Consider the following 54852-nt stretch of genomic DNA (forward strand, 5'->3'; position numbering starts at 1 on the left):
GTGGGGTCCGGGGACCCCCAGGGGTACTTGAGGGGGTTCCAGGGGGTCCCCAGCTAAATGATGGATAGGAACCAAATGGACCCTTATGGGTCTGTAACTCTGAGAGTGTCCAAATGGAACCAAATGGACCCTAACGGGTCCATTTGGTTCCATTTGTACACTCTCAGAGTTACATTAAGATTGATTTGACAATATGAATTGGGGTCCCAGAGATATAAATACCATTAAATGGGGGTCCGTAGCCTAATGCAGGTCAAACTGGGGGGTCCTTGAAATTAAAATGGTTGAGAATCACTGCTAGAGAGCCGTAAAAATCTTCTCTTATGGGGGTCCCTGGCTTATCTTTTCAAATGGGGGTTCGCGGGCTAATAAGTATCAATTTGGGGGTCCTTGACATGAAAAAGTTTGAGAACCACTGCTCTAGGAGGACACCCCCTGGCAGACAAAGGACCAGATGGGGGAATACATCTCCACACTGGCCTTGGAACGCCCTGGAAGTGGATAATGTTGCTCAGGAAAGGGAAGTCTGGAGCTCTCTGCTGAAACTGTTGCCCCCGAGACCCGCCTCTGGATAAGCGGTTGAGGATGGATGGATGGATTAGTTTCTCTACACTCCGTATCGTCGGTGAAAACATCAGATCCGGATTAATTATAATGAATTATAATTGACACTAAAACCCCGCCCCCACCCGTGCTAAAGCACTGGAACGCCCCGTTTCCGCGACGATACCCGTTTGACGTGAACGCAGAGTTCAATCTAAAGCCCAGCCCACTGAAAGCCTGTCGGCCAATCAGCGGCTAGCTGGCTTAACTTTGCATATAGGACCGTTCATACACTGTAAAAAAAAAAGAAAAGAAAATTCACAGCACTGTTAAAAAAAAACAAATAAAACAACGTAACAGATAAACCATGTGCTGCCCCATCAATACGTTCAACATTTTAGTATTTATCTTCTTATACACAAAAGAAAGCTCCTACTTGTTTAAATATGTATTTGTGATATACAGACGGGGACAGATTCAAGGAAAAGCCTGAAATAAATGAGTTGAGAAACATAAATACATCCTTCCTGTGGTGGACAGTAATTAAGTACATTTACTTGGGTACTGCAATTAAGTAATCGATAAGTATCTGTACTTTACTTGAGCATTTTGTAATGTTGGAAGCTTATGACTTTCACTCTATACTACCAGGGACGTGCACAGATAGACTCTAGGTGGTGCTAGAGCACCTGCCCTTTGCCCTCTTGACCAGAAGTGCCCTTTTGAAAAAAAGGAAAAAAAGGCTGTTTTTTTCAGTTTACAGCAGGGATCTTCAACAGGGGGTCCGGGACCCCTAGGGGGTCCTCAGAGTTACTAGGGGGTCCACCAAATCTTTATGTGATATGATTTTTCTTTTTACCATAACCACTCCAAACCTAGCATCCCTTTTCTGAGGAGAACTTTAGCCAAAAATAGCAGATCTACAAGCTCACAACGCCTCGCAGGCGTTGTGAGCTTGTAGATCGGCTATTTTTGGCAAAGAGGTATAGGTGTAGAGGGAAAATAAAGTATAATTTACTTGAGCACCTGCCCCTCAAAATGTCTCTGCACGCCACTGTCTACTACATTTCTAGTTAGGAACCCAACGAACGAACCACTTGAACCCTGTTCTTTTTTTCCCTTTGATTATCGGTTTTAAGTATATTTAAAAGCTTGCACTTTTGGATGATTCAGTATTTCTTTAAAGCAAGTACTCCAGTACTTTAGCTCAAGCACAACGCTGACAGAGCAACTTTCACTCGTTGACCAGAAGTATCTATACTTTGACTCGAGTACTTTGTACCACCACTCAACTACTAAGACACTTTGTTGGTTTTTCCTTTCATTTGTCACCCGTCCATATATGGATATATAGCTTTTTCATAGTTCAGTTTAAAGAAAAGAAAAGAAAAGGTTTTAAACAGTCTCTCTTTAAGTGCTTGAAGTTATTTTGGCTGCTAAAGGTCGTTTAAAAATGTCAGACCGACCGACAACCTTCAACCTCGGCCACACCCCCTTCTGTCCCTTTCGTTTTCCAGGAAGTGACGCCATGCGTCCATACATGGGTCTCTGACAACAGGGGACACGCCCCCTCCCGGTCCTAATTACCCACAATCCTCTCTGTCCTAGAAAGAGAGGGACGTCCTCTTCCTGTGTCAGTAGTCCAGCGTAAACCTTTCCTCCAATCAGATTCTGTCTCTCGTACGTCCGTCACACAAACACGGCGTCCAATAAGACACCAGGACACAGAGTGTCCAGAAAACACGATAAAAGTCACCTATAAAAATATCTAGATACGTTAAACGGAGACGTTACGTAAAGGTGGGAGAAACATCGTCACATAGTGGAGATTATCTGAGTGTGGCGCCGTCCAATCCTCAACCATCATTTCATACAATTACACCTGAGTAGTATAGTAGGGTACCTAAGGGCTAGCATACTAAGCTAAGATGCTAACATGCTAATAGTGTTAGCATCCGCCATGGCGGATGCTAACACTATTAGCATGTTAGCATCTTAGTATGCTAGCCCTAATGTACCCTACTATACTACTCACCTGTAACCACTTATGTACCCCATGGTTATGATTATATTACATATTTTAGTTTTTTTGTTGAACAAATGTATTTTCTCTTACTAGGGATGTAACAATTCTATACGATTAACGATACCAAAGCTTTCAATGTCTTTACTTTATCCAAAGTCGGGGTCAAGTTCCCGTTCACTTTGATGTAAAGTTCTCCTGCTGTCGCAGTGGGGAGATTAGCGCCGCCTGCGCTTTACGGCCGGCAGCGTTTACGGAGAAACCGCGGCGCTTGAACCGGAGAATCAGAAACGTCGCTAACAGCGGGAACACCGAAAACAAGGAGCGCACCGCGCTGAACAAGCACACTCACAACAAGAGATTAGACGCCCTCTAAAAAAAAGAGTTATCACGATTCATCGGGTTGTATCGATAATTAACTTTCTGGTGATTCATTGTTACATCCCTAGTTTACATTATTTTGGGGGGAAATGTTTTTGAAATGCTTGCTAAGTGGCACATAAACCTCAGTGATTCTGGGGGAAACTTTCGCAGAAAATAGACGATCTACAAGCGTACAACGCGTCGCCTTGCAACGCGTTGTACGCTAGTACGATATTTAATGTAGAGCAAAAACAGAAAAGACGCTAGCATAGAGCCCTGAGGGACTATGACCTATTTTCCTGTAAAGTCATTTTTTCCCACCATTGTCGAGCCTGATTTGCCACCCTTGCCACCCTTGTTTTGTCACCCAGGTGTGAAGTGACACCATTTCACACATGGCAAGGCTTTGGACCCTCCCCCCCCCCCACCCCCCGAAGTTGACCAATAGCAGACCTGTATGGCGGGGTTTCATAAGTGGCTGAACGAGCGATGTGATTGGACGGCGTGCTGCTCCGTGTCAGAGCTGTATTGCGTAGTGATATATTTGTGTAGAAGAGGTATTAACTGTCTTGAGTGTGTAGTGATATTTGTGTAGAGGTATAACTGTCTTGTGTGTGTAGCTTATCTGAGGTTACATTGTGTCAAGTGTTTGTAGTTGTTCCTGTGTGTCTGCGTCGTTATCCTGAATAAAAAACTAAACTAAAACATCGCGGCCAAAAAGATTTCCTCCAAATAATTTACACGTCAAAAGTTTAGTTCTTTGTTCGTCTCTGCGTCCAGATTCAACTCGTCTGGTTGGGTTTTCGTGACAACTTGTCTTTTTCCTTTTTATTAACCCCTTAAGAAGCCGTTGACGTGGCACTTTAAACCAACAGACTCAGGAGCTGGCTGTTGATTGACTGTTTGATTGTTTTACAGATTGTCTCGAGGCAAAAATAACAATAAGATTGATTTTATATACAACTCCTGTTTGTTTTTAACTGGGGGGGGGGGGGGGGGGGGGCGATCCCATGCATCCACCATCGTTAGGAACCGGAACCGTTTTCACTCCAAATGTTATTCATTTTTTCATTGATCTTTTTTTGTTTCAAATAAAAGAGAGCGAACCGAATAAAACATGCATCACTTAGCTACTGTATCAATGGTCTGATATTGAAGCATATTTATAGCTGATATATAGAGAATAATGTCTGAAGGACTTAATGCAAATTGTCTATGCAAAGATAATGTGATGACACTGTTATTGTATCCACATTATACAATAATATAAGTACGGCCTGGTTCCACTAAGCTCTGTGTGATGTCTGTGGTTTAGAGCCTGTATATGCATTCACTTCATCTGTTGTGTCAATAAGAACATTTCATGTATAGAGAGCATTTCCACGGTCCTCCAATTGCACTTTACATTAAGTAAAAAGTATCGTTACGCTCACTTACTCCGTAACATAAATAAATGCATTTCCTTGCGTTGAACGCTGGAGGGAATATTGCGTACGTCGGTTACCATTAAACGGAACGACGGACATCACACAGAGTTCAATGGAAACGAGGCATATGACCATTCTAAATCACAATACATACTCCTTTCATATGTCGGAAAAAAATCTCCCGGTTGGAATGAAGGTTTCCCCCGACTGTAGTTCGGGCGAGTCAGGAAAAGTTGGGTTGTTGGAAGGAGTGCGTACTGCGTTTAAGATTTAAGAAGACCACAACAGAAACTGTTGTAGCAGAGACTAAACATTGTCTCCTTTTTTTTTTGTTATTGGTGTTTGCCGATCCTGAGGAAACAGTGGTCATGGGAGCCCCCCCCCCAAACAGGGAGTGGTTTGGCAACGTGTTCTACCATTAACAGACACAGCGGGATTCTGCTACATTGTGAACCTGTTTTAACCGGTTTATAGAAAAGTAGAAAACTGAAAACATCAGAAATGATAACGATAATAATAAAACAATAATAATAATAATGACGATAATGATCACTGCACTGTTTGGTTTGTGAGGTTTTTGTCGGAGTGTTGTGTGGTTCATTCTTCATCCAAAACATTCTCATTCCCAACTCGTCACGCTCGGCATCATCAGCGCCGTTTAACGTAGTTTTTCACCTTTCAGAGGAGTCTGCACCGCGTGAAACATGAACGTGGACCGTGCGTAGACTCACATGTTGAAAATACCATTAAATACGTAAAAAAAAAAGGTTACACACGAGGCGAACGGCGTCGGAAGAGGACTTGAGCGAGACGTCTGACGACTCACACAGCGATAGAGAATAGTAAATATGACTCATCTGGTCAACGTGGGAGGACCAATGGGCTTCTGTTTAGCTTCTGTGTCGGACGCCCCAAGTGTCAACATATGACTCGTCGGGAGTGAGAATGCAAACGTAGTTTTAATGACTTGTATAATATTATTATACTAACCCTAACGTAGTTTTAATGACTTGTATAATATTGGATAAAGTTTCATCAGTTTTAAGAGTTTAAACGTTTGTCGTGTAGTTTTATTTTTTTGTGTGGTTTTGAAGGTAGGTTGGTTTTTAAATCACTGTTTTGCATTGATTCTGTAGCTTTGAACTCTGGAAGGAGACCTTAACACCTCCTCTACTCTGGAAGGAGACCTTAACACCTCCATTCCTCTTCTTCTCACCCTAACTGCACCTCCCTCTGACAAACCCTCCACCCACCTCTCCTCCTCTCCTCTCCCTAGGAGTAGGAAGGAGTAGGAAGGAGGTGTTGGGAGGCGTTCAGTCGGGTCCAGTCGTGGAGACGGAGGCTTGGGGCGTGTCACCGGTCGTTCCTCCTCCTCCTGGCTCCGCCTCCTCCTGGCTGGGTGACACCTCCTCGTTCTGGGCTCCTCCCCCTGCCCCTCCCCCTCTGGAGGAGCAGACGTTGAGCGAGGCTGCGGAGGAGGAGGAGGTGGTGGTGGTCTCTGGGGACGCGGCGCTGTGAGGAGCCTGCGTCTCCTGCTGAGGAGGAGCGGTGCATCCTGGGTGATTCTTCCTGAAGTGCTGGTTGAGGATGGCCTGCAACGAGGAGGAGGAGCCACACAAGATGTTCTGTTAGCTCATTGGTCGATAGTTTGGTTCAAGATGTTCTGTTACATCATTGGTCAATAGTTTGGTTCATGTTGTTCTGTTAGCTCATTGGTCAATAGTTTGGTTCAAGATGTTCTGTTAGCTCATTGGTCAATAGTTTGGTTCAAGGTGTTCTGTTACATCATTGGTCAATAGTTTGGTTCAAGATGTTCTGTTAGCTCATTGGTCAATAGTTTGGTTCAAGGTGTTCTGTTAGCTCATTGGTCAATAGTTTGGTTCAAGGTGTTCTGTTAGCTCATTGGTCAATAGTTTGGTTCAAGGTGTTCTGTTAGCTCATTGGTCAATAGTTTGGTTCAAGGTGTTCTGTTAGCTCATTGGTCAATAGTTTGGTTCAAGATGTTCTGTTAGCTCATTGGTCAATAGTTTGGTTCAAGATGTTCTGTTAGCTCATTGGTCAATAGTTTGGTTCAAGATGTTCTGTTAGCTCATTGGTCAATAGTTTGGTTCAAGGTGTTCTGTTAGCTCATTGGTCAATAGTTTGGTTCAAGATGTTCTGTTAGCTCATTGGTCAATAGTTTGGTTCACCTCATCCATCGATCATCCATTAATAAGATAGATAGATGAGTATTGTCATAGAGATAGATAGATGAGTATTGTCATTGCATTAAAACACTTTTCTTTTATGGTGGTTCTGAATGAAGGTAGGGGGTCTGGTGGTGGTAGGGGGTTCCACATTGTGGTGGTGGTAGAATGCATTCATCTCCATGTTTGGGCCCAATTTGAGGGGAATGAGATCAGTGTAGCTCTCTCTGGTGGTGCCCGTGGGCGTTTGTCACTCTAGTTAAAGGAGTAGTTCACCCCAAAAATGACATTTTTTTTAACAATTCCACACCTCATGAAGCATTGATTTTTTTTTTGTCATGATAATAATAAAGAATGTATCCGGTAGGAGACACAAAGGACACTCTTTGTGTCTCCTACCGGAATGACCGCCGGTCATCAAATGATTGGCTTAGCAATGAGATAAAAGCAAATAAAATATCCATGAATTCAATGCTTCATGGGGTGAGTCATTGATAGAATTAGAAATAAAGTAATTATTTGGGTGAACTACTTCTTTAAGTAGCTTGACAGGTACATGTTCCCCTTGAGCGTCTTAAAGACCAGTACAGGCCCATACAGGTCCCTGTACTGCCTCCCTGTCTGGTAAAGACCAGTACAGGCCCATACAGGTCCCTGTACTGCCTCCCTGTCTGGTAAAGACCAGTACAGGCCCATACAGGTCCCTGTACTGCCTCCCTGTCTGGTAAAGACCAGTACAGGCCCATTACAGGTCCCTGTACTGCCTCCCTGTCTGGTAGAGACCAGTACAGGCCCATTACAGGTCCCTGTACTGCCTCCCTGTCTGGTAAAGACCAGTACAGGCCCATTACAGGTCCCTGTACTGCCTCCCTGTCTGGTAAAGACCAGTACAGGCCCATTACAGGTCCCTGTACTGTCTCCCTGTCTGGTAAAGACCAGTACAGGCCCATTACTCTGTCTCCCTGTCTGGTAAAGACCAGTACAGGCCCATACAGGTCCCTGTACTGTCTCCCTGTCTGGTAAAGACCAGTACAGGCCCATTACTCTGTCTCCCTGTCTGGTAAAGACCAGTACAGGCCCATTACAGGTCCCTGTACTGCCTCCCTGTCTGGTAGAGACCAGTACAGGCCCATTACAGGTCCCTGTACTGTCTCCCTGTCTGGTAAAGTAAGCAGGGGTTAGTTAGGTGAGTCCTGAGAGTGAGGTCTAGTAGAGTCTAATTGGTTTGTTTTGAGAGGTCTGTAGTTTTCATTTTAGTGACATTGGGCCGGATTCATAAAGGGATTTGCGACCATATTTTGTACGTACCGGCATTTAGGACAAGTCGTACACATACACCTGATTCATAAAGATGTTTTGGTCTGTGTCTTGTGCGTCAGGTGCGCACGTTCTCACGTCACCCCCGAGGCAGTCTTGCCAGGGCTGAAATGTGCGTATGTCTTTAGAATGCTTTATTCTTCATGCCAAAATCTATTACAACAGTGGCAAACCTCAAATAAAATATATACGTGCCCAACATTTGTCAACACATATATATAAAAAAAAAAAAAAAAAGTCAAACGATGTATTGCTTAGACATGATGTAGATTCCACCGCTTTTTATTTATTTTCTAGGCTATGAGTCGCATTTAGAGCTGAAAAGGTCCCTCAGTGTGTTTGCCAGCGGGCCATCTCAGCCAAAGTGTCACATAATAATGAAAATAGGCTATCATGCCTTAATGACACTGCGGAGGGACGGACGCACTTCCAGTGTCCGTCCTGCGGTATTAATTTGTAGGCTAATAGTCTACTGTAGGCTACTCTACTGTATATTGATCACATGAACGCCACACACAACAGCCTAATAAATGTTACCATCTGATGAGGAAACAAGCCTAATAATAGTGGATGAAAGCTGTGTCCAGAAGATCTATTCCCCATTCCGACGTAGGACAGTGATATATTAATCAAAAAATAACGAATTTAATCAATAAGTAATCAATAAGCTCTTGTCCATAATCGGATAGCAGCGTTCCATTTGTATGCTGGATTTCATAATCTTTTTACCTTGGTAAAGGTGCGCAATGTTCATTAGAAAAGGCTTATATAATATCCTTTCCACATTTTAATAGCCTTTTATTTGGTAATGGGGTTAAACCTTGTAAACTTCTTTATTCTCATTACACATGAGAGCATTTATTACGTGATCCGCTTCCAGACAGAACAGTAAGTTGTCAAGGCGATGCGACACCGCATATGTTATCTTTAGATGAGAGACGGCAGAGTTGAACTTGCATCAGCGTTGCCAGATGTTGTGAGAGAAATAAGCAACCAGGTCTAGGAAAACAAGCCCAAAAGAAGCAACTGGCACTTAGGCCATTATAAGCACTTTAATTAAACCGTTGTGAGCTTGTAGATCTGCTATTTAAAAAAAAATGTGTGTAATAAAATGTGGAAGATTTGGAAGAATTTTTAAACATTCTAACAACACAAATCTGCCTCCAGCTGGCACAAAACATTTTCAGATGGGGCTTATAGGGATAAATTAGCATACATATTAACTTGGGGGTCCATGACATGAAAATATTTGAGAACCACCGGTTAAAACAATTAAACAATTGTGAAGCAAGCCCAAATAACCAACTATACTTTAGAAACAAGCCCAAAAAAACGCATCCCACAGCTCCCAATATTTACAAGCAACATTACAGAAAAATAAGTCCAAATTCGCTTATAATAAGCGGACATGGCAACACTGTTTAGCACGGTTCAGCACGGTGACGTTGAAGTTGGATGCTGTTGGATGCAGCCTTCCAGAGAGTAATCATCACACCTGGTCATACGCATTGGTCATACGCACGTCTCTATCATATACGACCCCCTTTTTGAATTGCACGTCCGTTAGTGAGTACCAAAAATACGACCTCCTTTACGAACTTCATTTACACCATATTTACGACCCCCGTTATGAATCCGGCCCATTGAGGTGCTAAAGTACCATGAGGTGCTGCATGTATAGTCCAAAACATATTGGATGAATCCTTGGTGCAGTCTGATTGATAAACTCTTTCCACACATGTGGCAGTGGAAGGGCTTGTTTACCTGAAAAGGGAAGCTCTTTCCACACATGTGACAGTGGAAGGGCTTGTTTACCTGAAAAGGGAAGCTCTTTCCACACATGTGGCAGTGGAAGGGCTTGTTTACCTGAAAAGGGAAGCTCTTTCCACACATGTGACAGTGGAAGGGCTTGTTTCCGGTGTGTTTGCGGATGTGGTATTCCAGCTGGTCTTTGCGGGTGTACTTCTTGCCACAGATCCTGCAGACAGAGATGTAACGATAGCAAACACTCACTATACCATAACATCACAATAGCAAGTCCAAGATAGGATATTTATCACAATATTGTTTGGGGAAAAAAGAAAATGACTGAAATAATTTCCCATTCACTTTAGGCCTGTTTGACTAAAGCCCAATTTATCATGTCTCGCACTGAGGGTGGTAAATCTACAAGCCCACAAAGCATCACAGCCGCGACGCATAGTAGGCTTGTAGATCTGCCACCCTCCAAGCATACATAAATTGCATAAATTGAGCATAAAAATGTAATTTTATACTTTGGAAAGCCGGGAGAAAAGCCATCGTTAGCAGCCAAATTAACTTAAAGGGGAAATCCACCCATTTTCAATATTTAACTATGTCATTAACTCATTCAGTGCCAGGCTTTTTCAAGCTTGTTGATCCCTGTGCCATGAAAAAGGCTATTATTTGACCTTTTCAATTGGTCACAGAATGTTTGTCTTCAGTGTGATTGATCCCCTGATGGTTGCTAATCACTGAGTCACTTCAGGTGTGGTTTCACAAATTTCAACGAGGTCATTGTGACCTCGTTGACATTTGTTTTTGATGTTTGAAAGTGCCATGCCACACTCAGAAATACAGGGTTTACAATGGTAGGAAAAATGTTTTTTTTTTCTCCGTTTCCTTTTTAACATTGAAGTGGATGGAGCAATACGTTTTTGAAAATCGTTTTCTCCTAGTTCCTTTGAGATAAAAAAAAAATATATATAACCAAAATTAAAAAAAAATAATAAAAAGAAATGGAGATATTATGCTTTTAGTCAAGGAGATAACATTGGAAAGGCCGACCGGAAGGATTTTTGACATGGATCAACATCCGGCCTCTCGTTCTCAGAAACTCCTTGGATGATCCCAAAGTTTCGTTTTAGTGCCCCACGTGGGCCCCACGTATAGAAATAAAATTGGGTCAAAAATGGTCCGGACCGTTTATGGCACTCAATGTGTTAATATAGCATAAAGGAGTTGTGTGGAAATAAGAAAAAAGTTCCCCCCTACAACGTGATGATGAGTCATCACGTTGTAATTTGCAATGTTAAACCCACAATCAATCCTCCAGTTCAAGGCAACACAGAAAGGGGGGAACTTTTTTCTTATTTCCACACAACTCCTTTATGCTATATTAATGACATAGTTAAATATTGAAAATGGGTGGATTTCCCCTTTAAGTTAAGTAAATGGCTAGGCTACGGCTACCTGTAGACGAAAGGTGTGAGGCCCATATAAGGACATGAATGGCGTGATGCCCATATAAGGACATTATTTCTCCATGGCTACCTGCAGATGAAGGGCGTGATGCCCATATAAGGACTTTATTAGGGGTGTGGGAAAAAATACGAATCACGATTCTCATGTTGGACGATTCAGAATCGATTCTCAATTTCCTTTTTTTTACTATCTGACTTTGTCCGTGTGTCCGTGTGTCCGTGTGTCCGTGTGTCCGCTGTATTCTTATTGGCTGGGCTATAAACAAATATTGATGACAACACCCGTGTATGTTTGAGCACGGGGCTCATCAAAGGCGCCGCTTCCTTCACACAGGGTGTGATTTTTTTAGCGGCGCCAGACGCTCTATATCTGACTTTGTCCGTGTGTATGTCCGTGTGTCCCTCCGTATGTCCGTCAATCTGATTGGTCAAGCTTCACGTGACACGTGGCTGTGCTATAAACACATATTGATGACAAACAGTATGTATGTTTGAGCACGGGGCTCATCAAAGGCGCCGCTTCCTTCACACAGGGTGCGATTTTTTTTTTATGTGTGACATTTTTGAGAAGTGGCAGTTCTGAAAAAAACATTTTTTAATCAAGAATTGTTTGTTTTGAAAAAAATCACACCCTGTGTGAAGGTAGCGGCGCCTTTGATACATTTTGTCATCGATATGTGTTTATAGCCATGTGTCACGTGAAGCTTGAGCAATCACTTTGTTGACGGGTCTGACCAATCAAAACGTTGACGTACGCACACGGACAAAGTCAGGTATAGAGCAGGATCCGCTCGCGCCGCTAAAAATCAGAATCGTAACCCCAAGAATCGGAATTGATTCGAATCGTGAGTTGGCTGACGATTCACAGCCCTAGACATTTTGGCTCCATGGCTACCTGCAGACGAAGAGAGTGATGCCCATATAAGGACATTATGGCTCCATGGCTACCTGCAGACGACGAAGGGAGTGATGACCATATAAGGACATTTTGGCTCCATGGCTACCTGCAGACGAAGGGAGTGATGCCCATATAAGGACATTATGGCTCCATGGCTACCTGCAGACGACGAAGGGAGTGATGCCCATATAAGGACAGTATGGCTCCATGGCTACCTGCAGACGAAGGGAGTGATGCCCATGTGCAGACGCATGTGTCGGTCCAGGCTGCCCTTCTGGTTGAAGGACTTGCAGCAGTAGATGCAGGTCAGGCGAGGGTTGTACCTGAACCACCGGCTGTCCCCGCCCACCTGCTCCCTCAGGTACTCCTCGTACCCACCCACTTCCAACGGCATAGGCTCCTCCCCCTGACCGCCAGCAAACAGGAAGCAAACAGAAGACGCCATTTAGTTCAGCATAGAGATTAGCAACAGTGTATAATGTATGTATAAATGTTTGAAAACTCACACTTTACAGCGTTGGTTCTCAAAGTGGGGTCCGGGGACCCCCAGGGGTACCTGAGGGGGTTCCAGGGGGTCCCCAGCTAAATGATGGACAGGGACCAAATGGACCCATATGAGTCTGTAACTCCGAGAGTGTACAAATGGAACCAAATGGACCCTAACGGGTCCATTTGGTTCCATTTGTACACTCTCAGAGTTACATTAACATTGATTTTACAATATGAATTGGGGTCCCAGAGGTATGAATGCCATTAAATGGGGGTCCGTAGCCTAATGCATGTCAAACTGGGGGTCCTTGAAATTAAAATGGTTGAGAATCACTGCTAGAGAGCCATAAAAACCTTCTCTTATTGGGGTCCCTGGTTTATCTTTTCAAATGGGGGTCCGCGGGCTAATAAGTGTAACTTTGGGGGTCCTTGACATGAAAAAGTTTGAGAACCACTGCTTTACAGTATGTTTACCTGTGAGCTGGGCTGGTATAATGGTATATTTAATGTATAACAATAATAAACTATATCACATTTACCTGTGAGCTGGGCTGACGGTGTTCGTCCAATCTGCCCGGAGACTCACTCTTAGCTCTCTGTCTGTCTGTCAACACTACTACACTACCTGTAGGACTACACACACACACACACACACACACACACACACACACACACACACACACACACACACACACACACACACACACACACACACACACACACACACACACACACACACACACACACACACAGTGTGTAAAACGTCAGTGTGTAAACTTGTTTCCATCGTGTTTGGACAACAGGAAGTGACATTGTGTTTGTACAACAGGAAGTGACATCATGTTTAGACAACAGGAAGTGACAAACCGATCCAACACAACAATAGAATCGGTTGTTTTTTGGTTAATAAAAGGATATTTCAAATTATCTTTTATTATTTTTGGGGCGGTGTAACCGCCCCCTATAAGTGAGGTTTGGACACTGACCAATCCTGCACCGTGATTGGCCAATAGTCTACGCAGTCTACAACCCTTAACCCTTCCACAGTCAATGCAAATCTATACTTTTGCAAAGTCATCCAATCACATTACAGCTAGTGTCATCACCACTAGCTGTAATGTGATTGGCTGACTTTGCAAATTCAGGACTGTGATTGGCTAGCGAAACACATGACACATGTGCAGCCCTATGAATAGCAGTATGGACTTAAAAAAACACATTGTTATGTTTTTTTTTAAGTGAATCACTTCCATCACTGTGATGACCACTGTGACCACACCCTTTTAAATATCATCACAATATGCATCCATATGTTGTGTGTGTGACCAGACTATTGGTAGAATATGTTCTTCCATTATAACCTTTCACCCCCAGGACAAAGAAACAAACCTGGGGTGACAGAGCCTTCTGGAACCCACTCCTAGTTCACATCAAAGCTACCCCCCCCCCCCATATACCCTACCTAATCCCTCCTTTACCTTTACTTCTATAGTTTTTCACTTTTGAATACATTTTTCTTGCTGTTTTACGATATAAATGTGTTCTAGAGAAACATAATACTGTATCCTGTGGTCTAGTAGGACACCTACTGGCTGACTAGAGGTACTGCATGACAGTCCAATGGAAGCCTCTAAATCATTTAAATGTTTTTATTTCTGTTTATTTCTGTTAAACACGTTATGAGTTCTGTCTGTCTGTCTGTCTGTCTGTCTGTCTGTCTGTCTGTCTGTCTGTCTGTCTGTCTGTCTGTCTGTCTGTCTGTCTGTCTGTCTGTCTGTCTGTCTGTCTGTCTGTCTGTCTGTCTGTCTGTCTGTCTGTCCGTCCGTCCGTCCGTCCTACCTGTCTGTCTGTCCTACCTGTCTGTCTGTCTGTCTGTCTGTCTGTCTGTCTGTATGTCTGTCCCACCTGTCTGTCTGTCTGTCTGTCTGTCTGTCTGTCTGTCTGTCTGTCTGTCCTACCTGTCTGTCTGTCTGTCTGTCTGTCTGTCCTACCTGTCTGTCTGTCTGTCTGTCTGTCTGTCTGTCTGTCTGTCTGTCTGTCTGTCTGTCTGTCTGTCTGTCTGTCTGTCTGTCTGTCTGTCCGTCCTACCTGTCTGTCTGTCCTACCTGTCTGTCTGTCTGTCTGTCTGTCTGTCTGTCTGTATGTCTGTCCCACCTGTCTGTCTGTCTGTCTGTCTGTCTGTCTGTCTGTCTGTCTGTCTGTCCTACCTGTCTGTCTGTCTGTCTGTCTGTCTGTCTGTCTGTCTGTCTGTCTGTCTGTCTGTCTGTCTGTCCTACCTGTCTGTCTGTCCCACCTGTCTGTCTGTCTGTCTGTCTGTCTGTCTGTCTGTCTGTCTGTCTGTCCTACCTGTCTGTCTGTCTGTCTGTCTGTCCTACCTGTATGTCCTACCTGTCTGTCTGTCTGTCTGTCTGTCTGTCTGTCCTACCTGTCTGTCTGTCTGTCTGTCTGTCTGTATGTCCTACCTGTCTGTCTGTCTGTCTGTCTGTCTGTCTGTCTGTCTGTCTGTCTGTATGTCCTACCTGTCTGTCTGTCTGTCTGTCTGTCTGTCTGTCTGTCTGTCTGTCTGTATGTCCTACCTGTCTGTCTGTCTGTCTGTCTGTCTGTCTGTCTGTCTGTCTGTCTGTCTGTCTGTCCTACTTGTCTGTCTGTCTGTCTGTCTGTCCTACCTGTCTGTCTGTCTGTCCTACCTGTCTGTCTGTCTGTCTGTCTGTCTGTCTGTCCCACTTGTCTGTCTGTCCTACCTGTCTGTCTGTATGTCTGTCTGTCCTACTTGTCTGTCTGTCTGTCTGTCCTACCTGTCTGTCTGTCCTACCTGTCTGTCTGTCTGTCTGTCTGTCTGTCCTACCTGTCTGTCTGTCTGTCTGTCTGTCTGTCCTACCTGTCTGTCTGTCTGTCTGTCTGTCCTACCTGTCTGTCTCAGGGAAGCTGCTGGTTGGCTGAGGTGCTTTGGGTCCCACAGAGCTCCGCCCAGACGTGTCAATCAGCACGGCTGGCCCCTCCTCCTCTTCCTCTTCCTCGGCCACGCCCCCTCCTCCTCTTCCTCTCTCAGCTTCCTCCTGAGTGTCTGCTCTTCCTCCTGAATGATGATGATGATGATTATTATTATTATTATTATTATCATCATCTTCCTCCTGATCAGGAGGAATGAATAATTCATAATCAATTAAAACAATAAAAAGTTCTCCTGGGAGCAGAGGTCTCCTCCAGGTCAGGTAGGATATTGTGGTTCAGCAACGTTGATGGAATATGAGAGATGGGACAGAGCCATCTTGATCACATGACTATAGACATACTGTGTACTGATTTGTTATTAATTATAATCACCATACAGATGTTGTTTGTTATTAATTATAATCACCATACAGATGTTGTTTGTTATTAATTATAATCACCATACAGATGTTGTTTGTTATTAATTATAATCACCATGCAGATGTTGTTTGGACACAATCTGTAGGAGTAACTGCAAGCCCCCAGAACCCAGTGGTTGCATTGGACATGCTGGCCATTCATAGGTACTGCAGCTGGGGCCACTGGACATGAACGAGCCAAAACGGTAATAATGACCCAGCATGGAGTTCATTAATAACAGTAATAATGACCCAGCATGAGGTTCAGTAATAACAGTAATAATGACCCAGCATGAGGTTCAGTAATAACAGTAATAATGACCCAGCATGGGGTTCAGTAATAACAGTAATAATGACCCAGCAAGGGGTTCAGTAATAACAGTAATAATGACCCAGCATGGGGTTCAGTAATAACAGTAATAATGACCCAGCATGAGGATCAGTAATAACAGTAATAATGACCCAGCATGGGGTTCAGTAATAACAGTAATAATGACCCAGCATGAGGTTCAGTAATAACAGTAATAATGACCCAGCATGAGGTTCAGTAATAACAGTAATAATGACCCAGCATGGGGTTCAGTAATAACAGTAATAATGACCCAGCATGAGGTTCAGTAATAACAGTACTACTGACCCAGCAAGGGGTTCAGTAATAACAGTAATAATGACCCAGCATGGGGTTCAGTAATAACAGTAATAATGACCCAGCATGAGGTTCAGTAATAACAGTACTACTGACCCAGCAAGGGGTTCAGTAATAACAGTAATAATGACCCAGCATGGGGTTCAGTAATAACAGTAATAATGACCCAGCATGGGGTTCAGTAATAACAGTAATAATGACCCAGCAAGGGGTTCAGTAATAACAGTAATAATGACCCAGCATGGGGTTCAGTAATAACAGTAATAATGACCCAGCATGGGGTTCAGTAATAACAGTAATAATGACCCAGCATGGGGTTCAGTAATAACAGTAATAATGACCCAGCATGGGGTTCAGTAATAACAGTAATAATGACCCAGCATGGGGTTCAGTAATAACAGTAATAATGACCCAGCATGGGGTTCAGTAATAACAGTAATAATGACCCAGCATGGGGTTCAGTAATAACAGTAACAATGACCCAGCATGGGGTTCAGTAATAACAGTAATAATGACCCAGCATGGGGTTCAGTAATAACAGTAATAATGACCCAGCATGGGGTTCAGTAATAACAGTAATAATGACCCAGCATGAGGTTCAGTAATAACAGTAATAATGACCCAGCATGGGGTTCAGTAATAACAGTAATAATGACCCAGCATGAGGTTCAGTAATAACAGTAATAATGACCCAGCATGGGGTTCAGTAATAACAGTAATACTGACCCAGCATGAGGTTCAGTAATAACAGTAATAATGACCCAGCATGGGGTTCAGTAATAACAGTAATAATGACCCAGCATGAGGTTCAGTAATAACAGTAATAATGACCCAGCATGGGGTTCAGTAATAACAGTAATAATGACCCAGCATGGGGTTCAGTAATAACAGTAATAATGACCCAGCATGGGGTTCAGTAATAACAGTAATAATGACCCAGCATGGGGTTCAGTAATAACAGTAATAATGACCCAGCATGGGGTTCAGTAATAACAGTAATAATGACCCAGCATGAGGTTCAGTAATAACAGTAATAATGACCCAGCATGGGGTTCAGTAATAACAGTAATAATGACCCAGCATGGGGTTCAGTAATAACAGTAATAATGACCCAGCATGGGGTTCAGTAATAAAAGTAATAATGACCCAGCATGGGGTTCAGTAATAACAGTAATAATGACCCAGCATGGGGTTCAGTAATAAAAGTAATAATGACCCAGCATGGGGTTCAGTAATAACAGTAATAATGACCCAGCATGGGGTTCAGTAATAACAGTAATAATGACCCAGCATGAGGTTCAGTAATAACAGTAATACTGACCCAGCCATTCGTCTTCAGTCTTGATGTGAACAGTGTCCATGGCTCCTGTCTCCACGTACCACTGCCCCGCCCGGTTGATCCTCAGGATGGGCCCGGCCCCGCCCCCTCCTCCTGCTGACCCCACCTCCTCCTCCTCTGGACTCCGCCCAGCATCCTCCATGACTCCGCCTCCTCTGGGACGCTGCAAACAGTTACAGTTAAATCAGTTACATTTATTTCAGTAGGTAAGTAAGTCATTGGTTCTCAAAGTGGGGGGTCCTTGGGGGGGTACCAGGGGGTCCCCAGCAAAATGTGTTAATATAGCATCACAATCATTTTAACCTTTTATACGTTGGCTATTTAGCTAAATCGTGAAAATATGTACAAACCTTTAAGCCTGAACCTTTAACCTTTAAGCAAAAAATAATAATAATTGGGGGGGGGTTTTCCGTTTTTCCGTTTGTCACAAAGAACCAGGAGATAACATTTTCCAAAAAGTTGCTGCTCCATTAAATTCAATGTTAAAAAATAAACAGACAAAAAAATAAAAAAAATTCTAAGTACTAGCTTAGAAAAGACTGGCAGAGGCTACAGACGGTTCTAGAGAAACAGTCTAATATTTTTATGCGAACATTTTTAACTCAAATCTTTGCTTCTGGGGGTTCCTGGAACAAAATATTTGAGATGGGGGTCCGTGGCCACATACATATCATTTTGGGGGTTGGCATGAAACAGTTTGAGAACCACTGGGTTAAGTAATATTGTTTCGAGGGAGGAGCCAGGACCGGAGGCAACCCACAGTGCCTACAGCCTAGCAACACATCTCAACGTAGTCGGTCTGGCGAGTGTCAGGCTAACCCTAACCCCCTAATTAGCACAGTCTCTAACTTCCCCTCTAAGAGACAGTGGAGGCAGTAGCATGCCAGTAGGGGGCAGTAGCATGCCAGTAGGGGGCAGTAGCATGCCAGTAGGGGGCAGTAGCATGCCAGTAGGGGCAGTAGCATGCCAGTAGGGGGCAGTAGCATGCCAGTAGGGGGCAGTAGCATGCCAGTAGGGGCAGTAGCATGCCAGTAGGGGGCAGTAGCATGCCAGTAGGGGGCAGTAGCATGCCACTTGGACACAGGCCGGGGTCTGATCAGCCTGGGTCGGGTGGCCTGGATGAGGTGTCTGTTGTAAGACCCCAAACACCCAGTGACTCCAGGTAACAACACAGATGATGTGTCCAAGTGCATCAGTCCATGTTTTATTGACTTTGGTTAAAACTAAAAGGTTAAGTGTTAAAAAGTTAAAGCTCGGGGTGCCCGCTGGCCTAGCGGTCCGGGCGCATACCACATATGCTGGTAATCCAGCTTGACAGTGTGTCGCGGGTTTGAGTCCCGATTCCCGACGACCTTTGCCGTGTGTCACCCCGCGTGATTTTGAATCCCACCAACGTGATAGGATATAGACCCGCCTTACCGTCTGATTGGCTCCCTGGTAGGCATAGTTTAACTGAGGTTAGGTTTAGGCATAGTTGCAAAAACGAGAACTGTCAATCACTGCGACTACTGGCCAATCACAGCGGGTTTTGCCTAGAACTCAAGTGGGCTCCATAATAACACATCATCCCCCCCCCCCCATCTCTCTCCCCATTTCCTATCAAAAAAGGCAGAAAAAGCCCCAAAAATGTACTTAAAAAAAGAAAAAAGTTAAAGCTCTATATTGTGATAGTAATCATTGCTATAGAGTGTTTGTTCAGTAACAGTTTGTCTGTTCACTGAACAAACACTCTATATAGAGATAGTTAACACTTATTTTCACCGCCCCTTTAAAAAACCCTGCCTCGTGCATCACCAATGAGAACATATGTTGTTGACTCCGCCCACCTCTGAACGCTGTGGACTGACACATCTGGCCCCGCCTCCTCTGACCACGGTGCTCCGCCTCCCCGTCGTAGCCGTGGCAACGGTGTCATCCATGTCATCATCCAGATCTGATAGGCTGATCTTCAGGTGGATTCCTGAGCACATGCAACGACATGAAAACAGTGTTTCACTTTTAGAGCAGGGGTCTTCAACCTTTTCAGGCCAAGGACCCCCTAGCTGAGAGAGAGATGACACCTAAACCTCCCCTCTACACCTAAACCTCTTTGCCAAAAATAGCAGATCTACAAGCTCACAACGCCTCGCAGCGCGAGGCGTTGTGAGCTTGTAGATCTGCTATTTTTTTGGCTAAAGTTCTCCTCAGAAAAGGGATGCTAGGGTTCAAGTGGTTAATGTAAAAAAAAATATTATATCAAACAAAGATTTGGTGGACCCCCTGTAGTAACTCTGAGGACCCCCTAGGGGTCCCGGAGCCCCTGTTGAAGACCCCTGTTTTAGAGCATACCGTTGGATATGAGTTCACCCACTTCCTTAGGTTGGAAGGACCTGTGTGGGTGGAGCTTCAAGGCAATCCGACAAACCGGAAGTAGGAAGGGAAAACCTGAAGTGGTCGTTTTTTTATTAAATTGGAAGTCTGTGGGACCACTCAGCAAGTCTGCAGCCTGTAGCATGCTGGGAACTGGAGTTATGGCTGTTTAAAACCCAGCCAATAGGAAGACAGAGGGGGCGGGGCTCAAGCAATTACAGCCCGTTCCTATTGGCCGTCTAAGAGCACCCACCAAGTTTGGGGCCTTTAGCATGCTGGGAACTGGAGTTATGGCTGTTTAACCCCCAGCCAATAGGAGCACAGAGCAATGGTGATTGGTCGAGAAACACCACACCTACGTTTCTGAGCTAACCTAGCTAGCAAAAAGGTTAGTATTAAAGCCATTTCAGGACGTGTTTAAAACGATAATAATCAGGCTCTTCAGTTCTATACCTACCTTCCAGAATCTGGGTGCAGCGGTCTATGATGTGTTATATTATGATAAATAATGTATTCATTATTTATTATGTACCTTCCAGGATCTGGGTGCAGCGGTCTATGATGTGCTGCATCTGCAGGAAGCTGGCTGCCGTCAGGTAGCTGATGATGTCACACAGCTGGAGGCGGAGCCTAGAGGGAGGGAGGGGCGTTATCGTTAGTTCGTTATCGTTATTTTGGTTCCATAATGTAAACAAACCATAATGTAAACAAACAAAACCCTTTAGGTTCCATAATGTAAACAAACTAAACAAAAAACGTATGTGTATTTATTCATTCTGTTAGGACAGTGTTTCTATGGTAACCTACAGTAGGACAGTGTTTCTATGGTAACCTACAGTAGGACAGTGTTTCTATGGTAACCTACAGTAGGACAGTGTTTCTATGGTAACCTACAGTAGGACAGTGTTTCTATGGTAACCTACAGTAGGACAGTGTTTCTATGGTAACCTACAGTAGGACAGTGTTTCTATGGTAACCTACAGTAGGACAGTGTTTCTATGGTAACCTACAGTAGGACAGTGTTTCTATGGTAACCTACAGTAGGACAGTGTAGGTTAATAGGTAGGATACAGTAGGTTAATAGGTAGGATACAGTAGGTTAATAGGTAGGATACAGTAGGTTAATAGGTAGGGTACAGTAGGTTAGATTGTATCCTACCTGCCGGTGTAGCAGAAGGACAGCAGCTGTTCAAAGACGCTGGGGTTCCGTATGACGGACAGAGACACTGTGGACATCTGAGACAGAGACATGTGGTCCCTGAAGTATGGAGAGGAGGCAGCCAGGACAACCTGTATGTACATTAATATAGTTATTATTATTACTAGAAGTTCGCGCCCACGCCCACGTAGCGTCCACGCCCACGTAGCGTCCACGCCCACGTAGCGCCCACGCCCACGTAGAGACCACTTGGCAGCGCCGATCACTGGCGTAGCGTCATGAGGGCTAGTGGGGCCATGGCCCGGTCAGTGAAGATTTGCCAGGAAAATGAATTCTGCTCCGACAACAATAGACACAGCCGCCGGCCGCCAGTGACGTTACTGAAGTGATACATTGGCTGGCCCATTCACACCTTTTACAAAGCTAAAGCTGCCTACTCCTGCCTATCAATGGTCCAAGTGTGACCTGTAAAGTAGCCTAGCGTAGTCTGTAGGAGACATAAGCATGTCCTAAGAGGAGTCCAAAAGAGAATGGATCCTGGGAGTCATGAATTAAATTACAGAGGTGAGTAAATAACTACATGTGCTCAAGTACTGCACTTTACTGGATATCTATCTATCTATCTATCTATCTATCTATCTATCTATCTATCTGTCTATCTCTCTATCTCTATCTCTATATATATATACATATCTAAATGGCGAAATGGCTGGGGGGAAATGGGCAATATATTGTTATTTAATATTGTTATTTTATTATGAGTATTAATAAGTTCTGATGATTAATTATATCATATGATTATAATATTTGATTAAGATATATGATCTTATAATAATGATGGGGCATGTATAATCATTATCTAATAATCAAATAATAATACAATGAGTCATCACATCTTTTCGGTGGCGGGTGTTATACGGAAATGTGTGACCCTGTACAATCTGGTCAAAATGGCGGCCGTTTGTGTGTTGTTGCGCTCGTACACACACACACACGCACACACACACGCGGCTGTTTTTGTGTGTTTGCACAACTAGTTGGGTCATTTATGGCACTTCCGTGACCGTGGAGAGCGAAGGTCCGTTTCTCAATGGATTTGTCATCTAGGAGGGTTATTAGACAAATTTAGCCGGGGTGTCTTTTTTAAAACGGCGGGGAAAATTTGTGGGAGACCAAAATCCAAAATGGCTGCCGTGAAAATTAACTTTTTAATGGTTTGACCTACAATGATGCACAATACATGGTTTCAGAGCTTATTTTGGTCAAGGAATACATATATGGTGTTTAAATAATGATTTGACCTATTGTCGACCTTCAAATGCAAGATGGCTGCCAATTATGAGCTCCAAAGGGGAGTTTTTTCAAAATCGTCACAGAGCCTTCATATTAGGCTCAAATGAAAGCTCTGCTCATGATGAGTTGAATAATATACAGTATAAGTACACAGAAGTAATCTCTGAGGTCAATAAAGTCAATGTTTGTGTGTAAACAGCAGTTGCTGATTTGCGGTTTCCCATTAAATAGGGTAGGCTACTGAGAATATGGTGTCCAGTTCATCCCATCAAATTTTCATAATGAACCAAAAATAAATGAGCACTATAGCCTAACATAAAATAGTATTCTGTATGCAAAGCTAGAAAGGTTAGTTGCTTGAGGTGAGTTTAAAGGTCAACTCATTTGTCACCCTTATTTTATAGTATTGATCCCAGTGTTTCCTGTCTGCTTAGTTACTTTTACCTGCCTTAACCAGTCTTGTAATTTTGTCAGTGTTTCCACCTGTGTCCTCCTAGTTCCCCAGCCTATCCCAGTGTTGATTGTCAGTTGAGTTCACCTGTGTCCTGTTAATCCCTGTCTATTTAAGCCCTGTGTTTGCACTGTGGTCTTGTTGGTCTGTAGTCATGTGAGGTGAGGTTTTTAGTTGTTGTTCTTTGTGCTCAAGAATCTTGGACATTAGAGCGTCTGCCATTCCAGATCCCTTGAATCGCTTGTAGATGGCATAGATGTAGGACATCAGCTGGTGGAAAGTTACGAGGATTGGGAGGATGTCCTTGAACATTTCTGGATTCTCCGCCTTGAGCTGAGTGAACGTCTTGTAGGTGGGCAGGTCACCAACAAGAAAGGAGAATGGAATATTCTTCTGCCGCATGGCCTCCACATGTTTCACCATTATGTCATTCACCACTGACTTGCTTGGAGGTTCATTGTATGTTGTGTGGTAATTAGGCATGCTCTTGTTGGGTGGTGGATGACAGCAGGACTGGGCACCACTGTATCCTGGAACTCGCTGCTCTTCAGGTGGTGGTCTTCTGCCATGATTGTCTACACGAGACAGTGCATGTATTACAGAGCGAGCACGCTGCGGAGCTGACCCATCCACTGGTGGATCTACCCTGGGACAAGCAGGTGACTCACTCTTGCTACCAGGGGGGGCATCTGTACTGGCAAACCTTTGTCAGTTCCGCACACTTCTGCTTTAGCTGTGCAGAGATTTCCTTCTTCTTGGTGAGCGTTTCAGCAGTCTCTTCGCCTGGTTTCTTTTCATAGCTCTCTGGCCCCATGTACATGACATTTGTTCGATGGACAGCTGTAGAGTCAACTGTCATAGTGTCAATCTTGAAGTCGTCATTGTCGATGATCACGATAGCTGGCTTGCTGTCTGCGATCTCGTGTGGGCAGGTTGCTGATGCCTCCACATCCATCAGAGCCCAATGGTGATAGAGGAGCAGTGTGTCTGCAAAGCTGATGCAGACACCGCTCTTGTGCAGAGTGTCTACCAGATCTTTACTCCTTGTCATGCCATGGACATTTACTCCCAGGTTGATAGCAGAGCTCCGCAGTGTGCTCGCTCTGTGATACATGCACTGTCTCGTGTAGACAATCATGGTACAAGACCACCACCTGAAGAGCAGCGAGTTCCAGGATACAGTGGTGCCCAGTCCTGCTGTCATCCACCACCCAACAAGAGCAAGCCTTATTACCACACAACATACAATGAACCCCCTAATAGTCAGTGGTGAATGACATCATGGTGAAACATGTGGAGGCCATGTGGCAGAAGAATATTCCATTCTCCTTTCTTGTTGGTGACCTGCCCACCTACAAGACGCTCACTGAGCTCAAGGCAGAGAATCCAGAAATGTTCAAGGACATCCTCCCAATCCTCGTACCTTTCCACCAGCTGATGTCCTATAGTACATCTATGCCATCTACAAGCGATTCAAGGGCTCTGGAATGGCAGACACTCTAGTTACAGCAGGGGTAGTAGTGGAGGGGTTGGTAGACCAAGCACTACGAGGAAAGCACTACAGACGGGGCGTCCTGCTCTGGCGAGAGGTTCTTATCCAAAATCACTTGTCCAAGATTCTTGAGCACAAAGAACAACGACTAAAAACCTCACATGACGGTCTACAGACCAACAAGAACACAATGCAAACACAGGGCTTAAATAGACAGGGATTAACAGGACACAGGTGATACTCAACTGACAATCAACACTGGGATAGGCTGGGGAACTAGGAGGACACAGGTGGAAACACTGACAAAATTACAAGACTGGTTAAGGCAGGTAAAAGTAACTAAGCAGACAGGAAACACTGGGATCAATACTATAAAATAAGGGTGACAAATGAGTTGACCTTTAAACTCACCTCAAGCAACTAACCTTTCTAGCTTTGCATACAGAATACTATTTTATGTTAGGCTATAGTGCTCATTTATTTTTGGTTCATTATGAAAATTTGATGGGATGAACTGGACACCATATTCTCAGTAGCCTACCCTATTTAATGGGAAACCGCAAATCAGCAACTGCTGTTTACACACAAACATTGACTTTATTGACCTCAGAGATTACTTCTGTGTACTTATACTGTATATTATTCAACTCATCATGAGCAGAGCTTTCATTTGAGCCTAATATGAAGGCTCTGTGACGATTTTGAAAAAACTCCCTTTTGGAGCTCATAATTGGCAGCCATCTTGCATTTGAAGGTCGACAATAGGTCAAATCATTATTTAAACACCATATATGTATTCCTTGACCAAAATAAGCTCTGAAACCATGTATTGTGAATCATTGTAGGTCAAACCATTAAAAAGTTAATTTTCACGGCAGCCATTTTGGATTTTGGTCTCCCACAAATTTTCCCCGCCGTTTTAAAAAAGACACCCCGGCTAAATTTGTTTAATAACCCTCCTAGATGACAAATCCATTGAGAAACGGACCTTCGCTCTCCACGGTCACGGAAGTGCCATAAATGACCCAACTAAACAGTACATGTGGACACACGAATGGTGAGTTGGATGCGTCTTTTAATAATCAGAAGACGCAGTACTGCACACACACACACACACACACACACACACACACACACACACACACAGACACACACACACACACACACACACGCGCGTTGAAGTAATTTCCGTGTGTGCGCGCGCACACACACACACATCTACAAACGGAGACGGCGTGTATTGAAATGGGGGCAGAGGTTCTGAATTGGCATCCAGGGAGTGTGTGCACAGTTTCGCTGCGAGCAAGGCAACGATGCGGGAGATTAGCTATCCACAGACGGACGGACAGGGGGTAAAACATACTCTGGCGCCATGCCTTTCGGCCTGGCGGAGACAATGAAAAAGCTAAAGTGAAGGAAAAGACCATTACTGCAACTAAAGTAGTCAACAAACTATACTATAAAACATTGGGCACATTGTCAAATAATATAAGAAAGAGGCAAACATGTTGAAAATAGCCGATCTGCAAGCTCACAACGCCTCTCAACGTGAGGGTTGTGAGCTTGCAGCCACTGCCCTAGTTGGACCGAAATTATCTGAAATTACATAATACATAACAACATAATGCAGCCTAAACGTGCGTTGCACGGGGCGGTCCTGCCATTACGTTACATACCACAACATACATCATCTACAATGGACTAACGGAGCAGCAATAATAACATTCACCACACGAATATTGTTGACAAAGTGATTGCACAGCCGCTGCAGGTATGACAACCACGTTAGCGTTAGCTACATGGCAACTATCACAGCGCCCTGTCTGTCGTCGCTGCGACTGACTGATGGCTACAGCCATAGATATATGTAAACACTACAGCAAGCTCTCTGCGATGCCATTGTCTGGAAACTGCTCTTAGCGTGACAGGACCAATGAGAGTGAGCGCTTTCGTTGTTGCTAAGATACGGTGCATGGCACACGCCGTCTCTACCCCATAGCTTGTAGATCTCTCACACATGATTGGCGTAGGCTGCGTTGCCAGGTCTGACTTTGTGTCTAAGCAATGGTCGGCTTATTTTTGCGCGCCTTTGGGCTCGTTCGCATAGTGCGCACGGCAGCGCTTGTTTAGCGTACGTCAGCGCGACGTGGCAACGGACGTGGCAACGTGAAAGGGTGGTCACTTATGATTGGCTGGTGAAAAGAAACACCCGGACGTGAATTTTGAGTGGGCGAAGTGATTTGCATAAGTATTGGAGCATAATGCGTTTGATATTAATTGTACATCCTGCAAGTACAGTGATGGGATGCGAAGCAGCTGGTTTGACAGGCAGAATATTGAGGAATTTTGGGGGAAAATGTGGAGTTAGTTGGGCCATGTGTCTGCTTGGCCATTGAACCCATACACTCGTGTACACTCCATGAGTGTGGCCGTCAATTATGGTAGCAAGATTATTATTATTATTATAACAGAGACACTGTGGACATCTGAGACAGAGACATGTGGTCCCTGAAGTATGGAGAGGAGGCAGCCAGGACAACCTGTATATAATATAATTATTATTAATTATTCATTATAAATGATAATGATACATTATTATTAATTATTCATTCATTATACATTATAATGATACATTATTAGTCATTAAAATGATACCTTGTGAGCCCTGAAGCTGTGACCTTCGACCTGCACGATGATGTCACAGAGCCGGCCCTGGACCCTCAGAGAGTTCAGATGAGTCAGAACTGAGTTACGGAAGTCTGGGATGTCCAGCTGGATGCTGCCTACTCCATCCATCCTACATCCAACATAACACAACATAATATAACATATATACCCCATCCATCCTATAATATATAATATAACATTACACTTTATATTATAATATAACATTACACTTTATATTATAACATAATATAACATCACGTAACATCAGCGCCGTTACAGTTATGTACCGATAGGGACAGAATGGTAAAATGAATAACAATATTGTTTATAACATTTTATATCAATCTAAACTCTGACGTGACCTTAAAATACCAAAGTAACAAAGTAGTTTGAGTTGTTTGTGTTGAAACATCATGTTTGTATTTAATATTATAACAAATGTGACATGACAATGATAAATTAAATATAATAGTCATGTTTATATTTGACATAATAATAAAAACTTAATAAAGTCATGTTTATAGACCCCTTAACAGACGACGTCACACTGATGAGAACCAGTATGCGTGCAACCAGTATGCGCGCAATTAAACCCATTCTATCAGGTCTCGCTAGGACGCGCCTCACTAGCCAACACACAAGAAGGGGTTGGGGTGTGCTGAAACCAGCGCACCCCGAAACAACAGGTTGGAAATTGATTGCGTGAAACAATCACCTGTGCGTCCAGTCTAAATGTTAGTAAACAAATAATTGGTCTATAACATAACAAATACCTTGACATGACAATAATACAAATATAAAGTGGTGTTTATATTTGAACAACAATACAAACATGTTTATATTTGACATAATAATAATAAAAACATAATAAAGAAATGTTTATATTTGACATAATAATAATAAAAACACAATAAAGAAATGTTTATATTTGACATAATAAAAACATAATGTTTATATTTGACATAATAATAATAAAAACATAATAAAGAAATGTTTATATTTGACATAATAATAATAAAAACACAATAAAGTAATGTTTATATTTGACATAATAAAAACAAAATAAAGTCATGTTTATATTTGACATAATAATAATAAAAACTTAATAAAGTCATGTTTATATTTGAGATATCAATAATAACAACATAAAATGGTGTTTATATGTAAACATACATATAAGTTAAAGGTAAGGTAAATAGTTTACCTGTCTCTGCTCAGCCCTTTGGTTCAGATGAGTTCAGAGAGGCTTCAGATTTCACAGATCTATAGAACATCAGCCTGGCTGCTAGCTGCTAGCTGCTAGCATGCTGTGTGTGAGCTGCCTGTCAGTGTGAGGCATGCTGAGCATTATGAATAATAACTAATAAACTAATACACACTTTATAATGTGTTATAACTAACACACACACACACACAGAGAGGTGGTCCGCAGAGAGGGAGGAGGTGGTGGTCCGCAGAGAGGGAGGAGTCAGCCTTTAAAACATGAATATTAATTATCACACAATTAAAGCAGAGACATCAAAGCCCGGCGGCTCCCTTTGATGTGTGCGGCAGGTCTGATCCCCGCGGGGGTGAAGAGCGGACCGGACACACACGCGTTTTACTGTTAGAATCCATTGATAAAATGTTGTGAACGGGTCGCTGTTTAGTGTTTGAGGAGCTTCTGTAGATCTATAGATCTATCTGCATACAGGAAGGAAGTGGAGAGAGGGTGGCCAGGTTCTGCTCTGTTCTGAGAGAGAAACAAGCGTCCCGGGTCTGTGAAAAAAAAACAAGGGACTCCTTCTTTCTTTGGTGTTTCGACCAGGTGGGCGTGGTTTGGAGGTTAGGTTTATAAGGTGGTGGTTCCCAAAACAGTGGTTCGGGACCCATTTACGGGTCGCGGACCCTTTTTTCTTTTTTTAAACAAAACTCTTGGGGGAAAAAAGGGAAACATTTGGAATATTGTGGGGGGGGGGGGGGGGGGGGATTTTCAGGTGGGGCCGGTAATGATCAGAATTCAGCCAATCAGGATGGAATATGAAAAATCTAACAGCCGTCTTGATCACATGACTATAGAGATGTGTAGCGATTTGCGTGAAATTTGGATACAATCTGAAGGAGTAATATAAAAATAAATGTTTTACATAAGTCGGCCTCCTGGTGGCGCCTTAAAAGGCAGATGTGAAGAATGCAGGGCAAAGGTTTTTTCTTGGCCTCTAGGCGAATACAAAGTTTTACACCGATCGGTGCAGTTATAGGTAAAAACACGAATCGACCTGTTATAGCGCCACCATGAGGCTGATTTGAACATTTTCAAGTGGCATTTCTTCCTTGGCCTAGACCCCTAGTCCTAGTGGGAATGTGCGTGCAACATTTAACGGAATTTGCACGCTGTGTTCATGATTTGAGGCATTTTTCAAAACGGAGCATGTTAGCCAATCAGGATGGAATATGAAAAATCTGAAAGAACGTTTTGGTTTAAAGACTATAGATACTGACTGCGTACCGATTTGCGTGATTTTTGGACAAAATCTGTAGGATTAATGCAAAGATTTTTTTTGTGCAAAAATTGGCCTCCTGGTGATGCAATAACAGGCCCATGTGAAACATTTGGGGTTAGAGGTTCTAGTCTGACATCCAGGGAGTGTGTGTGCACAGTTTCACTGCGATCAAGCCAACAGTGCCGGAGATTAGCTGTACACAGACGGACACATGGACCTACAGACGAACAGACGGACGGACAGACACAGACGGACGGACAGGGCACAAATTAAACAGTCTTGGCCATGCCTTTCGGCCTGGCGGAGACAATAGTAGTTCACCCAAAAAATGACTTGTTTTGTTTTTGTCGCTTTCCTGACTCCGCCCGAGACAATAATTGAATGACCAGGTCATCTCTTTGAGTGACTCTTTGTCCCTGACGGTCATTAATTGGCTTTAATAGGAATGCGAGATAAACAAAAATAATCTCCATGAATTCAAGGCTTCATGGGGTGTGTAATTGATAAGAAAATAAGAAAATTAGTATTATTGTTGGTCATGAGTGGTAGGACTTTAAAGGATAAATTTGGGGTCCTTGACTTCTTGGCATGAAAATATTTGACAACCACTAGGTTTGACCGTTAGGAAGGAAGTCCAGGAAGGAAGTACTAAAGAAGTACTAAAGCAACTTCACTTTAGTACCAAGACCAGTAACAAGACTACAATATTTACAAGTGATTTTAGAAGAATGTCAAGCATAAAGTCGCTTATAATAGCAGACATGGCAACACTGGTTCAGAGGAAGGAGCAATGTTGCCAGGTTTTGCGAGAGAAACCATCGGCCGGGTCTGAGAAAACTGATAATATTTTGTCACCATTCGATTTTTGATGAATTGAACACAGGACCCCAATGGAAACAAGCCAAGCTTTCTTGGATTTAATCCTTAGCAGACCTATAGCTTAGAACTGTACTTTCTGTGTTTTCTTTTTAAAACTACTTTTAAACGACTTATATGTATTCAATCAATCAATCAAACCATACAAGATTTGTCTGATAAAATGTTTCAAAAACATTCCAGATTCTCATTTTTCCTTCATTATTTGTGGAGAAAATAGCAGATCTACAAGCTCACAATGTGTCACAATTGCGACGCATTATACTGGTTAAAGTGGTTAAAGTGACTTTACAGGAAAACAAGCTCAAATTCGCTTATAATAAGCAGACATGGCAACACTGAAAGAAGGGCCGGGTCTGGGAAGAAGGAGTCGCGGGGCATTGTGGGACATGCAGTTTTTAGGAGTCTGCGGGAGGACGGGCGTGATGACGCCGGAGAACTACTTTTCCCAGAGCGCCCTGCGGCCGCAATGCCGTTTCTATTGGTTGGACGGAGTAGTTCCCAGGGAGTGGAGGCGAAAATTAAAGCACATTATTTTAATGTATTATATTTAAACTGTTATGTAGTTACAAAACTATTTTATATTAAACATGAACTATTAAACATGATGGATTTGAACATCCGGGTTGGATCCCAGCTCTGCTACGCAGCGCTACAATTATATTAAACAAACATGTTACTTTAACACGATTACACATTTTATAGTGAATATCTACTAAATGCATTATAATTATAACATAACTATGTTCAATTCAATTAAAATACCCTTAATTGGTATGAGAAACATACATTTACATTGCCAAAGCAAATGTCAAAAACATAAAACAATTGAATAAAGAAATGGGTCAAATATAAGGGGGTTCGTACTGTGTTAAACAGAGATATGTCACATTGCAACTTGAAAAAACGTGCAAAACCACTAATGTTCATTTCCTGTTAGAAAGTTATATTATACATGTTGGCAAGACTGGCTTGATATCAACTTTTTTTTAAACAAATGTTTCAGGATTTTGAAGTCACTTTAGGGACAATGTAGCAGCATTTTCCTCAAAACTATTTGAATTAGTAGGATAATATACAAAAAGCCTCAGATTTCAGAAGTAACAAGAAGTAACAATGAAGAGTATCTATACTTTGACTCCACCAATGAGGTTACCTTCTTTAGTTTCTCCACTACTGCCATTGGCCACTGCAGTAAGTGGGCTTTGAGCAGATGCCTTGCTCAAAAGCAGTTCAACAGTTGTTTTGCATTATATATCTCCATCCACATTGTTACAGTTGGTTTAGGGATTTGAACCAGCAGCCTAATGGAGGATGAATTGAATTCACATGGCTCGCCTCAGGGATGCTGCTGCCACCTAGTGGACAGATGTGTCATATCTTTGTGGAATGATGTTTTCCTTGATTTTCTTTCTTTGATCACTTCAATCACTTGTCTTTCTTTTCTATATTGGTTCCATGTGTACACTCTCAGAGTTACAGACCTGTAAGGGTCCATTTGGTTCCATGGATAGATATAGGACGACCTTAACCTGACTCCATCAGATGGGGGCGGTATTGAGTTCACAGGTTCACGATACAGCCTCCATCTGGGATCGCTCAGAGATTGGAGCCACACCGCCATAGACATGTAAAGGTAGACGCCTCCTCTGGCTATGAAGCGTGTGTATGGCGGACGCGCTTCCGCTTCTGGGGGGGCAGCTGGAAATTTCCGTGTGCGTCACAGAAGGGGGCGTTCAGTAGGCCAATCAGAGGCAGGTGGGGGCGGGACAACTAGATTCTGACAAGTCCTGGAAAAGACACGCTGTGATTGGCCAGTAGTCAACGCGCTGTGATTGGCCAGTAGTCAACGCGCTGTGATTGGCCAGTGCCCGTCTCCCCCGGAAATATGGCGGCCATACCAAGCATGTCGCTCCAATGAACTGCAGAGGCCAATGAGGTATCTAGGTTTCTATATCTGTGCACACCGCACCGCGGCGGGTGCAAACCAATCAGCGGCTGCATAGGGGCATCTTGGCGAGACCGGATGTGACGCCATGGAGAAGCGCTTATAGCGTTGTAGTTCTTTCACCATTCATCATGGTTGAATAGTATGCAAAAGAACTACTGCTGGAGCAGCTACTATACGTCATGTAGACACGTCAATGTGATTGGTTGAGGTTAGCACGCACAGACGGTGATAGACAGACAGTCCCATCCAATCACCTGCCAAGTAGCTTGAAAAAAACGGCCGTCGTCTTGCAGCGGTTTGGCCACCGGGGTCCCAGATGTGTAGGTTGTGAAACAAATGTGTGAAGCAAGCTTCTTCCATCTGGCGGAGTCAGGTTAGGATGACATAGTAGTGAAAATACTTTTGGGTTTCTTCTGTCATTGGCTATGTTGTACTAACTGCTCCTCTCTTTCCTGCCTTTTCTTCCTCTGTCATCCCTGTTATCTCTGTCATCTCTATAACCTCTGTCATCCCTGCTATCTCTGTCATCCCTGTTATCTCTATCATCTCTATAGCCTCTGTCATCCCTGTCATCTCTATAACCTCTGTCATCCCTGTTATCTCTGTCATCTCTATAACCTCTGTCATCCCTGTTAACTCTGTCATCCCTGTTATCTCTGTCATCTCTATAACCTCTGTCATCCCTGTTATCTCTGTCATCCCTGTTATCTCTGTCATCCCTGTTAACTCTGTCATCCCTGTTATCTCTATCATCTCTGCAGTGTCTGTAATCTCCGTAATCTCTATCATCTCTATAACCCCTGTCATCCCTGTTATCTCTGTAATATCTGTCAACTCTATAACCTCTGTAACCTCTGTAGTGTCTGTCGTGTCTGTAACGTCTGTAGTCTCTTCCTCTGGCATGTCTTCCTCCTAACACCCAGCCCTCAACGATGGGCGGCGCGACGGCTGGTCGGTTCACATACTGTTGATAGTCACTGTCTGTTGATGAGAATCTAGAGGCAAACATGGTGTTGTAGTCAGACGTTGTGTCTGTGGTGTCAGACTTGATGTCTGTGGTGTCAGATTGTGTGTCTGTGTTTTCAATCATTCTGAAGAATCAATTTGTTTCAGGAAGAAATATACTAACTTCCAGCAACGACAAAGTTGATGAACTAAAGACTGTCAGAGCTCAGCGTTATCACCTATATGTGGTACAGCAGTTGAAGCTCGGCCAATCCGCAAAGCCAATGGGTTCCGTTGGCCAATCAGGGAAGCCGAAGGCCGCTGAGCGCCCTAATATGGCGAATCGATGGCCGTAGCAACCCCGGCCCAAACAAGACGCTGGAAATGGCGGCCGACGGGCCGTCTGGGAAGCGACCGTGTGTTTCCCACCGGGTCTCAGTATGTACGGATAGGCCCGCCCACACCGGGCGAGCGCAGTCAGCGCACAGAAGTCAAGGCGCAGACGGCTGTGTTGTTGAAGGACAACGGACGTGTCCTCGGCGCTGGCACTACCTGGGGGGGTAGTGACTCAACTCCAACGGCGCTGAGTCGGCTCTCTCAGCAACGTTCGGCATGGCGACTTTCTCGCCTAGCGGCTCGTCGGCGGTGCCTCTCGTTGCTCAAGTCCGCCAGAGACTACTGAACAGACTACTGCTGCGGTCTGTTCTCACTGCCTCACTGGGGGCGACAAAAACTATGCCTAAACCTAACCTTAATCCTAATAAAGTAATTTGCGACACATTTTTAGATTAGATAAATAAGCAGCGTCGGGGCGCTAGGGTTGGAAGCCTTATGCTTAAGGTTGAGCCACGTAGATACCTGGTGATGAAGCCTTATGCTTAAGGTTGAGCCACGTAGATACCTGGTGATGAAGCCTTATGCTTAACGTTGAGCCACACAGATATCTGGTGATGAAGCCTTATGCTTAACGTTGAGCCACGTAGATACCTGGTGATGAAGCCTTATGCTTAACGTTGAGCCACACAGATATCTGGTGATGAAGCCTTATGCTTAATGTTGAGCCACGTAGATACCTGGTGATGAAGCCTTATGCTTAACGTTGAGCCACGTAGATACCTGGTGATGAAGCCTTATGCTTAACGTTGAGCCACACAGATATCTGGTGATGAAGCCTTATGCTTAATGTTGAGCCACGTAGATACCTGGTGATGAAGCCTTATGCTTAACGTTGAGCCACGTAGATACCTGGTGATGAAGCCTTATGCTTAACGTTGAGCCACACAGATACCTGGTACCACTGCCGCCGCTCAGGGGTAGAGTGGCCGGGTAGAGTGAACTGGTAAACCGCAAGGTTCCCAGTTTGATCCCGGGCTGGGGCGCTCCCCTAGAGTTAGTGTCGAAGTGTCCTTGAGCAAGACGCTGAACCCCTAATTGCTCCCGATGAGCAGGTCGGTGCCTTGCATGGTTTCCTCCGCCATCGGTGTATGAATGTGTGTGTGAATGGGTTAATGGCACAATCAATGTAAAGCACTTCGGATAGAAGCGCTATATAAATGCACCATTTACCATTTACCTGGTGATGAAGCCTTATGCTTAATGTTGAGCCACGTAGATACCTGGTCACTTAACCCCTCCCCCCGAGCGCTCATCATTAGCAGCCATCATCTGGGTGAAGCTGAAACTAGGATTGAAACAGTCCATTCATAAAAAACTGACCACTAACATTTAAGTTTTTCACTCCAATCAGACATTTTTATTGGTTTGAACACTTTCAAAGACAGTGTGTGTATCTGTGTTACTGGCGGTTAAGTAACTAAGTACATTTACTACAGTACTTTTTTAACATAGTTTTGCCTTACTTGAGTATTTCAATTGTCTTGAAACTTTGTACTTCTACTCCAGTACATCTCAGAGAGAAATTAACTTTTTGCTGCACTACACATATTTAACAGTTTTAGTTACTAGTTACTGTCTTAAAATCTAAAATCATCTAAATAGTTGTAAAATTGTAATGTAATTATAACCCCATAACATTATATGATTCTGAAATGGCCATGCTGCAAAATGAGAACTTTTAGGCCTACTAAATATCATGATGCTAATAATACTTCTGCACTTTGACTGCAGGAATTTGTACTTGTAACAAAGTATTTTTACACTGTAGTATTGCTGAAGTCTTGAGTACTTCTTCCACCACTGGTTAGCAGCGGTTAGCGCTGGTGCTAAAGGTTAGCGGTTAGCGCTACAGGCTAGCAGGTGTCAGCTGGTAAACGGTTGGCGCTACATGCTAGCAGGGTGGTCAGCTGGTGATGCTACAGGTTAGTGGTTAGCGGTGGTGCTAGGCTACATGCTAGCAGGGTTAGTGGTACTGACTGGTTAGCGGTTAGCGGTGGTGCTAACAGGTTAGTGGTTGGTAGTTAGCGCTGGTGCTACAGGTTAGTGGTTGGTAGTTAGCGGTGGTGCTACAGGTTAGTGGTTGGTAGTTAGCGGTGGTGCTACAGGTTAGCGGGTTAGCGGCTAGCAGGGGTCAGCCACACGTCCGGTGAACAGCAGGCTGTTGATGGTAGACTCTCTGATCAGCAGCAGGAAGGGCCGGTTGGCCACAAAAAGCTCTCTGTCCAGATTGATGGAGCGACCGACCGCGACCACCGCCGTGGCTGCTGCTGCCTCGCTGCCTTCCTCGTTCACCTGCACACACCATTCATAATGTAGTCATTTACAAGACGCTGGTTATTCAGAGTGACTTACAATAAACAAGGTAAACACACACATAGAATGTAGAGAGACAGTAGCCTGGGATCCAGACTGCTTTGCAACGTTCGGCAGATTTATTTCTCTCACTAGCTAAACCAGGGATAACCAACCAGTCGATTACGATCTACCGGTAGATCATCAAAGCCTTTGAAGTCGATCGCGGGGCGGGCCCGGTGGCAGACTGGCAGCCATCGTCAATACACAGAATTTGTGTATTTAGAGTAGCTCATCTAGCTGTTTACCAAACGGACATGTCTGGGGCCATCCACTGTGGAATGCTTCTGTTCTATTGTTTGGCCGCTATCTCCGGTATCCCCGGTGTTTTGCATATGCATATCAGAACAGAACTACATCAGTATAAAAACCCACAGAGAGCAAATGAACCACACACTACTATACCTACACAGGCAAGCAGTGACAAGCTTAGCTATGGAAGGTCCGGCGAAAAAGAAACCGAAAACATACCATTACCACCTGGAATGGGAGCATGATTTTTTTTCACGTCAGCGCATGGGAATACTACATGCCTCGTATGCCACAAGACGTTAGCTTTGCCAAAACGTGGCAACCTGGAACGCCATCATTCTACCGCGCATGCTAAATACAAAGACCTGTATCCACTGAACAGCGCAAAAAGATTGAAAAGAATTGATGAACTGAAAAGTGGACTCCAAACACAGCAGCGGCTGTTTACTGCGCCACCGACAACAACAAAAAACAAGCTGGCGACAGAGGCATCGTTCCGAATTAGCCATATTTTGGCTCAGCGCAAGAAACCATTTACAGACGGGGAGATGGTTAAAGAATTGCTGAATGTCGCGGCTGACAGCTTGTGTTTCTAACCTTAAAAAGAAGGACGAAATTAAAGCATTGATACAAACGTTGTCGCTTGGTGCACCTACGGTAGCCAGGAGAACGGAATCGCTGTCTGAAGATGTATCCCAGCAAGTTTTCAAAGACTTGTCAAACTGTGAATACTTTTCACTTCAATTTGACGAGTCCACTGATGCCACTGACACAGCCCAGCTAATTGTGTTTGTTCGAATGGTTTTCGCCGATTTTACCATCAAAGAGGAATTTCTCGCCCTTATTCCGTTGAAGCAAAGGACCCGGGGTGAGGATGTGTACAATGCATTCAAGGATTACGTGCGTGAGTACAAGATTCCCATTCATAAAATCGTATCGATGACAACAGACGGGGCCCCAGCGATGCTTGGCGTTCGATCAGGATTTGTTTCACTGTGCAGAAAAGACGAAGATTTTCCGCCGTTTGTAAACTACCACTGCGTGATACATCAGCAGGCACTGGCTGCTAAAGCAATTGACATGTCACATGTGATGACTGTTGTTGTTAAAATAATCAACTCAATCCGTGCAAAAGCGCCACAGCACCGGTTATTTAAGTCTTTATTGGATGAACTGGATTCTGCATATGGAGATTTGATTCTTCACGCAGACGTCAGGTGGCTCAGTCGGGGCAAAGTGCTGCAGCGTTTTCTGGATTTACTGCCAGAGATCATCATTTTTCTCAAGTCGAGAGACGAGGAGTATGAGCAGCTGTCTGACCATTCTTGGTTATTGGACTTGGGTTTTCTTACGGACCTGACAGCAAAACTAAACGACCTTAACCGAGAATTGCAAGGGAAGGACAGAGGCATTGGTCACATGATCAGTGCAGTCAACGCATTCAAAATGAAGCTGGATTGGTGGGGCTCTCAGATGCGACCCAAAATCTTGAGAAGGTCTCACAAAACCTCACAGACAAAGCTGCCTTTCACCCGAATCATTCTGTGCCCAATTGAACAAACTGAAATCAGAATTTGAACGTAGATTTGTTGAGGTACAAGGCATGAGTCAAGAGGCTGCTTTTGTATCAAACCCTTTCCTCAGCATTGACGTTGATGAGCTGTCAGTTAAAATGCAGGATGTGTTTGCATTAACTACAGGTGTTGAAGAAGAGATTTTTGTACTACAAACTGACCATCTATTGGTGGGCAGAGCTAGAGACCAGTGTTGTCCAATGCAAAACTCGAGTCACTTCCTGACTTGCCTACGGAATTGAAATACGAGTCAAATAGGCGGCTGTTCAGACTGATGAATAAATCAGCCTAACGTAGTGAATCAGGCTGGATCCCAGGCTAGAGACAGTGCAGTGTCTCAGTAAACTAGGATCACAGGTAAACAATGAACCTAGCAGTGGCGGAACAACTCAAAGCCGGGCCGGTAGGCACAGCTACGCACGCGCGTGCATGCGTGCACAGGCCGGACGGATTTTGTTGCCTTTTTTGACGGCTTTTAGTTTCTTTATTTCGGTTTTAGGGTGAGGCGGAGCACGGGTGAAGTGTGAGGTTTTAGGGTGAGGTGGAGCAAAGTGCGTCTAATTCTAATAAAATAAAGGTCCATGTTATCTGACGGCCCGGGCCCCCGGTAGGCCCCCGGTAGGGTAGGTAGGCAGCCGCCTACCTAGCCTACCCGGACGCTCCGCCACTGGAACCTAGCATCAGTCTAAACAATATACTATCAACAAAATAATAATCTGTACATTGAAACTATAGAAGCTATAAGATACCAGGTTAACACATGAACCTGGCATCTGTCTAACATTTAGACAGGAGTTATCTAAATTACTTTTTAACATTACATACATTTTTCAAGGCTAGGTCAAGTGCTACAGGCTAAGGTGGAGTCTGAAGAAGCTTCACGCACGTACGCACGTACGCACGTGCACACACACACACACACACACGCACGTGCACACACACACACACACACACACACACACACACACACACACACACACACACACACACACACACACACACACACACACACACACACACACACACACACACACACACACACACACAGTGTGTGTTCATACCTCTAGGAAAGCTTTATGATAAGCCTCTGAGATGTGAAGTTCATTCCCATCGTCCTCCAACATCCCTGAAACACAGAGGTCAGAGGTCAACACAGGTCACAGGTCTACCTGGTAGACTGGCAGTTTTAGGGTTAAACATGTAGGTTGGGTCAGTCAGTCAGTCAGTCAGTCAGTCAGTCAGTCAGTCAGTCAGTCAGCCAGCCAGCCAGCCAGCCAGCCAGTCTTCAAAGTTACAGTTACAGTTACAGTCTTCAAAGGGAAAGATTTTAACACCACCGGCAAACTGGATTCAAAGGTGTTCTTTAAGGAGACTGATACACATGCACTGCTCCACAAAACATCCTTCCATCCAACCCATTGTTTCGCAGGAATAGTCAAGTCACAACTCCTACGTTTCAAGAGAATCTGCACACAAACAGCAGATTTTGAAAATGCCTGCAAAACTCTATGCACAGCATTAAGGAAACGTGGATATACAAGAACATTCCTCAGGAAATCACACAACACATTCCAGGAAGTGAAAGTAAGCAATGAGAAACCCACACTAGCCTTAGTAACCACATTTTCTAGCCAAAGTTTATTAGCAAACAGAGCCATCAAAAGCAATTTTGAAAACAGGGGAGGAAACCTCCTACAGAACTTTAAGATAATTTCGGCCTATAGGAAAAACAAAAATCTGAAAGACTACTTGATCCACAGCAAATTGAAGCCATGGAACCAAGTAGCACGGGCAAGGCCTAACTACTTTAGCCCGAAACAAACGGTTAAAAACAGGACAAACAAAAACATTATTAGCCTAAGACAGAACATCACATACAATCAACACCAGAAGTTTTGTTTATCTGATTACTTGCCAAGTGTGTGGATTACAGTATGTAGGAGAGACAGGCAACTCCATAGCAATTAGAATAAGCCAACACAGGTACACCATTAATAATGAAAAAGATACCCATTTATTAATTGTTCAACACTTTATGACACATGGGATTGATGCCATAAAAGTATGCGGCCTGGAATACAATGACTGATGGACAATTGGGCAGAGAAGATTCCATGAAAAAGAATGGATTACAAGACTTAGCACAAAATATCCAGGAGGCCTAAACTTCTAAACTGCCCAAAATAACTGAAACTATCCACATATTCTTACTAAACTAAACAATAGAGTTGATCGCCTACATCAACCACAGAGTTGAGGGGGAGATCTCATTGTTGAGCTAATGAGAATATCAATGAAGGCACATTGATACCAAGAGCCATCAACATTTGGACCATCAACAGGGAGCTAATTGTCTTCCAAATTGGAGGTGTGAACATCAGAACTGTGGATATGCTAACTTGTTTCCAAAACTGTATCCCCTCAGTATCTACCCCATAGCCCTAAAATATAGTGTAAACACATCCTTAAATGGAATTAGGAAATAGCTTTAATCCGAGGGTATGCGGTCACCCTGACTCAGAGATTAGACACCTCTGCCCTGCACAGTCTAATAGAAAGCACAAAGCTTTAAAAAATAAATCTGCCTCATCCAGGCAGTGGGCCAGGAGCCACTTTGAGTGGTAGTTGGGACAAACGCAGTCAGTGGAGCAAACGCAGTCCGCACCAAAAATATTTACGATTCTGTCCCTATCGGTACATAACTCGGACGGCGCTGATTCGACTAGCAGACCATCGGCTGGTCGACGCGGGCACTCGCGCCTGGAGGCGCTCGGGCGCGTCTCCTCAGCCTCAAGGTCTGCTGAGTCGGCACGCCTCCGTCATGGCCTATAACTTATAATTATAAATTATAGTGAAAACACATCCTTAAATGGAATTAAGAAATGTTTTTTACCTTTAGTCTAGGTAAACTTAATTAATTGCAAAACATGACACCCCTTATTCAAAACAGATGGCGAATGCATTCTTCTCTTTATAGGGCCTACACAGGTAATAAAATTGCCTGTGAGACCTTTATGAATTGAACCTCACAGTCAGCAGTCAGTCAGCCAGAGATGAGAATATTAATGAAGACACATTGATACCAAGAGCCATCAACATTTGGACCATCAACAGGGAGCTAATTGTCTTCCAAATTGGAGGTGTGAACATCAGAACTGTGGATATGCTAACTGGGTTCAAAGACTGTATCTTTTTAGCATCTATCCCTTAGTTATAAAATATAGTGTAAACACATCTTTAAATGGAATTAAGAAATAGTTTTAATCCAAGGGTATGCGGTTACCCTAACATTACATTACATTACATTACAGTCATTTAGCAGACGCTTTTATCCAAAGCGACTTACAATATGTGCATTCAACATAGGTAGGGAACGAAACTACTAATCACCAGAAGTCTGAAGTGCATTTCCTGCAAAAACAAGCAACCAAGAGTATACCTAGTGCTAAGGTAAAAGTGATATATATCAGCTACCTACTTTCTTAAACACATGAGACAAAATAGCAAAATCAAACTAACTCAGAGATTAGACGCCTCTGCCCTGCACAGTCTGATAGAAATCACAAAGCCTTAATAACAGAAATAGTCTATGTAAGTTTAATTAATTGCAAAACATGACACCCCTTATTCAAAACAGATGGCGAATGCATTCTTCTCTTTATAGGACCTACACAGGTAATAAAATTACCTGTGAGACCTTTATGAATTGAACTTCACAGTCAGTCAGTGAGCCAGACTAGTTACTTAGTTACTTATAGTTACAATAGTCTGGTGAGCCAGACTAGTTACTTACGGTAGTTACTTATAGTTACCAGTTATAGTTAGGTATAGTTGAGGGTTAAAAAGGTCAGTCAGTTATCTGGTAAACTGGCAGTTTAAGGGTCAAACAGGTCATTTAGTTACCTGGTAGGCTGGCTGTAAGAGGGTCAAACAGGTCATTTAGTTACCTGGTAGGCTGGCTGTAAGAGGGTCAAACAGGTCATTTAGTTACCTGGTAGGCTGGCTGTTAGAGGGTCAAACAGGTCATTTAGTGACCTGGTAGGCTGGCTGTTAGAGGGTCAAACAGGTCATTTAGTTACCTGGTAGGCTGGCTGTCAGAGGGTCAAACAGGTCATTTAGTTACCTGGTAGGCTGGCTGTAAGAGGGTCAAACAGGTCATTTAGTTACCTGGTAGGCTGGCTGTAAGAGGGTCAAACAGGTCATTTAGTTACCTGGTAGGCTGGCTGTCAGAGGGTCAAACAGGTCATTTAGTTACCTGGTAGGCTGGCTGTCAGAGGGTCAAACAGGTCATTTAGTTACCTGGTAGGCTGGCTGTAAGAGGGTCAAACAGGTCATTTAGTTACCTGGTAGGCTGGCTGTCAGAGGGTCAAACAGGTCATTTAGTTACCTGGTAGGCTGGCTGTAAGAGGGTCAAACAGGTCGGTCAGACCCATGGCCTGTAGTTTGTCCTTCAGACTGAAGTTGTCTTCGATGCGGAAGCGAGGAATCTGGACCGACACCGTGACCTCTGGCCTCATCCCATCCAACCAACCAGACAGCTTCTGCAGGTCCAGACCCGCCTCTATCTGGAGATATGAATATGAATATCTATCTATTAACATTAACATTAAATATATCTAATAAGAAAAAAATATTAATAAATTATTAATGAATATTTTCCTTTTTTCTTTTTTTTCCCTTCACAGCACCAGGAGATATCATTTTTCGAAGATTTAGACTCCTATCCACTTCCTGGTTAACTTATGACTTCAAAAGCCTGTATCTCGGCTCCTGTGTACTTTGTTTTTTTACTATGTATTTTTGACTATTTTCAACTGGCTGCAACTATGGAACGGATTACCGAATGTTTTTAATCTTTTTCCCCCGATTGTACGAGACCCCTGTGTGTGTAATGAGGGGATCACCGTGAGGACGGTGATCACTGAAAATGTTTTGTGACTACTTCAAAAAGGTTCAAAAATGGTTAAAAACAGCCAGGAGACTACAGCTTTTTTTTTTTTTAATCTCTGGCACTCAAATTAACATTAACATTAAATATATCTATTAACATTAAATATATCTATTAACATTAAATATATCTATTGACATTAACATTAAATATATCTATTGACATTAACATTAAATATATCTATTGACATTAACATTAAATATATCTATTGACATTAACATTAAATATATCTATTGACATTAACATTAAATATATCTATTGACATTAACATTACATATATCTATTAACATTAAATATATCTATTAACATTAAATATATCTATTAACATTAAATATATCTATTGACATTAACATTAAATATATCTATTGACATTAACATTAAATATATCTATTAACATTAAATATATCTATTAACATTAAATATATCTATTGACATTAAATATATCTATTGACATTAACATTAAATATATCTATTGACATTAACATTAAATATATCTATTGACATTAACATTAAATATATCTATTAACATTAAATATATCTATTAACATTAAATATATCTATTGACATTAACATTAAATATATCTATTGACATTAACATTAAATATATCTATTAACATTAAATATATCTATTAACATTAAATATATCTATTGACATTAACATTAAATATATCTATTAACATTACATATATCTATTAACATTAAATATATCTATTAACATTAAATATATCTATTGACATTAACATTAAATATATCTATTGACATTAACATTAAATATATCTATTGACATTAACATTAAATATATCTATTAACATTAAATATATCTATTAACATTAAATATATCTATTGACATTAACATTAAATATATCTATTAACATTAAATATATCTATTAACATTAAATATATCTATTAACATTAAATATATCTATTGACATTAACATTAAATATATCTATTAACATTAAATATATCTATTGACATTAACATTAAATATCATCCAACTATCCAGACAGCTTGGTTACCTGTGCGAGGGGCGTGTCTTTAGCAGGCAGGATGATCACCATGGTGATGTCCTCTCCGCGGTAGGGCAGCTCCAGCAGCTGGACCTTGTCGTCATGGTAATGCGCGTAGCGGAACTTAGCTTCCTGGTACATCATGTGAACCGGACAGTCTCCGCCCCCTCCCAGGAGAAACTCTGACTTAAACACATTGTCCTTATCAAACTTACTCTTCCACTGACCCTGGAGAGACAGACAGACAGACAGACAGACAGACAGACAGACAGAGTTAACCATAGTGTCTACACCTTAAAGGTTTCATGACGTTCAGTTTTACCACACATTAAAAGTCTTTGTCATGGTCCTTCAAACGTGTATAAAAAGTTTTAACAAAAAAATCCACTCCAGTGATGTATGGCAGGTGTTTTTCTCTCACATTTCTAAAGCCTTTTCAACTGAGTATCCTCAGATACTCTGAATGTGACTAAAACTAACCTACATGAATGCAAGGCTTCATGGGGTGAGTCACTGATAGGAAAGATTTCTTTCCTATCAGTGGGGGGGCATATCCCTTCAATTATAGCGCCCCCTACTGTACCTTAAAGTAGATGGTGTTCACCAGGACCAGCACGGTGTTGGGGTCTAGCGCCCCCTCTGGCAGGGTGTTCTGGATGCGGCTCTCCGTCTTGTTGGAGATCCACTCGTTGATGGTGACCCGGGCCTGCTCTGGATCCCCCTGGTGGCACAACGGCATCATGACATGGTGTTAACTTCCATTCTCTGTGTCTCTCTATATGAAGAACCGCTCAGACATGAACGCTGCAGAATACTAACGTCCCAGTTTATTTAAAAACTAAACACAACGTTATTTATCAACTGTAAAATAAATACATTAATACATTTCTGGTGCCGACGTCCTTTTGCTGTGAGTGTCGGGGGCAGACACTCATGAATACTAAAAAAGGTCTGATAGTGTTCAGAGAAAAACACATTCATGTAGAAAAATATACCAGTTGTTTTTACAGCTTTTATAATAATACTAAATAATTATTCAGTGATGCACTTCAGTGATGCTTGCGGAACTCGGCTCCGCCTCGTTCCTGACCGCATCACTGGCGTGCCAATAACGATGGTAAAGCACAACCTCTCGTGTAATATTGTGATTATACAACAGTTACCAACAAAACACATCCAAATGTATTCATATTGTGGGGCAATTCATAATAAAAAATGTTTCGCTATTATCCGTTTCCCTGTAAAGAGAAGAGTTTATTTGACTGAGACAGTCCCTGTAGCAGCGCTCTGAGGCACGTCTCATCAACACAGCTGATTCCAGTAGGCTATATGCTAGATCGGGTAGATCGGCTATTTTCGCTGTGCGATACCTTTGTACGATAAGGTATAACATACACTGGACTGTTAACGAAATGGGAGTAATTTTTAACACAGGAGGATATTTGAGATGGTGGGTCAGGCTACTGTCTGTTTGTTTTCCTACCGTGGGACAGCGTGACGTCACAGCGCAGCTGTGCCATATATGGTCTAATCAGGTGCGGACTGCAGTGAGGAGTGATTTATTAATGTGATTAGGAGTGATTTATTAATGTGATCAGGCCCGTGCTATCATGCTGGTTTGAAGCACGGCTAGATAGCTATTTCAACCAATCAGATTGCTTGGTCGGAACTACCTGTTGTATAATAGTAAATAATAACTTTTATAATACTAAATAACTGACATCATGAACAACCCTCTGACCTTGAAGTCGAGGGGCAGCAGCTTGGCTCCATAGACGGTCTGGCTGATGTTCTGGTAGGTCTGGTTGAAGGTCAGACTCTTGTCTCCAAACAGACGGTTGGCAGAAACCAGCTCCGTCGTCTCGTCCTTCTTACGATAAAGACGACAGTTCAGCTTCGCGAAGAAGAAATGCACCTGATCTGACGTCTTCTCTTTGATGGTGTCGAACTCAAACACCTGCCAGAACACAATGCAATGTTAACAATACAATGTTAACACAATACAATGTTAACACAATGCAATGTTAACACACAACTATGAAACACAATGCAATGTTAACACAATGCAATGTTAACACAATGCAATGTTAACACAATGCAATGTTAACACACAACTATGAAACACTATAGGGCATAGCAGTGGCGGCCATTTTCTGGTTCCACTTCAAAATAGTCAATGCATTTTTCCCATTGACATTTCCAAAAATATTTATATCAATTATTTTAAGCCTAGAATCAAGCCATCAAGCCAGGGTCCTGGTGAATCATGACCATAACACATTTGATTCTGTGAAAAAACCTTTTTGAAAACGGCAAAACAAAGGGTATTTATTAACACATCGGGTACCGATGTTTACATAGTGGCACTTCGTTGCCGAACACGGTCTGAACCGTGAGTTTAGTCTTTTTGTTTTTTTCGTTTTTCTAGAGCAGCTCTGGGAGCACCCATTGTAATCCTGCGAAGGAAGTGCCAGATCGCTCACCGGAAACAATTTTTTTTCCCCCTCCGCTTCCTGTCTATTTCCTACTTTGAAACGCCTATATCTCCAAATCTGTTTCCTGTGGGGAAAACCGGTCATGCGCGATGCGCGATCCCCCCCCCCCCCCCGTTGTAACTCGCCAGGGGAATGTTATGGTTCCAGGCAGTAGCCAGGCTCATGAATCGATGCTTTTTTTTGCGTGGATTTGCTTGTAACGCACGCGGAAACTTTAAACAGCAAAGCGCAGTCAATGGGGAGAATGCTGGCACCCACGGTAAGTTGTTATGAAAAAATGCTGGCACCCGATGTGTTAAATATAGTATATCATATAATTAAATATAAAATTTTAAAAAATCACAGAAAAAAAGTTTTATTTTTTTCTGTGATTTTTTTTACTTTAACTCTGACAGTGTTAGGGACCAAAAGGACCCTTACTAATAATGACTTTGATCATCTGTTTCAGGGTGTTGTCACAGGCTCATAGAGTAATGTAATAAAGTAATAAAGTATTAATACTTTCATAATCTGTTCCAGAGTATTGTCACAGGCTCATAAAGTAATGTAATAAAGTATTAATACTTTCATGATCTGCTCCAGAGTATTGTCACAGGCTCCCAGCTTGGTCATGGCGAAGGCTGTAGACACGCTGAGTGGAGACATGAAGATGTTGCTGTGGTTCCCCCTGGTGGAGGCCAGCTGTCGGTACAGGGCCAGAGCGAAGCGGCTGTTGGCTTTAGAGAGCCTCCACACCCTGGGGTTAGTGGAGGCTGGGATCTGCTCTGCTGCCCCCTACAGGACATAAAAGTAATACATGAATAATGATCTGCTCTGCTGCCCCCTACAGGACATAAAAGTAATACATGAATAATGATCTGCTCTGCTGCCCCCTACAGGACATAAAGAGTAATACATGAATAATGTGTAGAGGCTGGGATCTGCTCTGCTGCCCCCTACAGGACATAAAGAGTAATAATAATAATATCATCATCATCATCATCATCATCCAATAACTAAACAAAGTTCTGTGCGTCCCCAACATCTCTTATCTGCCCGGTTTGTGTCTGAGGTTCTCCTCAGTGGCTGAGGTTCTCCTGAGTGTCTGAGGTTCTCCTGAGTGTCTGAGGTTCTCCTGAGTGTCTGAGGTTCTCCTGAGTGTCTGAGGTTCTCCTGAGTGTCTGAGGTTCTCCTCAGTGTCTGAGGTTCTCCTGAGTGTCTGAGGTTCTCCTGAGTGTCTGAGGTTCTCCTCAGTGTCTGAGGTTCTCCTGAGTGTCTGGAGCCATTAGTCTGCATTTTCACACAGACATTGACCGTTACCAGGGTTGAGGATATAAACCGGACGCTCCACAGGACTCACTGCAGCCCGCCCGAGTGTCTTGCAACTAGTTAGGTGCTTGTGTGTGTGTGTGTGTGTGTGTGTGTGTGTGTGTGTGTGTGTGTGTGACTTGACAGGCAGTGAGGCGGGCGGGGGAAACCCTTTCTTATTGGTTTTCCATGCTTTGTTTGGTCGTATTCTGGTTCTTCATGTAATCGGGGCGTTTCGAGTATATTGTTATTTAAATGACCCTCGGTTTCAGACATCAGATTTATCAAAGCTCTGACTAAATGTACGCTATGATTGGCTGTGTAGGATCGCTTGATAAATGTCACTTAGACTTTGGTGTAAGGCGAAATATAGGCAAAAATATAAGCCGGTTTGTAAACTCTATTGATAAATGAGGGCCTTTATGAACAGTTAGGCCCCTCCTCCTTGTCACTCACCTCAGTAGGCCCCTCCTCCTCGTCAGGACTACGGTAGATGCATCTGGGTTCTAACGCCAGATCTTTAGGTTTAGCAACACAGATGTCCTCTACCGCCTGGAGACACAAAACACACCTTATATACTATACTATATATACTTTATATACATATATATACCATATATATACTATACATATATATATACACCTATACCTCTACCGCCTGGAGAGACGGACAGATGGACAAAACACCTATTTATACACCTTATATATTCTATACCAGGGTGATGCAACTGTGATGGTGTAGAGGGCCATTATATTTACACACTCACTCCAGAAGAACACATTGTATATACTGTCTCTCTGTATTTAAACTTTTTTCACCATTCTGTCACACAAAAGTAGCAAAAATAGCAGATCTACAAGGTCAAAACGCGTCACAGTGCGACATGTTTTGACCTTGTAGATCTGCTATTTTTGCTTTTTAATGCATTTAGTTACACTTATGTTAACTTTATGAACTTAAATACAAATACATTGGACATAAAAAAGACAATATAATGTTAATACTAGTCATTAAGCTACTAATATAGACTGAAGTCATTAAAGCGGCTCATGTTTGCATGTTTAAATCAATAATATATCACTATTCTGATATTAACCTGTGGGCCGCATTAAGTGAAGGTGGGGGCCACAAGTTCCCCATGTATGATCTACATATATATACACATATATATACACTTATATATCTACCTCTACAGCCTGGAGGGACGGACAGACGGACAAAACACCCAGCAGCAACACACCAAGGATCATCCTGCAGAGACAGACAGACAGACAGACAGACAGACAGACAGGATACCATGAATACTGTATATATCAGAGGTCATCAACAGGGGACCCCTAGGGGATCCTTATACTACGGGTGGGGGGGGGGGGGGTATTTTTTGCATTAACCACTTAAACCCCATATGGGTAACCGGAGTCCCTCAATACTAGAGGGCTCAAGAGTCTTTTCTGTTGAAAATAGCAGATCTACAAGCTCGATCTTCAGCCAAAGTTTTTCCCCACAATATCATATTTTAACTGAGTTAAAAAGCTTTAAGTTGCAACTAAACTTTGGCTGAGTAAGAGTGACTTATTTAAATTAAAATCCTTACTGATAATGCAACAATGTAGCTTCACTGCTGATACTGAGTATCAATACTACTGATACTGAGTATTAATACTGTACTTGTTCAATATAAACTAAATCAAATCAATAGACATTCAGCATTAGAGATTAAGCACTTAAGCCCTATTTTATGATTCTATTCAGACATATATTTCTAGTCACATTATGACACATTGTAGATCTATACTGTCTATTTAATGATTCTATTCAGATATATCACATTATGACACATTGTAGATCTATACTGTCTATTTAATGATTCTATTCAGATATATCACATTATGACACATTGTAGATCTATACTGTCTATTTAATGATTCTATTCAGATGTGTCACATTCTGACACATTGTAGATCTATACTGTCTATTTAAAGGGTCTACACCATGAATTTTAACTTTTTCTTCATTTTTGTGTGTTTTTGGTCTCCCCCACCTCTCTTCTGTTCCAACAAATACCCGACTTCGAGCATGCAGGCTTTCATAGGCTATCTGTGGTTTTTATGTAAATTGGTCTGAAAACAGTCCGTCAGATTTGTTCCCCCACCCTACGTCACGTCTGGGAACAATTCCTCCTGTTTTTCAGTTCTAACAAAAACAAAAAAATCCAAATCTATACTATCCAGATCTATACTGTCTATTTAATGATTCTATTCAGATGTGTCACATCATGACACATTGTAGATCTATACTGTCTATTTAATGATTCTATTCAGATGTGTCACATTATGACACATTGTAGATCTATACTGTCTATTTAATGATTCTATTCAGATGTGTCACATTATGACACATTGTAGATCTATACTGTCTATTTAATGATTCTATTCAGATGTGTCACATTATGACACATTGTAGATCTATACTGTCTATTTAATGATTCTATTCAGATGTGTCACATTATGACACATTGTAGATCCTATAATATGTCACATTATGACACATTGTATATCTATACTGTCTATTTAATGATTCTATTCAGATGTGTCACATTATGACACATTGTAGATCCTATAATATGTCACATTATGACACATTGTAGATCTATACTGTCTATTTAATGATTCTATTCAGATGTGTCACATTATGACACATTGTAGATCTATACTGTCTATTTAATGATTCTATTCAGATGTGTCACATTATGACACATTGTAGATCTATACTGTCTATTTAATGATTCTATTCAGATGTGTCACATTATGACACATTGTAGATCTATACTGTCTATTTTGGGAACAAAAATGTGAACATCTTTTAAACGGCTTTGCCAAAAGTAGGCGATCTATGCGCTTTGAGCTTGTAGATCTGCTATTCTTGCCGAATGTTCCCCCCAGAACAGGCATGCTGGGGTTCAGGTGGTTCATGAATAATTCCATCTGGAGCCAGTCTGCTACTGAAACACTGTTCACTGTCAGATCAGATCAACGTTGTGTCAGTGAGGCTTTATTTCTACAGCCTGAAACACTGATGAATAATGTTGTTTTACACCATCATCATGTGTCATTCATCCACTTCAACTTCAATCATTCAAGACTTTCCTCACCATACCTGAACAATTCAAAACAAAACTAATAATAATAATAATAATAATACATTTTATTTATAACTCTTTACATTCTCATGAATCTCAGAGCTCTACAGATTAAAGGCCAGGCATAAAAACATCATAGACAACAAAACAATGACAAGAGACCCAACTAGGCTAAACTATAGGGACAACATCAGACATTCAAACTCAGTACAAATTAAACTTAAACTAGTCAATTCCTAAAACCAGCTGGTTCTATGGTTTAAAAGCAGCTGGTTCTATGGTTTAAAGCAGCTGGTTCTATGGTTTAAAGGCAGCTGGTTCTATGGTTTAAAAGCAGCTGGTTCTATGGTTTAAAAGCAGCTGGTTCTATGGTTTAAAGCAGCTGGTTCTATGGTTTAAAGCAGCTGGTTCTATGGTTTAAAGGCAGCTGGTTCTATGGTTTAAAGCAGCTGGTTCTATGGTTTAAAAGCAGCTGGTTCTATGGTTTAAAGGCAGCTGGTTCTATGGTTTAAAAGCAGCTGGTTCTATGGTTTAAAAGCAGCTGGTTCTATGGTTTAAAGCAGCTGGTTCTATGGTTTAAAGCAGCTGGTTCTATGGTTTAAAGGCAGCTGGTTCTATGGTTTAAAGGCAGCTGGTTCTATGGTTTAAAGGCAGCTGGTTCTATGGTTTAAAGGCAGCTGGTTCTATGGTTTAAAAGCAGCTGGTTCTATGGTTTAAAGGCAGCTGGTTCTATGGTTTAAACCAGCTGGTTCTATGGTTTAAAACCAGCTGGTTCTATGGTTTAAAACCAGCTGGTTCTATGGTTTAAAACCAGCTGGTTCTATGGTTTAAAAGCAGCTGGTTCTATGGTTTAAAGCAGCTGGTTCTATGGTTTAAAAGCAGCTGGTTCTATGGTTTAAAAGCAGCTGGTTCTATGGTTTAAAAGCAGCTGGTTCTATGGTTTAAAGCAGCTGGTTCTATGGTTTAAAGCAGCTGGTTCTATGGTTTAAAGCAGCTGGTTCTATGGTTTAAAGCAGCTGGTATCCTATGGTTTCTTTGAGTCATTCCACTGTTCATTTATCTGACTCTTATTAACCTTTATTGACTAGAGTTCATGTTTACTCTGACCTCATGCTTTGTCTGATAAATGCCTCCATCGTAAAACAATGTGTTCACTATTAGTAACACTAGTAAAACTAACAAGTGAGTATTTATGCACTATTAGTAAAACTAGTAAAACTAACAAGTGAGTATTTATGCACTATTAGTAACACTAGTAAAACTAACAAGTGAGTATTTATGCACTATTAGTAAAACTAGTAAAACTAACTAGTGAAATACTAAGTATTTATGCTATATTAGTAAAACTATAACTATAGAGTATTTATGCTCTATTAGTAAAACTATAACTAGTGAAATCCATCAGCAGAATGAATAACTAAGTCCAAACTAAAGGAACATATCAGTATAGTATAACAGCTGAGGAACAGAACAGGTTGATTTAAGATCAGAACAGTTTAGGATACATATTTAGTATTAGTATAATAAAAGTGTTCCAGAGCTGACGATACATATAAAATAATACATGATAAAGTAATACATATAACAGAGCCAGTGGTGGGAAGTAACATTCACTCAAGTACTTAAGTACAATTTTGAGGATTTTTTACTTAACTGGAGTATTCCCAATTTTCAGTACTTTTACTTCTACTCCACTACATCTCAGAGGCAAATATTATACTTTTACTCCACTACAATTATTTGAAAACTTTAGTTACTAGTTACTTTGTAAATTTAGATTATTATTACAGAACATACATTAACCACTTCAGCCCTATATACATTTCAGCCATTTGAAAATAGCAGATCTACAAGCTCACAATGTGTCGCGATGCGACACATTGTGAGCTTGTAGATCTGCTATTTTCAATTGATTTTTTATAAATGTTTTTTTCATTTGAAATCTTGTGAAACGGGACATTCTGCATAATCAGTACTTTCTACTTTTGGTACTTTAAGTATATTTTGAGGCCAATACTTTTGAACTTTTGCTCAAGTAAATTTTGATTACCGGACTTTTAACTTCTAACACAGAGTATTTCTACATTGCAGTATTGATACTTTTACTTAAGTAAAAATAATTTGAGTACTCTTTCCACCACTGAACAGTGCTACAGACCTGGCAGTAGGTAGATTGAAGTAGAGTCACATATATACATATATAATAATAAAGTAATAAGTAATAAATGAGCTACAGACCTGGCAGTAGGTAGAACAGCAGTAGGTTGAAGTGGAGCGCGTCACATGAGCAGCAGCCAGCCAGCAGCAGGATGAACAAACAGGTCAGTGAGGTCAGTGTTCTGTAAATCTCACAACAACCTTTGAAACCATTGATCCTACAAACTAAACACTGTCCTGTGAGTGTCTGCTACGACTACAGCACTGGTTCTCAAAGTGGGGTCCGGGGACCCCCAGGGGCCCTTGAGGGAGTTCCAGGGGGTCCCCAGCTAAATGATGGATCATTAGGAACCAAATGAACCCTAACGGGTCCATTTGGTTCCATTTGTACACTCTCTGAGTTAAATTAACATTGTTTTTTACAATTATAAATTAGGGTCACAGAGATAGAAATGCCATTAAATGGGGGTCCATAGCCTAAATGCATGTCAAACTGGGGGTCCTTGAAATTAAAATGGTTGAGAATCACTGCTAGAGCCGTAAACATCTTCTCTTATGGGGGTCCCTGGCATATCTTTTCAAATGGGGGTCCGCGGGCTAATAAGGGTCAATTTGGGGGTCCTTGACATGAAAAAGTTTGAGAACCACTGGTCTACAGGACTCATCAGTTTGATACGAGACAAACTAAACACTGTCCTGTGTCTCTGCTACGTCTAAAGGACTGATCAGTTTGATATGAGTCAGGCCACACACATTTTTACATTTCTTTGGCTATTCAAAAATAGCAGATCTACAAGCTTGTAGCCTGGCACCGAGTGCCGTGCTATGAGCTTGTAGATCTGCTATTTTTTAATCGTGAAAATGTCTGCAAATCTTTGAATATATATATATATTTAAAGCGAACATTTCTAACTCAAATCTTTACTTCTGGGGGTCTCTGGAACAACATATTTTGAGATGGGGTCTACGGACCAAATACATATCATTCTGGTGGTTCTTGACATGAAAACTGTTTGGGAAACACTGATATTATAACAACAATAAACTGTTCAGATCTACAAGCTTGAAAAGCCAAAGAAACTTATGTGTTCCAGGTCTTAACAGAGTAAGGATCCTTTTGGTTCCATTTTTACACTCTTGAAGTTACAGACCCATAAGGGTCCATGTGGAGAACCACAGGGTTACATCTAGAACCACAGGGTTACATCTAGAACCACCACCCATGACAGGGAGCTGTGTGTTTGGTGTAGGTCTGTTAGATCTAAAGCACAAACCGTTGAAACAGACCACAGATTGTTCTGACTGATATTATGGAACAAAAAGTGTAAAATCTTGAATTCATTTAGAAAAACTTGAGAAGTTTCAATTTGAGAAAAGTTACCAAATTAATACAAAAAACACAAATAACTTGATATTGATAAATTAAAAACATAATAATTAAGTTGCATAATATAAAACTTCTACATATGAAAATATGTAACATAAATTATACAAGTAAACACATATAAAATATACAAACTAAACTTCATTGTATTTAAAGGGGAAATCCACCCATTTTCAATATTTAACTATGTCATTAATATAGCATAAAGGAGTTGTGTGGAAATAAGAAAAAAGTTCCCCCCTTTCTGTGTTGCCTTGAACTGGAGGATTGATTGTGGGTTTAACATTGCAAATTACAACATGATGAGTCATCACGTTGTAATTTGCAATGTTAAACTCACAATCAATCCTCCAGTTCAAGGCAAAAAGAAAAGGGGGGAACTTTTTTC

General features: G+C 42.2%; 2 protein-coding genes across 2 annotated transcripts; both read right to left on the reverse strand.

The window, feature by feature from the left end:
• Nucleotides 1-3933: 3933 nt before the first annotated feature.
• On the reverse strand, nt 3934-28846 carry zbtb37 (zinc finger and BTB domain containing 37). The gene is made up of 11 exons (XM_084066268.1): nt 28421-28846; nt 27205-27346; nt 21314-21444; nt 20687-20784; nt 19632-19765; nt 17788-17968; nt 15378-15546; nt 13010-13103; nt 12197-12387; nt 9726-9837; nt 3934-5948 (listed from the first exon to the last, which is right to left on the reverse strand). Exons 2-11 carry the CDS (start codon nt 27343-27345, stop codon nt 5670-5672), a joined length of 1530 nt encoding a protein of 509 aa, XP_083922394.1. The 5' UTR covers nt 27346; nt 28421-28846; the 3' UTR covers nt 3934-5669.
• A 7142-nt stretch (nt 28847-35988) lies between these two features.
• Nucleotides 35989-49034, reverse strand: serpinc1 (serpin peptidase inhibitor, clade C (antithrombin), member 1; the record flags this gene model as incomplete). The annotated part of the gene is made up of 9 exons (XM_084066269.1): nt 35989-36159; nt 39107-39171; nt 42433-42610; nt 44011-44229; nt 44585-44722; nt 45743-45958; nt 47061-47261; nt 48240-48335; nt 48972-49034. 9 exons carry the CDS (start codon nt 49032-49034, stop codon nt 35989-35991), a joined length of 1347 nt encoding a protein of 448 aa, XP_083922395.1.
• Nucleotides 49035-54852: the final 5818 nt, after the last annotated feature.

This window comes from Gymnoscopelus microlampas, assembly GCF_963454915.1.
Source record: "Gymnoscopelus microlampas genome assembly, chromosome: 9".
In the NCBI taxonomy this organism is placed as follows: domain Eukaryota; kingdom Metazoa; phylum Chordata; class Actinopteri; order Myctophiformes; family Myctophidae; genus Gymnoscopelus; species Gymnoscopelus microlampas.

What these genes read in the sequence shown, in the direction of transcription:
- zbtb37 (XM_084066268.1), bottom strand. Translation starts at nt 27,345, where the DNA reads ATGGATGGAGTAGGCAGCATCCAGCTGGACATCCCAGACTTCCGTAAC. An exon ending in AGCTTCCCTGAGACAGACAG is followed by an intron (nt 13,104 to 15,377) that starts GTAGGACAGACA and finishes GTGTGTGTGTAG; the next exon opens with TCCTACAGGTAGTGTAGTAG. An exon ending in ATCACTCCCTTCGTCTGCAG is followed by an intron (nt 9,838 to 12,196) that starts GTAGCCATGGAG and finishes CTCTGTCTGCAG; the next exon opens with GATCTGTGGCAAGAAGTACA.